This window comes from Castanea sativa, chromosome 6 (genome assembly GCF_040712315.1).
Source record: "Castanea sativa cultivar Marrone di Chiusa Pesio chromosome 6, ASM4071231v1".
NCBI lineage: Eukaryota > Viridiplantae > Streptophyta > Magnoliopsida > Fagales > Fagaceae > Castanea > Castanea sativa.
The window spans coordinates 40,160,459-40,232,547 of NC_134018.1; the positions used below are offsets into that span (position 1 = coordinate 40,160,459).

General features: G+C 35.1%; 1 protein-coding gene across 2 annotated transcripts; it reads left to right on the forward strand.

Annotated features, from left to right (window-relative positions):
• Nucleotides 1-9,043: 9,043 nt before the first annotated feature.
• Nucleotides 9,044-13,834, forward strand: LOC142638238 (uncharacterized). 2 transcript variants are annotated; one of them, XM_075812258.1, is made up of 4 exons: nt 9,044-9,353; nt 11,004-12,051; nt 12,166-13,356; nt 13,436-13,834. In XM_075812258.1, exons 2-4 carry the CDS (start codon nt 11,014-11,016, stop codon nt 13,460-13,462), a joined length of 2,256 nt encoding a protein of 751 aa, XP_075668373.1. In that variant the 5' UTR covers nt 9,044-9,353; nt 11,004-11,013; the 3' UTR covers nt 13,463-13,834. The 2 variants fall into 2 exon arrangements, with proteins under 2 accessions (XP_075668373.1, XP_075668374.1); XM_075812259.1 differs by having other exon boundaries at nt 9,072-9,353; nt 11,001-12,051.
• The last annotated feature ends 58,255 nt before the right edge of the window (nt 13,835-72,089 follow it).

Sequence of the window (72,089 nt, forward strand, 5' to 3'; positions counted from 1 at the left end):
TTTTTTTTTTTTTTGAGAAAACAGTTACCCGAAGTTAATGAAATGATCAATACTCAATATTACTCATTTTTAAAAACGACAAATAATATTCACTTAAAATTTTAGAGACCAAAAAAAAAAAAATGGTAGTTATGAAAATTTGTATTCTTTTCATCCTAAATTGTTGGTCTGGTATTTTATTTTGGGATATTCTAAAATTTTGTCTTATTTCTAAAATTAAAAGCTATCAATTTACTGAGTTTCTATTATGCTCCTACAAAACACAAGCACTTTATAGTTTAAATAAGTGATACTATAAATTTTTTAAGGACTTTGTTCAAGGGTAATTTAAGAAATTCTTATCTTTTCAATTATGAGACAAGACAATAAATGGTATTTTTTTTTAAGGTGGGGTTTTTTTTTTATTAGAAAAGTTGGTTTTCTAAACAAATAAAAGTTCTCTTAAAAATTTGAATTTTTAAAAATAGGATTAATCAAATGGGACAAAAAGAAAGACCATTATGAAAGGAGAGGTGCTATGTGACTACATCCACAATATTTTTACAACAAATCATAAGTGGTCAGTTGTTATTGGTTCAAATTTAAACCTAACACTAAGATTACTTTTTTGATCTAACAATAATAACCAATAACAACCTACCACTTAAGATTTGTTGTAAAAATGTTATGAAAATGTTGTGGACATATCATTTCTCATTATGAAAGTGATACTAGCAAAAATACATATTTTATTGAAAAATGTTATGTCTACAACATTTGTATAACAAATCCTAAGTAGCAGGTTGTTATAGTTGGGGAAAAAAAGTAGTCTTAGTGGTAAATTCAAATTGAATCAATAACACAAATCACCTATGATTTGTTGTGAAAATATTGTTGACGTAGCACTTCTTGATTTTATTACATATGCTTTACAAATTAATGTTTCACCAATCAAAAATAATAATTCAAACATTCATTTATTGGGTGGTTTAAGTGGCATTAATCATATTCTTATTACATCAGCTTATAAAAAATTTTGTAGTAAAATTTGTAATAATTTTAGGAGTAATATTAGAGATAAAAACTTTTTTATAAATTTTTTTAATATATATTTTTTGTACAAAATACTAATGTAGAAAGTGATTATTGGTAAATGAATAAATGATGTTAATAGTGGGTCTATATGAAAACCGGTAAGAAGTTGACTACATCAATAGTTTATAAAAATGCTGTAAAAGAGTTTGTACTTGTAACATTACTCTAATTTTAGCAGTTAGTATTTTTTTTTTCTACTTAAAAAAAAAAAAATTAACGGCAATACAATTCTTGATAATGTATTAATCTACCTTGGAAATATAAGTATGGATTGGTCTAAACTTTGAAGTTTGAATCCTACAACTAACTCCTTTGCAGGCTTCACCTACTAGAAAATGATGCATTTGTGGGGGGTAAAAGTGCTTGAATATACGTTTGTGCTTTGGGCCTAATTAGTTGGTACAAATCTGTTCAAATCAGGGTCTCTAGGCCTACATGTTAGTTCACACTATAGTGATCCGAGGAGGAGTATCTTCTCGGACAGGCTCAGCAAAGGCCCTAAGACTTGCTAAACAGTTTAAAAGCAGAATTCTGGAAGATTTATTAGGTAAATGTGTGATCCAAGTACCCTTTAGAAGCAAAAATATGTGAGAAATATTTGAGAAAAAAGCTGCTACCACTGCATTAAAGGCCCTACATCTACTTCCTTGGTCGCATTAATGGAGAAATGACCTCTGAACAGTAGAATCCAGCCTTCCAACTATTATTTGAAGACTTTAAGAAGGTGGTAGATGGGACAAGTATCTAGGAGGAAGATTTGTGTTACACGTGGATGAAACAGGGAAGAAGAAGAAGGATATAAGAAGACGAGAGGGGAAAGAAAAGAGGGATCTTCTTCTTGGTTGAAAACGAAAAATTGTAACCTTTTGCTTAGAAAAAGAAATACTATACAAATTGTCCTCGGTTTACGTCCGAGGAGGGTTTTCTTGTCACATTCATCTATCAATTGCATAGACTGCGGTATTCTAGCCTGTTGATTAACTTCCGACATCCCAAACCTAGATTCCAAACTCATACTCTACAAATTTCATTGTATAAGGTTCTTTGAGCTTGAACCCATCACTTGTTTTTGGGTCCGGATACAAATTGTGCACTTACAACTTTATTTTGATTTTCCTTTTTCTTTGGGCTACAAGAAGGGATTCATTTTAATTTTTGAAATCCCTCTTGCAAGTTGCAACATAGACTATAGAAATAGGTTTGAAATACATAATATTCACCAACAAATGTTGATAAAATTAACACAGCAAACAGTAGGCAAGTTAGCAACTGCAATAATGCTTTTTATTGCATTAAGCGAATAGCATGTGTCTAATTTCTGGTAGTTGGGATGTTGAAAGTTGGGCAGAGTTTAATTATTGACATTTTTTTTTTCATTATCCCTGCTTGAGTGGAAACATATAGCAAATAGAATCTTGATTGTACTAATTTCTCTCCTCTTAATCAGCATAGCGATATTTGAAATCAATTAAGGTCCAAGTTTAGTCAATAAAGAGAGAAATGTGGTTGGCTTCACTTTACATAGAATTGTGTGTGCCATCATGATCAACCGTTCATATGAATGCAACATGAAAACTCGTGTCGCTCTCACGTCAAAATGAAATGTCATGATAAATGGCCGTTGTGATTTTCCTCTCAAATATGTCCTACTTTAACAAACATCTATAATTACTCAATGTTTAAAAACAACAGTTTTTCGAATAAGATACGTTAACAAATTACCATCAATCAAGGGTTTCACCAATCTTAATATGCTGGACAGTATCAAAATAAAAGTGATTTGCTATAATGACTGCAATGTGATTACAATAACGATTTTACATTCTACTTTGAAATTTGAAGCATCTTTTGAATCCTAATATTTTAAGGGTTTTTAAGATATATATTAATAAAAAAATTTAGGAAATTTTTTATAAAAATGACAAAAAAGTTACTAACTTTTTTGATAGTTTTTTCAATTCTTCGTAAAATATTTTCAAAAATTGATTGAATTTATATTTCAATTATTTTGTTAAAAAATGGCATCTTTCGAATTGAATTCTTAGAGATGGCGATTAACCTTCTGTATCTGTGGGTTGTGGCATTCCACATGCATGCCAAGTGCTATAACTTAAATAACATGCATATAATGCAACATGACTGTAATTTATCTCATGTCACATTGACATTTATTTGTAATGAAATGTAGGTATCAAGAGTTTTTGTACTTCAATTTATACATATAGTATTTTTAATATTAACTTATACATTATAGTATTTTTAATAAAAATATGGATAAAATTTTAAGTATATTACTTAGGTGTTATTCCTTAAGTTTCCCTCTTATAATTCAACCATATGCTCTACATAAATTTTGTCCTAAAAATATTAAGGATTCAAATTCACTTATTATCAATTATCGAATAAAAAAAATTAATAATGAAATTTAGGCGGTAGGCGTTTAGAAGTTCCTCAATTTGCTTGTTGTAAGTAAAGCAACTGATGAAGTCGAAAAAAATTCACCAGTAAGCCGCAAGCACTCTCCAATTCGAGACAACACCTGCAAAGAGAAAACAAAAAGACCTAAAAGAGAGCACCGGTGTTGTGTCGACCAAAAACCCTCCGAAGATCAAGTTAGAATTTCTTTACAACCTTAGAGTGCCAGAGTTGAGTCAATTGTGCGTACCTTAATGTTTAGGGTTTCTGGGGTATTTATATTAGCGTAGAATTGCCTTTCCTTTTAGGATACAACTTCCTTCTTGAACTATTTTCCATATAGGAGTCTTCTTATTATGGACAAACGTGTAATGCAAGAATCTCAAGTGTACACGCTTGCATGGAGATAAAGCAAAAGTTAACTCAAACATATCGGGTGACATACAACTAATAATTTATAACCAATCCATATATGACGGATACTCAATAACCTACACCGTCCTATTCTCATTTCCTACGGTGTCAATCCGTCTTCTTCCTCTCCGTCCCTTCAAATCCGGAGGAAAGATCCGTCTCCTATTTTTATCCCCTTCAGCAACAATAATAAAACAGAACAATATATTTTTAATCATAGCTAATTTATAGATAAATGTAGGAAGTGAAGTAAACTGCTGCTAATTAAAAATGATTGAGGATTATTAGATTTATATTTAAGCTATATTTATATAATAATAGTAGCAGTTATCAACTAATCATTATTTTGAGAAATGTCATTCTCTGCATGGACAGTAGCCGATCCACATTAGGGCTGGCCCATCAAATTTTTTTTTTAATTTTTTAAAATCTTATGTATAAATTGAAAAAAAAAAATTATATCATAGAGTTAGACCATTTTAGATATACACCACTGTAAGTTTCTTTAAAATATTCTCCCTTCTCACCGTTTGTGTGTTAAAAATACTTAGTGTTCTTAAAAGAAAAAATAGTGGGCTACTTCCATATCGAAAAATGAGTGAGTTAAAAAGGTTTAAAACCTATGCTGTGTGTCCAGGAGTTAGACCTTTTTGAATATATACCACTGTAAGTAGCTGATCCACATTAGGGTTGAGCCATCAATTTTTTATTTTTGTTTTTTAAAATCTTATGTATAAATTGAAAAAAAAAATTGTATATAAGAGTTAGGCCCTTTTGGATATATACTACTATAACTTTCTTTAAGACCCTCATTCTTCCCGTATTTGTGTGTTAAAAATACTTAGTATTCTCAAAAGAGGTTTAGAGTCTGTGCTGTGTATCCAAGAGTTAGACCATTTTAGATATACATCACTATAAGTTTCTTTGTGATTTCCCCCATCTCTCCGTGTGTGTATTAAAAATATTTAGTATTCTATAAAAAAAATGTATTTTTTTAATTAATATGTATATTATTCATATTTCCTTAGTTAGTGTTTGTTTGTAAAAAAATATTTTTGCTAATTTATTTTACTATTCAGTTTATTTTTGCTATTATTAATGAGTTTAGTTGCATTTTTTGGTAATATTAATGGGTCTTACTGTATTATAGTAGTTAATTTTTACTTTTATCAATAATATTTTTAGTAAAAAATTTTCAATATCAGCAAAATAAACAAATTTCAAACCAACTCTTAGTATCCATTTGAATACATGTTGCGTTTTATAATCCGCGTTTTGTCCTCTTTTTTTTTTGCACGACAACTTTGACACTTATGGCTACTGTTTATGCACTGTTCATGAACAGTAGTTGCAGTTGTTGACTTTTCCCTTGTGAACAATGCACTTGTGCACTGTTTACAGAACCCACAACTTCACTTTTCAGCAATTTTTTCATAAAAAATAAGTCTCAAGGTACTATTTACACATTTAAAAATTATTTTATTATAATATTTTTAATTTTTAATAATAAATTCTATCTAAACGGACCTTTAATGTACTCCATTTTATTAACTTTTTCATTTTTAATTAATTTTCTAAAAAGACCAATTCCTAACTCATGATTCATGAACTGGCGGTGCCACTCGGGAGGTAAGTAGTGTGCCGCCAAATGAATGAGTTGCTGTCATTTTAATTGTATGCCAGCTATTATACAAAAAGAATTGAAATTTATGTGGATTTTAAATGGATTTGATGGTAGATTGCGAATTGCGATATCAAACAGTCCAGAAGTGAAGAGTACAATCAGAAAAGTGTTGTAGGATTTATTAAATAATCGATGCCAGTTATTCAGAAAAAAAAAAAAAAAAAAAAAAAATTGATGCCAGTTCTCTAATTAATAAAGGGAATCTATTCGTTCATTTCTTTTCCATCGGAGCACCCCGCATAATAGTCTGACAAGCTTAGGGTATTTATGCACTTTACTATGTATAATAATTTTATTAATACTAAAGTGATAAATTATTTTATAATTTTTTTTATAAATTATTGATATAATCAGTAATTAATAAGTAAAAAAGTGTTATTAATAGCTTAGAGGTGGGCTCCATGAGAATATATAACAATTGACCCCAATAATAATTTGTAAAAATATTATAAAATAGTCTGCATAACGCATTCACCTTTTTAATTTTTTTTTAATAAATAGTTTGAAAAATATTACTTCATCAACATGAGAGTAAAACCTCCCATGTAAATTGGAATAACACGTTCACATTTTTAAAATACAAATAATTTGCACTAGATGATTGAAAAAAGAAAAAGAAGATATGATATGGATGAGAGTTTAAGTGGTAGGTAAAATATGAAATTTAATATTTTGTTAGTCATTTAAAAAGATTTAGTGTAAATAGTTGGTGTAAGTGCACAATTTGTACCCGGATCCAAACGAGTGATGAGTTTAGGCCCAAAGAGCCTTATACAATGAAATTTATAGAGCATGAGCTTGAAATCTAGGCTTTACAAATTTTGGACAACAGATAGATGGACTATATCGCCACTACCTAAACAACCAATAGATAAAAATAACGGAAACTTTCCTCGGACGTAAGCTGATGATCATTTGGATTGCCTTTCTTTCCTTAAACAAAAGATTAAGACCAAAGATAATTTGTAAAATGCTCTCTGTATCTCTTCCTTTCTTTTTTCCCCGATCACCTTCTTGATGCCTCTTCTCTTTCTTATATCCCTCTTTTACTCCCTTTCATCTTCCATATATAGCACAGATCACCCAATTAGATACTTGTCCCGTCCACCACTTTCTTGAAGTCTTCAAATAATAGTTGGAAGGCTGAACATTTACTGTTCAAAGGTCATTTTCTCATTAATGCGGCCAGAGAGGTAAGTGCAGGGTCTTTAATGTGGTAGTAGCAGGCTTTTCCCTTGATATTTCTCATACGCTCCCCCTCTCTATAACTGTGTGGAATACATCTTTACCCAACAAGCTTTCTAGAATTCTCTCCCCAAACATCATGACATATCATACAATATTCATTTGACTTAGCCAAGAATATGCCTCTCCTCGGACAACCTCACCAATCTTTCTAGCAAGAGTTGGCTTATGGGCCTCAAAGGCTCAGCTCGGACAGGCTCACACCACCAAATCAGGCTCAAGGCCCACATGCGTGTTTTGACCATTTTACCCCCACAGTTGGTATTTTACCATTTTATGAGAGGTAAGGATCTTATTTCCAAAAAAGTGTGAGTAACGAACAAAATATTAAGGAGGAGACAAATGAAATGTATGTATGATCTTGTAATTTTCTATGATTTTGATTCTTCACTTGTTAAATTGTCATTTTCTGAAATACCTTTTTGTTGAATCATTTTTGACTCACCTTATTGTGTTGTCGTTTACATTTTCATTATTGGCATATCACACATATATGTGTGGTTTTTATTTTTTGGGTTGTGTTAACGGCCATCGTAAATTGCCTGCTAACAACATAATTATTGGCAGTTTTTTTTAGCTTTTGGGTAATTTTTGACAGTTTTTGACAATTTTTTTTAATCAATTTTAGTAATTTTTTTGACATTTTTTTAAGTGAGACAAAAAAAAAGTTCAGAAGTACCACACAGGGCTTGTTAACATTTCTTTTTTCTTATTTAATTTAATTTTGGTTTTTCACTTTTTTTAGTGTTGTTAAATAATAAAGGGCTTATTTGTATTCTAGAGAGCGTACATTTATTTTTAAAAGTTCAAAAAGTTCAAGATAAATATGTATTTTATCTAAATTTTGAATAAAAATAAGTTATTATTTTTATAGGAAAAAAATTAATTTATTCTAAATATATATATAATTTATAAAATTGGAATGACATGGTAACTAAAGACGCTCTTAAAAAAATCAATTTTTATATATATATATACATATATATATATATATAAATACACGTATGAATAAATTTTTAAAGAATTTTATTCATTTGTCGTATAACAAATATAATATATGTTTATTGTTAATGAGTGCTCTTACAGTAGTATATATTAATAGAGCATTTTAAAAAACTTTTAATATTACCTTTATGAAAAAATGTAAAAACTTGTTTAAAAATTAGTTTTTTTTTTTCCTCATAAAAAATTTGTAAAAGTATTTCATTGACTTATCCGTATATTTTTAAAGGTTAATGTTAGTCAATTGCACTCTTTGACCAACATGTGCAGTTCTTTCTCCAATCAACTGGAATTAAAACATTCATAGAATCATAGTGGTTTAGTTTCGACTTACCAGTTACCATTGTGATATATATTTCTTTTCATGGTCTAGACTTTTTTTTTTTTTGAGAATGTCATTGTCTAGAATTTGTGACAACGAATTCAGTTATTATTTTATTCTTCTTGTTTTAACAGGACGAAAATAAAGCCAAGAAGAAGACCCACAATAGTGCATTTTATTGTTTCTCACAAGTGATTTTAATGGTCCTCATACATTCGTACTTCCTTGATAACAAAAAATCGTAAGAACCAATAAATATTGTTTTCTTTCAGAATAGCAATGTTTTGTTGGAATTCAAGCTCACATTTATGAGGTGAAATAAATAGAATCACATTCTTACAAACTCACATAATTTTTTTTTTAAATTTTTTTTAGATAAGATAAAATTTTTACTCTAACCTAGTCTATATGTATATGTATGTAAAACTTCGTTTTAAAGATTTGAATCTCGACTTTTTTGCTTACATTTTATAAACACTTATAATTATGGAGTGACTAAACTGTTAAGAGTTTGCTATGGTCAATCTCACAAATGACATAAACAAAATTTACTCTAACAAAGAAATGGCAAAATGCAATTATGGGGGTGCCTTATTTATCACTCAGGATTAGCTCAACACAGCCTTTCAAATAATCTAATGCCAATAATTGAATGAACAAAGAGATGGGCCTCCCTTCAAAGTTCAAACTTTCCACACTCTATTCACATTCCAACGATGTGTCCGAGTCGCATAAATATGACTATGATGTCCTACCATAATCTTATTTAAAAAAATAAAACTTTCTCACATGATCCCAAGCAAGTTACGCATAAAAAAATCCTGAAAATAGAAGTCCCTACAATACAAAGCATTAAACAAAAGCAACGAATCGTTTCCCATACAAAAAAAGAAAGAAAAGAAAGAAAAGAAACCTCTTTTGAAAGTTAAAAAAAGAATTGCTTTTTGCATATTATAGGCGGGGTTACCTCAAGGCTCAAGCTAAGCTCAATCTCTGCAACCAAGTTATTAAACACATGCGTACAAACTAGTTTATCCTTCCTTCTCTCTCTGAGTTTTCTTTGACTTCCAGAGTGTAATATAGTATTAACTCCTGTCTCTCTCTCTCTCTTTCTCTCGCTCTTTGTGCTGAGTTTAGAGCTCTCATTTACTCACTCTTTCCAAGAAGCTTGGTTTTTGGATCGGTCATTTCCAACAGGTTAGCTCTTCTCTCTCTCTCTGAAGAATATCTTTCTCTGTACAACTTACTGTGTCTTTGGCTTAATTTGCTGGTTTTAGATTGCGTATTAAGAATAGCTTATAGAGTTTTTGATATAAAGGAATGCAAACAAAAAAAAGGTTGTTAATTTGCTATTTATTTCCTATTCTTGAACTTCTTGATTATATTGGCTTCAGAAAAGAATCTGATTTGTAGCAATTTCTTCTTCTGCTTCCTCTTCATTCTGTTATTTATTTATTTTTTTTGGGGGGGGGGGGGGTGTTATTTGGGTTTGATGAGAATATATTGTATGTAAGAAGTGTGGGATTGAATGGAGGATTTAATATTATTGATATAAAAGTTCATTTGGGATTGAAGAATTTCAGCATCTCTTGAGACTTGGAGTTGCTTTGTCTTTTCTATATCTGATTTTGTTTTGTTTTTATTTTTGTTTTTTTACTTTAATTTGTTAATTCTTATTGATTTCTCATTATTAGATAATTAAGAATGCTTACCCAGTTCAACAAATTTTTATATTTTTGCAAAATTGGTGGTAAATGGTTTCAATTTCCTTGTCATTTGGGATATTTGGCCAAAGAGAAGGATCCATTTCTTTAACATGTGTTGATTAGTTTCTGAGATCACATAAGAATGGTGAGAAAATGGAGCCTTGAACCTATAATTTATTTTGTTCAGGTTATGAAGGATGACAATCTCTCCAAGCGAAATAGTTGTATTTAATAAGTCTCTGTAGCAATAGCTTCCACTTTCATTTAAGCCCAAATAGTGGAAAATCTTACTTTATCTTCTGTTCATTTACTTCTTAATCTAGAAGTAAAAATGGCAGATAGGATATAGGGAACTTTTGGTTCAGATTTTGAGCTCAAAGAAATCACTAATAAAGCACAATATCCGTTAGCTCAATAGCCCATTAGCCCCACTAATTTTGTCTTTATTAGCTGTTTATTTTATTGCGGTCCATACAAAGCCAGTAGCCCGTGATGGAAATTTCACCGACTCGAGAGAAATTACTATGGTCATCTGTAAATACTAAAAGATACATTTTTTTCTTTCTTAATCAATACTATAAGATACATGAGTTCCTTAAAACTTTTGATGGTGAAGACATAAAAAAAAAAAAAAAAAAATTAGAGGACAGTCTTAGGATTAGGCAAATGTATTGATCTCGAATCCTATGCAAAACCCATTAATTCTGCTCATAAAACAAGGGCATCTGATTTTTTTCACTAATTGGAAGTTTGAAGTTACAGCTAGAAGCTTGAAAATGCTTCTAAACAATATCACTGAATTTTGTTGGTTGTTTATTCAACTGGGACTGAGATTCAGTCAAAATTCGCACACTATCCCATCAGTAAAAATGGGCTGTATGCCTGTATCTTGTGGCTTAATGTTACTACTAATATTAGTTTCTGTATATTATGACTCATATGAATAGTATAGATTGCCTTGACCCTTGAGGTTGGTTATTTTGTTTCTGCCTTAACACTTAAAAAAAAAAAAATTATTTACTTGACTGTGGACAGGCTGCTAGTTGTAATAGTTCCTGAATTATTTCTTTCAATGATGCCCTCTTGTTCCTGAATCTTGCTCAGTCCCACTAAAGTTTAATCTGATGGTGCCATTTAGCAGAAACTAATACATGAATCTAAAGAATCTGATGGAAGACAAGAAATTAGACTTTAATCGGCCTCTTTTATCAGTGAGGCGAGTTTCATCAACAGCAGTCTCTTCACAAGTTGACAACAAAAAGAAAACTGATAAGTCAGTACCCAGTATACCTCCACTTCCATTTTACAGATCAGAGCTGAAATCAGGTCCAGTGAGAAACCCTGGAACTGTTCCTTTCGTGTGGGAGCAAGCCCCAGGAAGACCTAAGGATGAAAGCAAAGCAAAAACTCGGGCTCTTCAACAGCCTCACACCCCAAAACTTCCACCTGGGAGGTTTCCAAATGTTAAACAAAAAACTTTCGATAAATTTTCTGAAAGTACGGCTGTTACTGAGTCCAAAACAGAAAATGTTGTTCCCAGGTCTCAAAATGTTTTGTCTTTGGATGAAACTGTGACTAAACATGAGAGCACAGAAGAGAAGATGGAGCTAGAGGAGTTTTCTAGTTCAGAGGAGGGTGATGAGGCATATTTAGATGCACTTGATACAATTTCCAGGACTGAATCATTTTGTATGAACTGCAGCATAAGTGGTTTGAGTGGCTTGGATGTTCCGGATGTTAAACCATCTGGATCCTTCTCAACGGATCCACAAGCTCGGGATTTCATGATGGGTCGTTTCTTGCCTGCAGCAAAGGCAATGGCTTCTGAAACACCTCCACATGCTAGTTGGAAGCAACCTGTTCAACGGCAGCAACTAAGACAAGGAGAGAAGGTAGTAAGTAGGGATAAGCGTAGTCCTTGTAATCATTATGGACAGAATTTCATTCCCCAATATGCTCATAATAATGATGGGGAAGAAAGTGAAAATGAAGCAGATGATTATGATGGATCTGAAATTTCATCAGCTAAAGTTTGTGGGTTACTTCCTAGATTTTGCTTAAGAAATTCTTTTTGCCTTTTGAATCCTGTACCTGGGATGAGGATGCAGTCAAGCAGAAACGTCTCTTCAGTCCGCAGAGTGAGGGCTAAATCTTCATATTCAGTTTCTTGCAGTGAACCTGAAAAAGAGGTACTTATTTATCTGTCTCGTCTGTTTTTGTTTTTGTTTTTTGCCTTTTCTGCTGTGTTTATATTTTCATGTCTAAAGTCATTGTTGAGCACTAGCATCTTTTTATTCCTATAGCAAGCTGGGGCTGCTGTACATGAGCAAAGATCATTGAATGGACACCAAAAAGCTGAGACGCATGAAGATAGGAATGAGCTAAAAAGTGAATCTAACCAAATCACATACAAAAGTGATTGTGAGAAACCAGATCAATCACCTTTGCACAGGCGTTTGCAGGGCAATGGCAAATCACCCTGCCAGAATAAAAATTCCCAATCTCTCCATGAAGAGAGAGGTTTTCTTGGTATGCCTGAAAAAGTTAAGAATTCCAAGGTGAATGGCTCCAATCCAAATAGGAAAGGCCCCTACCTATTCCGAGAATTATTGGCCAATGAGAGCAATGATTGGGAATCAGGCTCAGAGAGTCCTGTGGTTGAGAAAACTCTCTACATTGATTCAGTACATACAGTAGACTCTCGAAAATCAAATGCAAGTTCTTCAGATAGGAAAAGTTTAACTGATTACAGAGAGGATAATCACGGGATTCTTGCAAAAAGCAGTGAAATGGAAAAAACTCCTGCAGTAGATTCTTCACTTGAAGATTTCAAGCACTTGAGTGTTGCAGATGAGGCAAAAATGCAAACTAAAAGTTCATCCGTTGAAGCCTGTTTCCTCTCTTTTTTAGACAGATCCAAAGATGACATACAAGTGCAATTGATAAGTTTTTCCAAACAGGACCAGGACCTTATTCGTGATTCACTATCATTGACAAGCTCAAAAGCAGCCGATACTAAGAAAATTAATCAGGAGAGCCAACAGTCCTTGAAATCAGGTAGTAGAGAAGGAGGTATTACATTAACAAGCTTAAAAGTGGCTGATAATGATAACATTGGGTTAGAAAGCCAAGGGCCTAAGAAAAGGGGCACTCGACAAAGTTCTCACGGCCTCCAAATTCAGGATTCTGTCACATTGGCAAGCTCAAAGGTGAGTGACAATGAGAAGATTGATTTAGAAAGCCGGCTGGCTATAAAAGGTTATGGCAACTATCCTCAGCTTCATATTGGCCCACCCTTACCAAAATCTCCGTCTGAGTCTTGGCTAAAGCGTACTCTGCCGACCATTTCCTCCAAGAATTTACCTTCAAGGTCTTCTCTTGCTATGCGCATCCATACTAGCAACCAAGGTTCGAATACAACCTCTCTTGAATCGAAGTGGGAAACAATTGTTAAAACTTCCAACGTCCATCTTGGGCATTTGCGAATTTCTGAGGTAATCCCATAACTCTGCCTTCATTTTTTGTGTACACTGATGTGGGGATGTTATGCTTACATGACTATTTTTTAACCAGGAACTAACACCTATACCGGAAGCTTAAAAGTTTGGCAGCTTTATAAGTAGTCCACCCACCCGTGCACTAGGCTGGAATTTGCATTTCGTTGATGTCATTGAAGGTGATCAATGTTATTTCTTCCATGTTTAAATTTTTACTTTACACAAGGAGTTCCCTTTTTGGTTCCTATACTCAGAAGCCAGTATATAATGAAAGCTGTAAATTGCATCCCGATTTCATTCTGTAATAAGAAATTTTAACTAGTTATTTTTCTTGTAAATCTCATCCTCAATTTGTTGGTTCAAACAAAAGTTAGTTTGTTCCTGTATGATTTTTCTTTTCTTTTCTGTAAAGGGAATTAAAAAGCTACGTTTAATTTTTTTTGTAATAAAGAGAGATGGGCGCTTCTTTGAGACATGTACTTTTTATTTTAACATATACTATTGATTTGAACCTATAATGTCCAATTAGAATTTTCTGTGGAAGCTAGATTTAAACCTAGATCTCTTATTTGACAACAATGGACTTTATCAGTTGAGTTAATTAGAATCCACTTTATTCATCATTCATGCTTAATTTTCAATAATAATTGTTCTAATATGAGAGATGGTCCCTCCTATATGAGAGATGGTCCCTCTTTCAAAAATACCCTCCTTAATGAAGGATAACTTCATTTATTAATATGATCATAAATGTCAAATAACAAATTTTATTTTTAATTCAAAAAGATAATTTCTAAAATTTAAGATTTTTTTTTGTCTCATGTTCAAAAAAAAATTACAGTTACTACTTATTTCAAAAGTTTATTTTTTTTATTTGTTTAAAAAATAAAAATATATTTCTAAATTATGCTGTAACAGATGCAAATTATTAAATATATTGTGTATATACACACTAAATGAAAAATTTATTTAGAGTTTCATAATAATTTTTTTTTGTTATACTTTGCCCCCTTAATACTAAGTTTTGGCTCTGTTCCTCAATGAAACAAACATGAAAAAGTATACTACCTTGATGACGAGTTCTTAGTTTGAGCTTAATACTATATATATAAATGCAACATATTTTTTATTTATTTAATAAACACACACATATACAGGGAAAGACGGATGAGATAAGAAAATATACTCATACGTCAATACCAAAACTGCATGCGGTAGTTAGTGTTGCGGAACAAATAATATACCATTTCTGAATATATATGCAACATATTGATTAGTGTATCTATGCGACTTTGGCGGGAGTTGTTACTATAATTAGCGAGGTCAATGTCATCATGATAGAAACATAATAGCGATGACATTTGCTAAAAATGTTTTTATTTACGATACATATGCAACAACAATTGGCAACAAATGTTGTCGCTACTCGCTAGTAATATTAGTAATGACTTTTTGTCGATCCTAAAAATCAACTTTCTTGTTATGTTAATTAAGAACCTACCGGTGGTAACAGCCTTTGTAATAACAAAAGCTGCTTTATAACTTTTCTTTTAATGCAGGCATGCATTGGATATGGAAGCATGTCAAACATATGACATGACCACATTAATTATGTGAGTCTTTGGCTTAGAGGTCTCAATATCAAACAAAGGCACTATTTTGGCTTCTAGCAATTCAACTAATCAACGAACAATTCTCAACCTTAAATGATGGTTAGAAATGATAAAATCATACTTAATAATAAATACAAGAAAAGCTTAAGCATGGGGTTTTCTACCAATTATGTTAAATTAATCACTCACTTTTATCATTAATATTTAACGCGAGATTTCACTACTTAACTAACTATAACACGCACCACCGCACACCTTTGGTGCAGTGATCACTTCACAGGTATAAGTGCTTGTGGGGTGTGAGGGGCAAGGGTCGGGGTTTAAGTCTCCAGGAAGGAGCTTCACACACATATACACTTATTAGGTTAGAGTAGAAATTCTATCTTGTATATATAAAAAAAAAAAAACTAACCATAACACGCACACATTAATATATTCTCACATAATTTTTTACCACTATTACTTTTTTATTATTATATACAAACGATAAGATTTAAACCTATAATGTTTGTTTTATGATAAATGTTTTTTATCATCATGTCAAGACAACAATTAAATTTTGGTATAGCTAGATGAAATTCAAACCCAAATCACCAGAAATGTGAATACGTACTTCAATGTTACTTACACAAACTAATTAAGCAAACTTCAATACAATACTTAAAAAATATATACTATATAATAAATTTGATAAAGACCTATCAAATGTTAAACTAGTATATCACTAGCATTCTTGTGTGATACATGAATTACTAGAAAAATCATATATTATATAATAAAAGTTAAAATTGGACTTAGAAGCCGTAATTGCACCAACTGAATGCACCAAATTGTAGCAACTTTTTTTTATAGAAACGAAACTTAATTATTCTTATTAACTTTCTCTCTACTATTTTATCATTGTTCATCTCTCGAATTCTCTAATCTTGAAAATTAGGTCACAAGATTTTATGTATGTAAAAGAAGGAAAATATTTAATATTATCAAAGTTATCTTAATAACTAGTGAGTTAATTATTTGAAACTGTAATGGAGATTCACCTAGAGTAAACTATCTATTTATAATATATTATAAAAGTTGGATTTAAAAACTGGTGAATGTATATTACAGTGACACTTATTCCTTTTCAAAGCATATTACAATGATAAGTGACAATTTCTTATATTTAATTGGTATGATATGGACAGATAAAGCCACGTGTCAAAAAAATTATCTGTACATATTAGCATGTTTGCCATGATACTAGACATGTGGCATATAATTAAAAATTTTGAAAGAAATAAATGTTTTTTTTAGTATGCAATTTAAGTTCACATTTTATTTTTATTTATGACCACTAATTCTTAATTTTTCATTTGCCCATTTATTTTCCTAAACATTCCTCTTCCAAAAGATATTCAAGTATTTTGATCCAAATAAAAAGTAATTTGTTGAAAAATATTTTAATTGAGTAATATATGTGTAATCTAACTATCTATTATCTATTATCTATTGAGATTTAAAAAAAAATATTTGGAACCATAATTAAATACATTACAATTAGAAAAGAAGCCTAGAAGTCATTTTACTTTTTTCACTTTTTTGACGCATGAAATTAAAATTGTACACATATAACAATAAAAGGTATACAATTTTCTCCTAACTTTTTTGACACAATTTTCTTATTATCAAATAAATTTTACTAACATGTCTTTTCTTTCCTTCACATTAAAATTGATATAAATATTATAATATTAAAATTTTATATATCATAGTATAGTTTCAAATTTTATTTAATAATCTTTCTACGTGCAATATAAATAATATTAATATATTAAGAGATTTATGTAATAATATTAAATAAAACTTTATTCCTTTTTCACTGACAATGTTTATTGATTAGCAATGATTAGAAGCAAAAACAACAATTTTTTTCCAAGATTATAATTATGTTTATGTTAAACTATTAATTTTATCTAATATTTTAAATAGCAATACATGAATCACAATAATAATAATACTAATTTAAAAATAATTTAGTTTTTAAAAGTTGTGCAATGCACGAACCTATCACTAGTTTATATTAATAATAATAATTAATGAGCTATATGAAAAACATATATAGTGTATAAATCTTACTTTATAAAATGCAAAATTATGATTGTTAGGACATACGTGTTTCATATTAGGAACATATGTTATCATGTATTGGCTAATCCTTTGACAAAACGCACTTTACTTGTAATTGGGTAGATTTATGATGTGTTTAGTGCTTAAGTTCAAGTGTTAAAACCATGCAAGTCTGTCCAAGAATCAAGTGATGAAGTGCTAGATTTTAAAGCTCGACAGTTAGTATCTATTGAGATTTAATAAGCTGCTGAAGCCCAATGCTTGACAGCTGCTCGTCAAATAGGGTATCTATCGAGAATTATGAAAATTAGATTTTCAGTTTTGATTTCATTCCAATCCGTGAATAGATGTTTGGGCCTTTTTTTCTCACAACCCTAAACATATATAAGAATTGTTTTAAGGGCCGTTACAGCTGATGCACATCAATGCAAAAGTTCTTCACAAGTATATTGTGAACCAGAGACATATGCCCTAGTTCATCTCTTTCTTGAAGAAGCTGCTGTGTTTGTACACCGTAGGGCTTGGTGACCAAGCAACTTCGTGATCTTTATCATGTGATGAACTGAAGAATTTTGCAGCCAACATCCTTCTCAAGTTGGTGATCAAGTCGCGTACTGGGATCCGCGTATGTATTAGTTAGTCACGTACTGGGAGCCGTGCATTAAAAGGAGAGATTGTCGCTACAGAACAAGTCCAGTTGGGTATTGGGGTAAGGGTTCAACTGTAGGTTGGTATAAGGTACTGAGATTCCTTTACTTGTAACTGCTTGTTTTGATAATAGCGGATTCTTGAAAGTGGTGACCCTAAATTCACCTAGTGGGGCTTTACCTCGGTGGTTTTCCCCATTCGTAAACAAATCACCTGTGTCAAATTTAATTTTTGCTGCATTTAGTTATTTGGTGATTTGTTTGTGCTACCACATGTTTTGCATGTTAATTGGATTAATTAATTAACTTGGCTAATTAATCAATTGATTTATCACAAGGGGTCAATACATTCTTGGCCGATCAAGTGGTATCAGAACAGGTACACTCTGATTATGTTTTTAATCTTTGCTGTGTGATCCATTGACCCCTGTTTGTCATGGATAGAGGATAGTCATTTATTATACCTCCTATGTTTGATGGTACTAACTATGCATATTGGAAAGTACGCATGAGAGCTTTCTTGCAGTCTTTAGATGAGAAAGTGTGGCAAGCTGTGGAGATAGAGGCTGGACCAAGCTGAAGGAAGCGTTGGTCGATTGGGATGATGCTAAGATCAAGGTGGAAAGCTTTAGCATCAAGGCATTGAATGCCTTATTCAGTGCGGTTACAAATGAGGAGTTCAAGAAGATATCCTTAATTGAAACAGCGAAGGAAGCATGGACCATTCTCCAGACAACCTATGAAGGAACCAAGGCTGTCAAGGACTCGAAGCTTTAGAGGCTCACTACAAGTTTCAAAGAGATTAAGATGGAGGAGGATGAGTCATTTGATGAGTTCTATGCCAAGCTTAAGGACATAATGAACTTAGCTTTTAATCTTGGGGAAACCATTCCTGAACCCAAGATTGTGAGAAAGGTGCTCAGATCTCTACTCGAGAAGTTTCATGCCAAGATCACTGCTATTGAGGAATCAAAGGACATTGACAAAATTCCTTTGACAGAGCTGGTTGGTAATCTGCAGACCTATGAGTCGGGTTCGACAAGGATAGGGAATTCAAGTAAGGGTAAGAGCATGGCACTGAAGGCCAAGAATAGTGACACGGATGAGTCTTCAGATGATGAAGATTCTAAAATGAAGTCCTACATCACAAGGCAATTCAAGAAGTCCATGAAGAATGCCAATGCGAAGGGCTTCGACAAGGACCGTAGGTAATCTAGTTTTTCTCAATCTAAGAGCCTAGACAAAGGGAGGAAGGATGCTAGGGATGGCGGTCAGTACACTGTTCCCTCAGGACCCAAGTGTTTCAAGTGTTAAGGATTTGGTCACATGAAACAAGAGTGCCCTACTTATCTTAAGTCCATTGGGAAAAACAAGGCACTTGCTACTACATTGAGCGACACCGAACTTGAGGATGATTCCGAGAACGAAGATGACGGAATCCGTAATGCCTTCATCGCCACAGTCAATCCTACTGAAGGGATTGTAGAAGATGTGGATGAAGAAGAGGACTTGATGGAGTCAAAGTTTGAGAAGATGGATAAGCAAGATGACATCCATGCAGCCTATGCAAAGTTATTAAAGGTCTCGAAAATGTATGAGAAGTTGTATAGGTTGACTACCAAGAAGCTTAGTGATGTGGAGCTTGAACTAGAAGAACTCTCCATAAAGTTTAATGAAGCCAATTAGACTATTGGAGCATTGAGTTTTGGGAACAATTTCTTGGCTTAGAGGACCAAGAAGCTTGAAGTGGAGTTGTTCCAAGTCAGAGCTCAACTGGAAAGGACTTTAAGTGCAAAGCTCGATGAGATGCTTAGCCTCTAGAAATCTACTTTTGATCAAATCGGTTTAGGTTACGATTTCTCTTGTCCTAATATTGTTTCGTCTTGTACTACTGATTTTGTTTCTCTTGCTAATAATATTTAATCTGAGAATAATGATAACAAAACTGTGTTAGCTAGTGAGAACGTAGATAAGGGTAAATCTATCTTAGGAGCATCCCCTAAGCTTACTAAGAAGGAAAATAAAAACCCTAGGGCTAAGAAGAGTAACGCCCAAAAGTCTAAAGAGAAGAAGCAACATCTTTTTCATCATTGTGGAGCTATTGGACATATTCGCCCTAATTGCTATAAGTGGCAAGCTACTTAACAGAGCAATAGTATGATCTCTTCAGGAAACTAGAATCAATTTCCATCCTCTCTTGCTTCTCTTGTAGATTTACTTAAAACCCTCATGTTCCTTTCAAACTTGAATGGTTGCAATTCTTCCCCCTTACCGCTGGTTCAAGGGTTTGCTAAAAGGAAATGTTCCTCCAAGGTGTGGAAGGAAAAATGCTCCAAGTGATTTAGTCACTTTTCTCTCTCTCCCTCTATTTTTGTGTGTTTGCATTACTTGTGTGTTTTACTTTATTGTTTGAGTCAGTCTAGTTTTTATGCATTACTTTGCTTTACATGTTTTTGTTTGTGTATTTTCAGTTTTGCTTTATTTTGTTTTTCATAAAAATAAAAAATTGAAAAAATCAGAAAAATACAAAAACAGTGTGTGTTTGTGTACATTGGTACTTGTGTACCTTGAATGACCATTGAAACAAAATTTTCTAAATTTTGTATCTCTTGTAGCTTAGATGAGCATTATGCACAACTAAGCAAGTGATCTTTGTGGCTCGTGTCTGTGATGAGTAAGATCAAGTAATCTCTTATACTTAACACTTGTATCACTCTTTTTGATGGAAATGACTAAAAAATCCTAAGAGAAAGGCATAAATAATCATCTCACCACTGTTTTTCGCCAATCATGAATTGACACCTGTATGCTTCGGCATGGCAAAAGTGCAATGTCAAAAACTTAACATAATTGGGTATTTCTTTTCTCTCTATATGCCCATGCATGATATGCTTAAAAGAAAATATGCAAAGAAAAATTAAATAAAAAAAAATCAAAATGTTTTAAAATATGATTGCAAGCGTGTATTCTAGGAGATGTGGGAGTTATAGGATGTACCTCGAAGGTTGTTAGGACATATGTGATTCATTTTAGGAACATATGTCAACATTTTATGTAATTGGCTAATCCTTTGACAAAACGCACTTTACTTGTAATTGGGTAGATTTAGGATGTGTTTAATGCTTCAAGAAATAAGGTTTCAAGTTCAAGTGTTAAAGCCATGCAAGTTTGTCCAACAGCTGCTCGATAGATAGGGTATTTGTCAAGGTTTATGAAAAATAGGTTTTCAGTTTTGATTTTCATCCAATCCATGAATGTATGTTTGAGATTTCTTTTCTCACAACCCTAGACATATATAAGGATTAATTTAAGGGCCGTTACAGGTTGCACAAGAGCACAATTGCATAAGTGTGAAGTAAAGTGTGACCGAAAACCTAGTTTGCCCTAGTTCATCTTAAAGAAGCTGCTGTGTTTGTACACTGTAGGGTTTTGTGACCAAGCAACTTTGTGATCCTCATCTGTTATGAACTGAAGAACTTTGCAGCCAACATCTTTCTCAAGGTGGTGATCAAGTCGCGTACTAGGATCCGCGCATCTATTGGTAGTCACGTACTAGGAGCCGTGCAATACAAGGAGAGATTGTCACTACAGAACAAGTCCAATTGGGTATTGGGGTAAGGGTTCAACTGTAGGTTGGTATAAGGTAACGGGATTCCTTTACTTGTAACCCCATCAAACAGTTATGATTGTGTGTGAGTTAAATTGATTTGCTTATATCTCAAATTGTCATAACATGTAGACACTTATGCAATCTTGCAATATTTTTCACACACAACACACAATATTCTTTGCTACTTTTGATGCATGTGTAGGTACAATGTGATTTGGCCATCACAAGGTTTACATGTGTTAATGTATACCCACTAAACTATCTTGACTTTTTTTGAAATATAAAATTGGTTAGACTTGTTAGTGTGTGTGTGTGTTTTTGGATCTATGTGCTTAACATTTTTGTTAATAGATGTTTTTGAGAGCTTAAAATGTTGTTTGGACCCTTAATTGTGTAGCATGCTTGATTGCATTCATGTCTCTGTTTTTCTCTTCTTAAAAAACTATTTTTAAGAATTCTTGATAGCTATTGGACACCTCTCGACAACTAGGCTATCTATCGAGCTCTTCAGCTTCCTCTTATTACAATCTTGATAGCTTCTTGATAGCTCTTCGATCCATCGAGAAAGTTTTTGCCTCCTCGATAGATGCTCGATAGTTTCTCGATCCATCGAGCCCTTTTTGCTGTGGACACCGTTGGATAGCTTCTCGATAGCAGTATCTATCGAAGTTTAAACCTCGACACCTCTTGATCTGTCGAGAATTTGAGCTTCTATATATAGGATCCGCGCGAATTTTTTCTCACTTCTCTCGACTCTTGTTGTCTTCTCACCTTCCTAAACTCCTCTCAATCACTCCAAACCTCTTCCCCACTCAATCTTCGGTCTCAAAATCCTTTTCTTCATCTGGTATGATGCTTTCTCACTCATTAATCATGCATTTCATATATTTTGACCTAACTTTTGGGGTTTTGAAAATTTTGGAGATATTTCAAAATTATTAAGGTTTTTGCTAAAGTTTTGAGATGGGTATTGTTTAAATGATCCTATTTGTTCATGCATTGCATCATATTTGCATTATAACAATGTTTTATGTATTATAGATGTGTACTATATATGTTGAATTGTTGTGTGCTGGTAGGATTGGATTGGGCTGAGCCCATGATATTTTTACTTTTGCATGTCATATGTTCATGCATTTTTCGTGCATGCGTACTTTCATTTATCTTTATTCTTGTATTGATTTGTGTTGGCGCTTTTTCGTGTCTCTCTCTCTTTCTCTCTCTCTCCTTCTTTCGGTTAGTTGCTCTATGACACTTAAACAGAAATCTACTCCGTCCCGGAACCCTCTTCGTTTTGGGGCATCTTCTTCTGATTCCACCCCTACCCACATTAGGTTTCATGATGATAAAACCCGTAAGGACTTTTCGGAGAACTTTTTTAGATGAGTCATTCATTCGGAATGCCAAGTCATTTTATCGGACTTCTCCGATACTGACCTACCCACTGTCATTCACATTAGAGGTTGGGAGTCATTGTGTGGCATCTCAGTCACGTGCCCTTTCATGATTATACAGGAGTTTTACTCCAATATGCACGAATTTGACTATTTTGTACCTCATTTTGTCACTCGTGTTCGAGGTACGTGCGTCGTAGTCACTCCGAATCTTATATCTGAGGTGCTATAAGTACCGAGGGTAGAGTTTGCTGACTATCCCGGTGTGATTGTCTTAAGAATGTGTCTAAAGATGAACTCAAGTCTCTATTTTGTGAGACAACTTCTTCTTGGGGTAACAGTCAAAACACCCCTTACTCGGCCTTTGCTAAAGGTCCGAGGTTCATTAACATGGTGATGACATGAGTTCTCCATCACAGAGCCTCGTGCTCGATTTTTGTTATCCCTCTTGGAGCACATTTCTATTGACTTCCTTTCTCAATTTATTCTTTTCCTCATAGATGTTTATAGGGATATGGCGACCTATGATAAGCTCATTTTTCTTTCGGCTATCACACAGATCATTCGCCATTTTTTTGTCACCTATCTTGAGTCGGACGACTTCTTTGTTATGTGTGGCATAGACGCTGCTACCATTAAACGGAGAGAGACACAACTTCGATCGTGGCGGACACAGACCGGGACAGTGACTCCTCTGGCTTCTTCAGCTCCATCCACATCTGCTCCCTCTTCTTTAATAGGTGTTGTGACTCTTGAGGATATCATGGCATAGCTTGTGCGCATGGATGCTCGCCTTAACACTCTCAATGATGAGTTGTGTCAGGTAAACACCCGTGTTGGTCGTATTGCACGATGATAAGCTGCCATGGGTGGTTTCACTGCTTACTCTTCTCCATCTTTACCGGCTTCAGAGGATGAGAGTGATGATGGCTCTGGTAGTGATGATGTTGATGAGGACGATGGTGCTAGCTCTTCTAGTGATACTGAGATGGCTACTTGAGTTACTTACCCTTTATCACTCGTGACAAAAAGGGGGATTAGTTTTGGATATGGGAGTAGTCATATATATAGAGGGAGAGTTAGTATAGGTGATTTTTTGTTAAGAGGAGTGTCTATTTTTTTTGAGGGATGTAATGAAGACTTATGTATCTTTTTTTTTCTTTATCTTTTAGATACTTAGTTCATGTACCTTTGGCCTTGTGACCACTTTGTGATAACCTTGTACTCTTTATTGATATATATATATATATGATGAGGTTGTTATTACAGTGCTTTTACCTATCTTTACATGTGTTGTTTCTTTTCTCTCTTTATGCACATGCTTCTTATAATTGTATGCAATCTTTTTATTTTTGTTTGACACTAAGATGCCTTGATGAGTTTTGTTTAAAGTGTTTCAGAAATACAGGTTGACAAAGTCTTCCTTGCCATGAACTCTCTTCTTGCAAAGTTTTTCAAGAGTTTGTGTTAGGATAAATTTTATTGTATTCAACAAGTGAGTATGAGTTGAGTGATTTATGACTTCTCTCATATGTTCATTTGTTTATTGTGGTTTTGTCATGGATTTCCAAAGGGGGAGATTGTTAGGACATATGTGTTTCATGTTAGGAACATATGTCATCATGTATTGGCTAATTTTTTGACAAAACACACTTTACTTGTAATTGGGTAGATCTAGGAATGTGTTTAATACTTCAAGGAACAAGGTTTCAAGTTTAAGTGTTAAAGCCATGCAAGTCTGTCCAAGAATCAAGTGATGAAGTACTGGTTTTTAAAGCTAGACAGCTAGCTCAACAGCTAGTACCTATCAAGGTTTAATAAGCTGTTGAAGCTCAATGCTTGACAACTGCTCGACAGATAGGGTATCTATCGAAAATTATGAAAATCTGATTTTCAATTCTGATTTTCAATTCTGATTTCATTCCAATTCTGATTTCAATTCTGATTTCATAACCCTAAACATATATAAGGATTGTTTTAAGGACTGTCATAGTTGATGCACATCAATGCAAAAGTTCTTCACAAGCATATTGTGAACCAGAGACATATGCTCTAGTTCATCTCTTTCTCGAAGAAGCTACTGTGTTTGTACACCGTATGATTTTTTGACCAAGCAACTTCGTGATCTTCATCGTGTGATGAATTGAAAAACTTTGCAGCCAACATCCTTCTCAAGTTGGTGATCAAGTCGCGTACTAGGATCCGCGAATCTGTTGGTTAGTCACGCATTGGGAGCCGTGCATAAAAAAGAGAGATTGTCACTACAGAACAAATCCAATTGGGTATTGGGGTAAGGGTTCAATTGTAGGTTGGTATAAGGTACTGAGATTCCTTTACTTGTAATCGCTTGTTTTGATAATAGTGAATTCTCTGGAGTGGTGATCTTAAATTTTCCCAGTGGGGTTATGCCTCGGTGGTTTTTCCCATGCGTAAACAAATCACCCGTATCAAATTTAATTTTCGCTGCATTTAATTATTTGGTGATTTGTTTGTACTACCACGCGTTTTGCATCTTAATTGGATTAATTAATTAACTTGGATAATTAATCAATTGATTTATCACAAGGGGTCAATATATTCTTAGCCTATCAATGATAGATTATAAAAATAATTTAAATAAATATTAAACTTAATTTTAACTCTTTTTGAAATTGTTTGCAATATAATTTTGGTTGGAGCTTAAAATTTTGGGTATTAGAATTTTAGTTGGAATAGGATTTTAAATTTCTTAAAATTTAAGCAATAAAGTTTTAATTAAAATAAACTATCTTTAACAATTAATTACCACTTGATATATCCTTTTAGTAATAGAGTTTGGTTTAAAATAAACTTAAACAATTGAAATCCCAAGAATGGCGAGAGATTTTGGTGTTCTAGCTGGTGCACATCTGGGTATTCTGTTGTTGTTGGGCATGATTATCATGACCCCCTCAATTATATCAATGGTCATATTTGCTTGCTCCAGAAAAATCTAGCAAGAAGAGAGATCGCAAGGATGGAGGAGCAAGGCAAGTGATGACGGAGAAGGTGGTGGTGAGGGTGGAAACAAAGACGAAGGAGGCAAAGATGAGCTAGAAGAACCATGTTCCTAAAAGCAACGTACCACCTCCCGTACTCCCCATCTATGTACTGACACCAGTCCCCGACCACAGTCGCAAACATCATCACCATCACCGTGACAACAGTCACCATCATCCTCACCACCACCACTGAAGGGACTAACGAGACCACTTTCCTTGGATGACCCATGAAACACCTTCGTCCACTAGCAACACAGCATGGATGAGGGCAGACAAGTCATTAATAAGAGGATTCAATGCCTCGGACAGTTACTAGCTAGCTGTCAGACCATTGGAGCCTCATTAAGACCTGCATTAATAAGCCCTAAGGCGTTACAAGAAGAGCATTAAAACCACAATCAAGGCCCCAATGGCTAGAAACCACAAAGCTATATATACACACACTCATTAGAAGCACAAAAGGTATAGAATTCTCGCCCAAAAAAAATACTTTTACACAGATAACTTTGGTATTTAGAACTTTCTTATTTCTCTCATGATTTCTATGTATTGACTTTAGCATTGGAGACGTTGTGGCAGGCACCACACCCGTGACCACCTTAGGAGAACCTTCGTTCCACGTTTGTAGGAGTAGTGGCGAGGGCTCAGCACCATCTGGACGAACCAACTTGACTGACGATTTATACATCATCAGTCTGGCGCCATCTGTGGGGACGACATTTTCACACTAAGGTTCGAAAGCGTAGTTCCAATCATCTTCTAAGTCCAGATGGAGTCCAACCAAGATCCTGCAGCACTGGCTCTACAGATCCAAGCACTTACAGCTAGTGTGGAAGAACTCACCAGACAAAACCAGGAGATGAGGCAGCGACTCCAGCAAGAAGCCAACTGGTCCAGAGACAATCAGGAAGACGAGGGGGATAGCCAGGGATGAAGCTATCGTCGAAGGCCAGCCACTCCAGATGAACTGAGCTCAGAGCTTCTTTGGGAAATAAAGAAGGAAATTGACGAAATTAGGAATGCCATTAAAGAACAAATGGATCGAAGCTAGGACAGGATGGTCAGGATGACAGATTCCCCCTTCACGGTAGCAATTCTTGAATGCCCAGTATCGTCAAAATTTTTCCTGCCTTAGCTTAAGCAGTTTGACAAGCTTAAGGATCCCTTGGACCATCTCAATACTTTCTAGACGACACTAGGTCTCCAATAGCCCCCTGACGAAATACTGTGTCGCTTTTTCCCTACCACTCTTAAAGGAGTTGTGAGGGAATGGTTCACTAAGCTACCTACTTCGTCCATTGACAACTTTGAACAGTTGAGCAGTTCCTTCCTACGCCACTTCGTCGGGGGACAACATCTGAGGAGGCTAGCAGAACACTTACTCACCATTAAACAGAGAGAGAATGAGACTCGGAGGTCGTACGTAAAGCGCTTCACCCACGAAACTTTGGAGGTAGATGAAGCTGGTGACAAGGTGCAGCTGACAACCTTTAAAGCTAGATTGAAATCTAGGGAGTTCGTGGTCTCACTTGTAAAGAATCCTCTAAAAACAATGGCCGAGATGCTCTTGAAGGCACAGAAGTACATGAGTGTCGAAGATGCTTTAGCCACGATAAAAGATGAAGGGAAAACTAGTGAAAAAGGAAGGAAAGAGGATGATCAGAGAGGACAGAAAAAGGGAACGCCAAGATCATCAGACTAACAACGGGGGTAAAAGGAAAGACGAGAAAACTCCTCGGACGGAAAAATTTACTCCTTTGGTTATGCCTATTAAAAAAATTCTGGCGCAGATTAAAGATGAGCATTACCTTAAATGGCCTAGGCCATTACATTCGTCACCTAACGTACGTGATAGGAAGAAGTACTGCCGTTTCCAAAAGAATCATGGCCATTACATAGATGATTGCAGAGACCTGAAGGAGCGGATAGAGGAGCTCACACGAAAAGGAAAATTGTAGAGGTTTGTAAAAAAGGGAGCGCCCAGTAGGACTAGGGACGATGACAAGGACAATCGCGAAGCCTCACCAAAGGACGAGGATCGCGCTCTTCAGCGTCCACCAAGTGTGATTGGGGAGATAAAGACGATTACAGGTGGGCCATCCACATGAGGGTCATTTAAATCCCTCAAGAAGTCATATCAAAGATAGGTGAGCAATGTACACAAGATACCCCCTTGAAACAAAGACGAATAGACAGGGATATGATCTTCTTTGAAGAAGATGCCAAAGGAGTAAAGCAACCTCATGACGACCCCTTGGTCATAATGCTCTAAATAGAAGGGTTCAACACCAGGAGAATCCTCATGGACAATGGCAGCTCCACGGACATCATCTATCTCTCCGCTTTTGAATAGTTGAGGCTAGATCCAAAAAGACTGCGCCCTTTTGAGTCCCCCCTCGTTAGCTTTAGTGGAGACAGAGTGTATCCCAAAGGCATAATGATGCTAATAGTCACAGTAGGGTCTTATCCACGATAGTTAACCCAACAACTGGATTTCCTAGTAGTAGTCTGACCCTTTTCATACAATGTGATAATTGGGAGGCCCACACTCAACCACTAGAAGGCAGCCACTTCCACGTATTGCCTGAAGGTGAAGTTCCCGATGAAAAATGGTGTAGGCGAAGTAAAGGGAGATCAAGTACTGGCCAGGGAATGCTACCAGGTCGTGTTAGCTGCAAAATAAAAACATAGATGATTGAGGAGAGGGAAGAAGATAAGGTGGAAGCCCTGGAGATAGTGGAGTTGGTCGAAGGAGAAACAGCAAAGACGACCAGAATAAGGACGACTTTGAGTCCCGAGATGAAGACGAGACTTGTCCGGTTCCTTAAAGAAAACTTGGACGTCTTCGCATGGAGTCATGAGGACATGCCAGGCATATCCCCAAAGGTCATCTAGCATAGGCTAAATGTGGACCTCGAGAAGAAGCCCGTCCAACAAAGATGACAGGTCTTTGCTCCAGAATGGAACCAAGCAATTACAGATGAAGTTAACAAGTTTTTGCCAGCAGGCTTTATTCAAGAGGTCTACTACCCAGATTGGCTTGCTAACGTCGTCCTAGTGAAGAAGGCGAATGGAAAATGGAGAATGTGCGTGGATTTCACAGACCTTAACAAAGCCTGCCTAAAAGACAGTTTTCCTCTACCCAAGATAGACTAGCTAGTGGATTCTATAGCAGGGCATAAATTACTGATGTTTATGGATGCATTCTCAGGATACAATCAAATAAAGATGGCTGAAGAAGACCAGGAGAAAACTGCTTTCATCACGAGCCAATGGCATTATTATTATAAGGTAATGCCCTTTGGACTAAAAAATGCAGGAGCAACCTACTAGAGGTTAGTGGATTAAATGTTAAGCAAGCAGATTGTGAGAAACGTGGAAGTATATGTGGATGACATGCTCATCAAGAGCAAAGAGGAACTTGCTCATCTGGATGATCTCAGAGAAACGTTCGACATACTCAAGCAGTACTAGATGAAGTTGAACCCCAGCAAGTGTGCCTTTGGAGTAGCCTCGAGGAAGTTCTTGAGATTCATAGTGTCCCAAAGGGGGATAGAAGCAAACCCAGAGAAGGTACGAGTCATACTTGACATGAAGTCGCCAAAGATCGTCAAAGAAGTCCAGAAGCTTACTGGGAGGATAGTAGCACTCAACAGGTTCATCTTTAAAGCATCGGACAAGTGCTTACCCTTCTTCAAGACATTAAAGCAAGCTTTTGCTTGGACCGACGAATGCGAGGTAGCTTTCCAAGAACTTAAGTGCTACTTAAGCAACCCACCTTTCTTGAGTCCGCTCAAGGAGGGGGAAGACCCGTATTTGTACCTAGCGATATTAGCCACAGCCGTCAGCGTAGCTTTGATTCGAGAAGAGGGTAGGAAACAGCTCCCAGTCTACTACGTTAGCCAAGCTTTCCAAGGGGCAGACTCCAGGTATCCAAGGATTGAGAAGATTGCGTTTGCGTTAATCGTAGCTTCGCGAAAATTGTTACCTTGTTTTCAGGCGAAGCCCATCTTAGTAATGATGAACCAACCCATTGAGAAGTCCATGAACAAGCCCGAGGTAGCATGTAGAATGATCCAATGGGCAATCGAGCTTAGCCAGTTCGACATTGAGTACCACCCTAGGACAGCTATTAAGGCGCAGGCACTAGTAGATTTCATTGCTGAATTTACAGTCCCCGATGAGGAGGAGAGTATGGACGAAGTGGTAAGGTGGACGATTCAGACTGACGATTTGTTAGTCCAAAAAAGAGGCGGAGTAGGGGTTATCATCATTACTCTCGAAGGAGGGACGCTCAAGTATGGAGTTCAGTTAGCGTTCCCGGCCACTAATAACGAAGCAGAATACGAGGGAGTACTGATGGGTTTAAAGGTCGCAAAGGCTCTATTAATAAAAAAATATACTCTTCCAGAGTGATTCCAAGCTCGTCATAGATCAAATAAATGGGGAGTGCGAAGCGAAAGAGGAGAGGATGCAAAAGTACCTGAAGTTGACAAAGCTTCTAGCACAGGAGTTCGACCAAGTGGAATTCACACAGATCCCCAGAAGCCAGAAAATGGGGGCAGATGAGCTAGCGAGGTAGTCATCTTTAGAAGTAGGGCCAACAGATATAGATTTGAAGATTGAAGTACAGAAGCACCCTAGCATTAACGAAGTCCCAACTTTCGCAGTCCAGAGCACAAGCAACTGGATGACCCTGATCATATCCTTCCTTCAAGATGGACACCTTCCGCAAGACGTCGAGGAGGCCAAAAAGGTCAGGAAGAGAGTAGCCAGATTCACGATCCTAGACGGCACCTTGTACAAGAGAGGCTTTTCCATGCCGTACTTGAAGTGCGTCAACAATGAAAAGGCCAAATACATCCTGGAGGAGATCCATGAAGGGATTTACAGAGACCATGCAGGCCCTAGATCCTTGGTAAGCAAAGTTATTAGAATAGGTTAGTTTTGGTCTACTTTGCAGGTGGACTCGAGGGAGCTCGTCAAGAGATGCGACAAATGCCAGAGGTTTGAGAATGTCCAACACCTTCCAGAGAGAAGTTGACGACGATAGCCTCCCTATTGCCATTTGCACAATGGGGAGTTCACATCGTCGGCCTATTGCCTCGAGGTAAGAGGCAGGTAAAGTTTCAACTAGTCGCTATTGACTACTTCACAAAATGAGTTGAAGTAGAGGCATTATCAACCATCATTGAAGCAAAAATCCAGAGCTTTGTATGGAAGAACATAATTTGCAGATTCGGTATTCTACGGATGATCGTATCAGACAGCGGGCGGCAATTTGATAGTCAAGGCTTCAGGGATTTTTGCTCAAGCCTAGGGATCAAGAACTAGTACTTATCCCCAGGACACCCATAAGCGAATGGAAAGGCGGAGGTGACTAATTGAACACTACTCAAGATCATCAAAACTAGGCTGGATGACACTAAGGGAGTCTGGCCGGAGGAATTACCCATTGTGTTGTAGGCTTATAGGATTACGGCCAGAACCTCGACATGAGAAACCCCCTTCAGACTCACTTATGGCACTGAGGTAGTAATTCTGGTCGAGGTGGGAATAACCAGCATCAGACGAGGGATGTTCCACAAAGAAGGCAACTACGATAAACTAAAGGTCAACCGGGATTGCTTGGATGAGATCAGAGACAAAGCCTCCAACAGAAGGACGAAGTATCAGCAGAAGATGACTGAGTATTACAACAAGAGAGTGAAGCTTAGACAACTTGACATAGGAGACCTTGTCCTGCGCAAAGTCACTCTAGCAACCAAGGACCCAGCCCAAGGGAAACTCGACCCAACCTGGGAAGGACCCTACCGGGTTGTCCATTACTTCAGACAAGACAGTTATCACCTGGAAACCTTAGATGGGTAGAGACTACCACGACCATGGAACATTGAACACTTGAAGAAGTACCATTAATAAATGTAACAAATAATTGTATTCATTTTTGGAAGTAATAAAAGGACTATTCAGCCAATGACCTATTGCGAACAAACCTAGCAGTTCAAAAGCCAAAAATTGGCTAAGTAACAAGATTCCGCTCTGATGGATGTAAATTACTGACGAAGTCAAAGAATGGAAAGATCCCTTAAATAGGTGTAAGTCACAAAAATCGGCTAAGTAACAAGATTCCACTCTAACGGATGCAAGTTACTGACGAAGCCAAAGAATGGCAAAATCCCTTAAATGGGTGTAAGTCACGAAAATCGGCCGAGTAACAAGATTCCACACAGACGGATGTAAGTTACTGACGAAGCCAAAGAATGGCAAAATCCCTTAAATGGGCGTAAGTCACAAAAATCAGCTTAGTAATAAGATTCCGCATAGATGGATGTAAGTTATTGACGGAATGAGTCAACAAAAATTTTAAATAACAGCAATGTAGGTTACTGATGCTTATGGATGAGGCTGACAGAAACCACACACATTCACTAAGAACTATGCAAGGAAGGAGCAAAAACAAGTAAGTACTAAAATATGATTGAAGGCCCAAAAACAACGGGCAACCAACACTGTTTCAATATCATAATTAAAAGCCCATAAACACTGGGCAAAAACATCGTTCTTAAATTAGAATGAAAATATTGTTCTGAAAGTAGACTTAAAAAGCCTAAAAATACATTGGGCACTGAAAAAAAAAAAAGCAGGTTTAGGCATCAGCAGCAGAGGGAGGAGGCAGAGCACTCTCAGGAGCATCATCCTCAGGAGTCGTGGATTAGGAGGCTTCGTTAGCTGCCATTTCCTTGTCAACCTCTTCCAGATCCAGATTCTCTAGATCTACTTCGGTAGGGTGGTTGACGAGGTATTGCCTCAGGAGTTCGAACCCTTTATAATACCAACTGAAGAGCACTGTGTTGTACTCCTCAGTCTTCTGAAAAGCCTCAACGGCCTTAGCAGCAATGGTCTTGAGCTTCTCCTTTGCGGCTAGAATTTGCTCGTCTTTTTCTAGAGTCAGATGTCGCTCGGCTCTAAGGTCATCCCCCAAGGTTTTAGCCTTTTCCTTAAGAGTGTTGGCCTTGTCCATTGCAATGATCAGGTCTTTCTTCAGTTTGGAGTTCTCCACATCCAAAGCCTCCATCCTGGACACAGCAGGCGCGACCTTAGCCTTCTGAGTAAGATACTCTGAGGTGATATGAAGACTCTCCCCCAACACCTAAAAAGAAGATTAAAGTCCTCAGGATGATGCAAAAAAAAAAAAGGAAGAATGAAAAGGATGAAATTGCACGAGCACATTACCTAGATGAGTTTGTGGATATGACGACCCACAATCTTGTTGGAAGGCATACCAGAGAAGACTTTCAACTCCTTAGAAGTGACGACCTCATGTGCTTTTTCCACCGCAAGCCTAGCATCATCCCAAACGCTAGACGAGCAAGAATCAGCCTTCTCCTTCCTTTTGTCAGCCAAGCGTGGCTTCTTTGGGATAGGAATGACCTTTTCGACGGAGGTGACTGGAGAGGCTGTCCTCAGCGTCTCAATGCCGGGGGCAGCTGGAATGACGGACAATGGCTCGTTCTTCTTCGACCTTATCTTCGCATACATATCCTTGTTAAATTTGGTCGTCATTCCTGCAAAGAGGAAACACTTGTTAAAATAAAAAAAAGGGGCAAGAGACAAAATTAATGACGAGCTAAATAATATGCTTACTTTTCTTCTCTTCTATCTCAATAGTGCGCAGGACAAAAGCGGAAGGCCCCAGACCAAGGCAGTACAAAGCCAAAGTGCGAGGGTCGACCAAGTCGTTGAAATCGTTAATTGAATTTGCATACTCAATGGTAGCCTCAACACGTTGCTTATACCTGCTCTTAAGTTTGGGCCGTCTCTTAACTGCACAAGACAATGAACAGAAGAATTAGTGACAACAAAATGTACAAAAAAAGAAGAAAGAATGAAGGACAAAATACTGGTAGAAATAATGACGCACCTAGACTCGGGGTTCTCCACCGACGGAGCAACCTAGGGAGTCTCCCATTCATCCCCAGACACAAAAAAGAAGCGGGACTTCCAGTATCTAAATGACGAGGGCAGGTCCTTGACGATCCTAGTCCTTCTCTCCCAAGGCACCAGTTCATAGTACCCGTGCTCCTTGGACTCCTTTAGACAATACAAATACACAAGCTCGTCTACCTTAATCATATCCCCTTCAGTAACGGTCAACCATATCTCCATACAACTGATCACTATCCTCCACGAATTGGGCATAAGTTGCCCAGGAGCAATGTTGAAACAGCCCAGAAGCTCCATGATGAAAGGTTGGACGGGGAATTTGAGCCCACTCAAGAAAGCAACCTCGTAGAAGCATACTTCCTTGGGCGAGAAGTGGCAAGCTCGTTCCTCCTTGTGAGGACGACGAACCTTAACCCTTTCAGGGAATTGAAATCTCTCTCTAAACCTAGACAATGTCTCATCGTCAAAACTGCACACCTCCCCAAGTGTTGGAAAAATCTGGTTTTGTATCTCATATAAAACACATAGCGGAAGCAAAAAAATAAGGATCTATTTCATTCATGATTGATAACTTGCATTATACAAATTTCAGAATTTAAGAACAAAATAGCGTACCTTGGTATGAAAAAATTCAAAACAAAGATTAGAAGCACTTGGGAACACTTTTAATCTTCACTCCAATTCCACTTTACGCCCAAGATTTGTTGTCTCTCAATCAGTTTTCAAAGGGAGAATGAAAGTGTGTCTCACTCTCACATACACACCGTTTCTTATATCACAAAATAAAAATTCTGTATGTTTCTCCCTTTATAACTAACTGATTATCTAATTGGGCTAGCCTATTGGGCCTTTCCAATTGGGTTTTAGTGTGTGGCTTGGAGTGGGACCAAAAGGGACCAATAAGACACTAGCTCCAATGAGCCTTGGGCTTTTTCGTCAACTCTTGACAAGTCCAAAGTTACCATAAATTATATTTAATATCACTATATAAATATAATTGCACTCTAGGCCTTATTAATAAATTATATCGCAAGACTTTATTATACATGCAACCTCTTCATAAAATATTTGTAGTAATACAAAGTCGTAAATATAGAATGCCACTTCGAAAATTGCTACATCTTAATTCTTGAGTACCCGGTTTAATCTTTTAAGTTATTCATCATATATTTATGAAATCCAATTTCATAAATATATATTTTAGTAACTCTTTACTAAAGTTGTTAGGCCTAACACTTTGAATAACTAAACTCATTAAACTTATCTCAAGGGAATATTTTATATCTCCATCAAGAGACTATGAATTCCATCTTGAGAATATATGTTCCATTAACACTAAATGTGCTTGCCCTACATACTGAGATTTTGACCGTTACTTTAGATCTCACTCCTGATATATCAAAGCAACCTACACGTCATGATTAGGTCCATTATTCTCTCAGGATTAAGAGTTCATGCAAATAAAAGTTGTGAGATTTATTATTCATTTGACAGTCGTTAGGAGAATAATAAATCTCACAACGACCCAGTTCAATATGTCTTAACTCTTAAAACATATCAACATATCAACTAGAAGTCTCTACTTCCATGATCAAGACAAATCATCTTAGTTGATACCTTATAGTCTTCGCAGATGAAATGCCCAATTTCATCATTGGCTATGAACTATAAATTCTGAGTTTACAAAGAACTTGTGACTTATATCTTCGGTGACTAAATCACATAAATCACATACTATGCATCTCATGGACTATATGATAATGTCCCAATATTCATGTTACCATTATTTTAGATAATAATAAAACAACTTTATTAAAAACAACATTAAGTCATACATAGCATCATACAATAGGATTTAAGGACACACATCCTAACAATCTCCCACTTGCCCTAAAGACTGTTGTGCACTAATCTAACTCTCATTCCCTCCAAATGTGACTCGAAAGTCCTTTGAGACAAGGCTTTGGTAAAAGGATTTGCTAGATTATTTACACTTTCAATCTTTGCTACCACAACATCTCCACGAGCAACAATGTCTCGAATGACGTGGTACTTCCACTCAATGTGCTTTCCTTTCTTGTGATTCCTTGGATCTTTGGATTGTGTAACCGCTCCACTATTGTCACAAAAAAATGTGATGGGAACTTACTCCATTCTCATAACACCAAGATCAGAAAGGAATTTCTTGAGCCAAACAGCTTCCTTTGCTACTTCACAAGCAGCAATGTACTCAGCTTCCATGGTGGAGTCCGCAATACAAGATTTCTTAACACTCCTCCAACTTATGGCTCCACCTCCCAAGGTGAAAACACATCTTGAAGTTGATTTTCTGAAATCTAGATCCGATTGAAAATCTGAATCTGTATAGCCAATGGGAATTAAATCCTCACACCGATAAACAAGTATATAATCTCTCGTTCTCCTGAGATACTTGAAAATATGCTTTATAGCTTGCCAATGTTTTGGTCCTGGATTTGATTGATATCGGCTGACCATGCCAACTGAATAACAGATATTTGGTCTAGTACAAAGCATAGCATACATGAGACTTCCCACTACAGAAGCATAAGGAACTTGTCTCATCATATTTTCTTCCTCTTAAGTCTTAGGCCTTTGGTCATAGAACTCTATGTCTAAAAGGAAGCAATCCTTTCTTGGAGTTTTGCATGCTAAACCGTTTTAGAACCTTATCTATATATCTAGCTTGTGATAAGCTTAACATCTTATTCTTGCGATCTTGCCAAAGCTTGATCCCTAGAATAAAGTTAGCCTCACCTAAGTCCTTCATATCAAATTGGCTTGACAACCAAACTTTAACCGATGACATTACCCCTACATCATTTCCAATGAGTAAAATATCATCAACATAAAGCACTAAGAACATTACTACTTTGTCTCGATGTCTTTTGTACACACATGGTTCATCAAGATTTTGTTCAAAACCAAATGACTTGATTGCTTGATCAAATCTGATGTTCCATGACCTAGATGCTTGTTTAAGTCCATAAATGGACCTTTTCAACTTGCATACCATATGCTCTTGGTTCTTTGCTATGAAACCTTCCGGTTGCAACATGTATATTTCTTCTTCAAGATTGCTATTGAGAAATGCAGTCTTGACATCTATTTACCAAACCTCATAATCATAATGAGCAGCAATGGATAAGAGAATTTTGATAGACTTAAGCATGGCTACTGGCGAAAAAGTTTCATCATAACTAATACCTTCTTTTTGTGTATACCCTTTCCCCACTAGTCTTGTTTTAAAGGTTTCAGCCTTTCCATCTATCCCTCTCTTCCTCTTGTAAACCCATTTGCAACCAACAGGTTTAATGCCGTTGGGTGCCTTTACAAGATCCCATACATGATTGGAATATATAGAATCCAATTCAGATTTCATAGCTTGGACCCAATGATGTGCATCTATATCATTTATTGCTTCATCATAAGTGTAAGGATCTAATTCAGCCTCTTCTGGGATAGCTTCATAAGTTTCTCCCAAACCTATAAATCTTATAGGAGGCCGAACCATTCTCCCACTACGACGAGACACCTGTGTACTAGACATCTCATGAGTAGTACCTTGTGGTGTATCTAATATAACCACATCATCCCTAGTTTCATCCATTGGTTGTTCAACTACAGGTTCATCTATTTTAGCCAATACAATTTTACTTCTAGGATTAAAATTATTCACTTAATCATGTTCCAAAAATTTGGCATGGATGCTAACAAACACTTTGTTATCCTTATGATTATAGAATAAATAACCCTTGATTTCTTTTGAATACCCTAAAAACATGCATACTTCCATTTTAGCTTCCAACTTATCAGACTTCCCTTTCAACACATGTGCTGGACATCCCCAAATGTGGAGATATTTCATACTAGACTTGCGCCCACTCCACAATTCCTTGGATGTGTTAGGAACAGATTTTGATGGAACTAAATTCCAAATATGCATAGCAATTTTTAGTGCATATCCCAAAAAAGAAACTGGTAAAGTTGAGTAACTCATCATGGACCTAACCATTTCCAAAAGAGTCCTATTCCTTCTTTCTGCTACACCATTTTGTTAGGGAGTTCTAGGTGCAGTCAATTAGGAGACAATCCCATTTTGAATTAGGTAATCCTTGAAATTCCCAAGAAGGTATTCGCCACCTCGATCAGATCGAATGACCTTTATGCGTTTACCCAATTGATTTTCAACTTCAACCCTAAACTCTTTGAACTTTTCAAAGGTTTCGGACTTCCGCCTTATTAGGTACACAGAACCATATCTTGAGTAATCATCCGTAAAAGTGATGAAATACTCATAACCTCCTTTTGCTTGGGTTGACATAGGGCCACATACATCTGTATGAATTAATTCAAGCAACTCTTGGGCTCTTCTACCTTTTGCATTAAAATGTCGTTTGGTCATTTTACCTTCTAAACAAGATTCGCAAACTAAAAATCCATCAAAGTCCATGGGCTGTAAAAGTCCATCTTTGATTAGTCTTTGAATCTTATTTGAATTAATATGACCTAAACGCAAGTGCCATAGATATGCATCACTAGTAGAAGGAAACTTTCTCTTTAATGATTTTATATGAGAGCTACTATCTAATTTAGAATTGTATAATTCATGCTTATCAGGAGTTAAAATATAAAGACCATCCACAATATTGCCAGAACAGATAAACACTTTATCCTTCTTTATTACAACATTGTCTTTCAAGATAACACAATATCCATGTTTACCTAAGTAAGTTGCAAAAATTAAATTCCTACGAACATTAGGTACATACAAACAATCTTCTAATATTAAAACTCTAGACTCAAAGCATAAATTAAACACTCCAACAGCTACAACCGAAATCCTGCTCCCATCAGCCAAAGTAAGAAATAGTTCTCCCTCATTCAACTTTTTGGTCTCCTAGAACTCCTGCAAAGAATTGCAGATATGATTAGTACAACCTGAATCCACACACTAGGAATCCGTTGGATTCTTTACCAAACATATTTCAAGAAGAAATGAACTTTTCATACCCTTATTCTTGGCAGCCTTGAATGTTGGACACTTCCTCTTCCAATGTCCTTTCTCACCATAATGGAAACACTTTCCTTTGGTTTTCTTTCCTTTGTTGGCAACTCCTAAGGCAATTTGTTTACCATCTTTCTTAGTGAAATCCTTCTTCTTCTTCTTCTTACCCTTGCCTTTCGACTTAGGTTGAGAAGTAGAAGCTTCACCCACATTGGCTTCAACATTTGAAGTATTAAGGATGCCTTCCGCCGCCACTAACTCATTCATTAATTCAGACAAAGAATAAATCTTTTTGTTCATATTATAATTGAGTCTGAATTCCTTGAATGATTCCGGTAGTGACTGGAGTATCATATCCACTTGGGATTCTCCATCAATGTTGGCACCTAAAACTTCTAATGTGTTCAGATTAGCAATCATCATAAGACAATGCTCCCTCACTGAACTTCCTTCAGCCATTTTGGTATTATAAATTTGCCTCATAGTTTCTTGCCTTGCAGAACGACCTTGCTCACCAAACATCTCCTTCAGACTATGCATTATGTCTGAAGCAAGTTCTACATCCTGCATTTAATGCTGTAGAACATTTGAAATAGATGCTAGGATATAGCACTTAGTCATTTCATTAGATTTCTGCCAACGATCATATCGCTGTTTTTCCTCAAGAGGAGCATCTAATGAAGGAAAACTGGGACATGGTTGAGTAAGCACATATTTGTGCTCTTCAGCAGTAAGAACAATGTCCAAATTTCTTTTCCAATCAACATAGTCGGATCCAGTTAGTTTGTTTTGATTAAGAATAGCAACAAGTGGGCTAAATGATGCCATGATTAAATTTGAAAACAATAAACATAAATATAATAAATAAACTGGACATTATCAATTTAGCATATAAGCATCTAATATGGAACCTTAATAAAACCATAAAATAATATATGCAACGACAACCCAATCCATGTCTATAATTCCTTGGTAGCAAGTTTATTATAAACACATTAATTAGTTGAGAATTATTCTCATTATTAGTGCTATCATGATAACTCTTATCAAATACTAACAATATGCCGTATTACCTTTAGCCTCTAAGTAATAATGACATAACTCCTTTGGGAGGTTAACATTACACTTAGTAGAGTGTACACCATTATCTGGAGTCATGTGTAGCCACATTTCGTCTCCCTTTTATAGTGTTTAAACTTGTAGTACCATGGAACAAAACACCCTCCTTTGGGATCGCGAGGCATATACGCCAAGACGAAGTGTTTGTTCACACTACTTTAAAAGTTCAATCTTGTAGTACTATGAAGTAGACACCCTCCTTTGGGATCGCAAGGCATATACGCCAAGACGAGGTGTTTACCCACACTACTATGAACCGATAATGGAGACCGTGAGATGCAACCCTTATATCTCTCTCCCACTAGATATTTTAAATTAAAGGTTTTTAAGATTAATAACCATAATAATGCTAGACACGTGAAAAACATAATCCTAATCTTATTAGGAATAAATTTCATTAAACTAGCATTAACATATATAAATATATATATATATATATATATATATATAATGTAATAAAAACCCTTATTACATATAAAAATCCATATTATATTATATATAATATAATATACAAATTAATATATGTAATATATATATATATATATATATATATATATATATATATATATATATATATATATATATATATATATATATATATATATATATATATAACCATGCATACAAGAAAGTGATATCTTAAAACAATTAGACCATTCGGTCTAATGTATATGACAAGGATTCAAGAGAATCCTTATATTACTTCCTTAAAGATCATTATTGTAATCGTGGGCCATGAAACAAAAAACTTTCAATCCTGAAACAGTGCCATTACAAACAATTACATTCAATAACCACCCCATTTCAATAACTACCCCATTTGAATGGAAGATATATTGAATGTAATATGTAGTAATCGTATTGAATGTTGCCGTACAAAATTGTAATGGCTCTCTATATATAAATCATTTTGAAGTTTATGAAACTTCAATCCATATATCACATAAAACAATCATGACATATGAATTCCAACGCTAATAACGTAAATTCATAAAACAATGATTATCAAACCATGTCTACACAAAGATGACGGTTTTCTTAAATTTTAAAATTCAATCATATGTTATACAATCGTGAGATGAAAACCTGGCTCTGATACCAATTGTTGAAAAAATCTGGTTTTGTATCTCAAACAAAACACATAGCAGAAACAACAAATAAAGATCTATTTCATTCATGATTGATAACTTGCACTATATAAATTTCAAAATTCAAGAACAAAATAGCGTACCTTGATGTGTAGAAATTCAAAACAAAGATTAGAAGAACTTGGGAACACTTTTAATCTTCACTCCAATTCCACTTTGCACCCAAGATGTGTGGTCTCTCAATCAGTTTTCAAAGGGAGAATGAAAGTGTGTCTCACTCTCACATACACACCGTTTCTTATATCACAAAATAAAAATTCTGTATGTTTCTCCATTTATAACTAACTGATTATCTAATTGGGCTGGCCTATTGGGCCTTTCCAATTGGGCTTTAGTGTGTGGCTTGGAGTGAGACCAAAAGGGACCAATAAGACACTAGCTCCAATGGGCCATGGGCTTTTCCGTCAACTCTTGACAAGTCCAAAGTTACCATTAATTATATTTAATACCACTATATAAATATAATTGCACTCTAGGCCTAATTAATAAATTATATCCCAAGACTTTATTATACATGCAACCCTTTCATAAAATATTCGTAGTAATACAAAGTCATAAATATAGACTACCACTTTGAAAATTACTATATCTTAATCCTTGAGTACCCGGTTTAATCCTTTAAATTATTCATCATATATTTATGAAATCAAATTTCATAAATATATACTTTAGTAACTCTTTACTAAAGTGGTTAGGTCTAACACTTTGAATAATCAAACTCATTAAACTTATCTCAAGGGAATATTTTATATCTCCATCAAGAGACTATGAATTCCATCTTGAGAATATATGTTCCATCAACACCAAATGTGGTTGCCCAACATATTGGAGGTTTTGACCGTTACTTTAGATCTCACTCCTGATATATCAAAGCAACCTACAAGTTATGATTAGGTCCATTATTCTCTCAGGATTAAGAGTTCATGCAAGTAAAAGTCGTGGGATTTATTGTTCATTTGACAGTCGTTAGGAGAATAATAAATCTCACAGCGGCCCAGTTCAATATATCTTAACTCTTAAAACATATCAATATATCAACTAGAAGTCTCCACTTCCTTGATCAAGACAAATCATCTTAGTTGATACCTTATAAACTTCTCAGATGAAATGTCCAATTTCATCACTGACTACGAACTATAAATTCTGAATTTACAAAGAACTTGTGACTTATATCTTCTGTGACTAAATCACATAAATCACATACTATGCATCTTATGGACTATATGATAATGTCCCAATATTTATGTTACCATTACTTTAGATAATAATAAAAAAACTTTATTGAAAACAACATTAAGTCATACATAATGTCATACATAGCATCATACAATAGGATTTAAGGGCACACATCCTAACACCAAGGGCGTGGAAAGCCCTAACTTTTCGAGGGACGGAGACCGCTGTATCTTCCTCCACCACCATAGGATCATCGCTAGATGACAACTTGATCTCAAGCTCGCTCGATCTTACCTTAGACATCGCCCCTTGCTCACTTACTAAACCCCCAAACCATTCAATTAGCTGACAAAGCAAGGGGACCAAGTCAGCCAAAGCAACGCTTAAACCACTACCCTCAAAGACAAAATTTTCAACTAAAGGGAGAAAAGTGAGTGAAATGCCTAAGGCTGCCCCTAATCACGCAAAAAGGAATGAAATTGAAGGGCAAGCTATCCTAACTTCCGTGCTACTAACCATGAAAAACCAGAAAACGGAGGGGGAGAGAAGATAATCCTAAAATCCCCGAAACCAAGAAGGTATATCAAATCAGAAACCTAGCACAAGCTTTCTATGCCAAAGAAAAATGAAGAAAGAGAGAAAAGATAGGCATACCTTGAAGGGAGCAACCACAGAATGCCAAAACTCAAATCACAAAATGCGAAAAGCTTGAGGAAGATCACAAGAATAGGTTGGAGAAGAAGATACATAGAGCAATGATTGAGAGTTGGAAAAAGTGAAGGGGAAAGAGGAAAGAGAGAATATTTAAAAAATAGGCACAAAAAACTGAAATTCAGTGGGAAATCCAAGTGTCACACAATTGGGGCATTAACTGCACTGATTAGAACACGCCACGTGGCCACGATGTGTGTGGCACTACCACTACGCATTAAATGTGGAACAAAACCCCAAGAGCCACATCTGGTCAGAAAACCTTTCATCTTTCGATGGTCGTCTTGACACACCACGACGACCACGGAACTTGGGCGGCCGTTGATGGAGACCACTTTCCTTGGACGACCTCATGAAACACCTTCATCCACCAGCAACACGGCATGGACGAGGGCATGCAAGTCATTAATAAGAGGATTCAATGCCTCAGACAATTACTAGTTAGCTGTCAGATTGTTGGAGCCTCATCAAGACCTGCATTAATAAGCCCTAAGGTGTTACAAGAAGAGCATTAAAACCACAATCAAGGCCCTAACGGCTAGGAACAAGATTGTTATATATACAAACTCATTAGAAGGACAGAAGGTAGATAATTCTCACAAAAAAAACTTTTACACAGATAACTTTGGCATTTAGAACTTTCTTATTTCTCTCAAGATTTCTATATACTGACTTTGGCATCAGAGACGTTGTGGCAAGCACCACACCGGTGACCACCTTAGGAGAACCTTTGTTCCACATTTGCAGGAGTAGTAACGAGGGCTCAGCACCATCTGGACGAACCAACTTGGCTGACGATTTATACATCATCAACCACTACCACCATGCTAGTAGTACTCACAATCATCATCACCACATTCCCAGCATTCACCACCACGTCCCCATGCACATCCAGCCCTCGACGGTTGTCCACCATAGGTCCATATGTGAATTTGAATGTACGTATGATTATATGACAATTAATTTACGGTGTTTTAACTTTTTTAGGCAAACATACTATATAGTTTTTACATATATTAAAGTCTTAGATCGGCTTCTTCCTTCTCAGTTAGTTTGGGCCTTTAAGTTAGATTCTTTTCACATTTGTGTGTCTATGTAAATTGTACTAGATATTTGAGGCCAAAATGGGCAAATGCCCATTTTGCGCAAAATATACAGCGTTTTGCCCCTTTTCCCAAACTAATAGGGAAATGCCTCTCTTTTGAAACTCGATTTTTAGACAATCGAGTTATAACAAATTGAAAATTAAAAAAAAAAAATTGCTGGAACTCGAGCTCCATGAATTCAAGTTCCATGGACTCGAGTTCCATGCAATTTTTAAAGCCCTATAGTGGCGTTTTATAGCCCTATAGTGGCATTTTAAAACATGCAAGTTTTTTCTTAAGTCTGATCACTCTATAGGGAGCCCTATAGTGGCGTTTTAAAACATGCAAGTTTTTTCTTAGTTCGATCGCTCCATAGGGAGCGCTATAGTGGCGTTTTAAATCCCTATAGTGGTGTTTTAAAGCCCTATAGTGGCGTTTTAACATGCAAGTTTTTTTTTTTTAAGTCTGATCGCTCCATAAGGAGCCCTATAGTGGCGTTTTAAACACCTATAGTGGCGTTTCTTCATCGCTTTTTTTTTTACAACTATTAATATGATCTATTATGACTACTATTTTATATATTATATTATAATACCAAAATTAAATTATTATATCTATTTTTCTTTCTACCACAAGTGGCTATATTTGTTAGAATAATGTCGCCGAACATGATATTTTATGATGTCTCTATTATCAATAATTAATTATTCAAAATTTCTCGTGAAATTTTGCAATATTTTTATGATGCAAAATATTGGAATATTGAAATATGTCTACTTGATATTGTAGACTAAGATTATGAATTATTTCATCATAGTCTACTTGACCATATCCATCATGATGTAGCCTATTCTGATAGGTACATTGTTGGATCATGATGGAAAGGAGGTGCAAGTTAAATTGCTTAGAATATGGAAGACAATAAGGGTTAGTCTTTTGATGGTTGGTGCATAATAATCTTGGAAGTTTTTCCATAATGAGATTCATGCACGTTGAGTGTTGGCCTTAATAAATCTATCGTATCATTGCCAGTAACTTGGCCTCCTATAAGAGGTGCTGTCATTATAGTGATTCTGGATATGAACAATAGATGAATCCATGTATTAGTATGGAGTTACAAAAGTAATGACACGTTAATGAAATTATTCATTAATGAATCTAATTAATGAAGTTGTTTATTAATGAATGTAACAAATCTGTTACACGAATTGTTATTACAATAGAAATGATTTTGTGGCTGGTCATGTCTTTTCTAAATATTATAAATATTTTCCAGGCCACACTTGCAAGGGGTGTGAGAAGAGGAAAGAAAGCTCTTATTAATCCTGATCAGCTGGGGAGAGTATCCTAATTGCTTGTGAGGTCATTGAATAATATAATATAGTATTAAAATTTCTCACATTTTATTGTTGATTTTTATTACATATGCACATGATATAATTGTTATTTGATAGATGTATTATATTTGTTTCTCTTGAATTATTACTTTTTAAGTATAATTCCTACAGTCATAAGCATGTAGGCTCTGCTTATATTTATGATGTCTTGTCTTTATCTTTATATATATGGTTAAATATTTCCCCGTTATCATATGTGATATTGTTGTGTTATATGTTAAGAATATAATAGCAAGTTATTGATAAATGGTTGCAACAAATGCAACATAGCATTGCTAATAGTATTAGATAAGTATCATTTATCTTTTTGATTTACTTTTAAATTTTGGGTGTTAGAATTCTCTATATCTAAAATTATAAGTTAATATAGCTTTCATTAATCCGAAGCTCAAACATGATGATACCCCTTCGGTTAATCACATGGATGATTTAGGATTTGGAAAGCAAGTTAATAATAATTATAATAATAATAAAAAGGATTATGTTCCAAAGCTCAAACATGATGACACCCCATTAGTTAATCACATGGTTGAGTTAGGAATATGATTTTTTTAAAAAGTAAAATAAATTAAAATAATGTTCTAGAGCTCAAACATGCTGACACCCTTTCGGTTAATCACATGGATGAGATGGGACTTTGAAAGCAAGTGTTTTTTTACATGTCCACATCCCACAGATTGACACCATTTTTAATAAAGAAATCAAAGTGATAAATACTAATCAAATAAATTCTTCCTTACACCCCAGCAGGTACGGGATGAATTTATTTGATTGAAAGATTTGTCATAAAAAATTATGTTTATAAATTCTTGAATGTTATTAAAAGAATTAATGGCCAAAAGAATCGGGTTTCAATGCGCATATTATTTGTGTTGCGTTTTACAAAGAGATGGTAAAGTCCACTGGTTGTTTGAATATGGATAATATCATGAAAAGCTGTATACTTTTGAGACTCAGTTATGTAGAGTGGAAATATGGGGTTGATTTGTATATGCAATTTTATGATTATAGTTCTTCTTTTAAATTAGAGTGCCCACCTAAGCCCAATGAGGAATCTATTGAGTCTGATAAAATCACCTATAGTAAATGGATTAAGGCAGATAACAAAATGAAAATTTTGATGCTGGGATATATGGTTGATTCATTGATGGTTAGCTACATGAATTACCCTAGTGCTAAATCCATAGATGATAGCCTGGAAGTGAAGTTTGGAAAGGATGAAACAAGATTGAAGGTATTGAAGTTTTTTTTTTTAAAAAATAAATCTAAATAGTGAATCTAATTTTAAGTTAGTTGATTAGAGTTTTAGGATAAATTTATTATAGGTTTATATACCAGAAAAACTTGGTTATGATTTTTATTTAGGAAGTGAATGGTTCTTATGAAGAAAAATGATGTAGTAGTAACATATGAATTTCAAAATAATTTCAAGTGCATTTATATGGCAGTAGAGTGTAATGTTTACGTTTTTGTGAAAGATAATACAACTTTTTTTTGGCAATTATGTTAGGTTCTAAGACTTTTAGGTTTAAATGTATTAGAACTCCAATTTGTAATGTGGACAAACCATGATCAAAACGTTTTAGTCTTGTTTAGACTGCTCAAAGTGTGTGTCTTTAATGTAAAGTTGGAATCGAGTTGTTGCAGAATTTACTGTGCAATTTTTCCCGGCTCGATTGATCGAGAATTAGACTTGACCGATTGAAAGTCGTGCAGATTGTTTTTCTGCAGAAAATTCCAACTCAGCCCAAGCCCATTTTTTGTGTAGGGTTTTATGTTTTGCCCTAGGTATAAAATGGAAAACCCTAACCACGTTTTTTAGAAGTTGTTGATGCTGTGTGTGAATCTTCTGTGAGATCTAGAGGTGTTTGCCTTCACACATACTTAGGGTTATCAAGGATTAAGACTATGTCAAGAACTTGGTGATCATTCAGTTGCTGCATTAAGAGCTTAACGATATACAAGTGGGAGTGCTTGTGCTTGCTGGGAATCCAAGAAGGAAGTAGTCCGTGGACTTGGAGCTGTCATATAGTCGTGATAGTACGTTTCTTACTCAAGGTAGTAATAGGATGTTAGTGGTCTAAGTCGCTATTATGTAAATTTCAAGTTCTTCATAGTGGATTCAGTTTTACCTTGAGGACAACTAGGTTAAATCCTCCCCAGGTTTTTTACCGGTTTGGTTTTCCTAGGTCATCATATCATTGTGTTCTTTATTTTTCCGCTGCTTTGCATGATATGATTGATTTGTGTTAACCTAGATCTACATAATTTACCTAAGTTAATAACTTGGCTAAATAACTAGGTGAATCTGGTTATTTTAAGGGGTCTAAAAACGTACAAGTGGTATCAAAGTGGGTAGCTCTTTTATTGAAGATCTTTTGATCTTTGAGCTGATCCTTGACCCCAGTTGTCATGGAACACGGACACTCTCTCGTTATTACTCCTCACTTTGATGGGAATAATTATGCTTACTGGAAAGTCAGGATGAAAGCATTCCTGAAATCCATTGATGAGAGAGTCTGGAACTTTGTTGAATACGGATGGGAGAAGCCCACTACTCCTGTGAGTGAGTGGCAAACTTCTTAGAAAGAAACAGCCGCTTTTAATAGTAAAGCTATGAATGCTATCTTTAATGCTACTTCTATGGAGGAATTTAAGAGAATCTCTAATGTTGAGGTTGCTCATATTACTTGGAATATCCTCCAAACTGTGCATGAAGGCACAAAGGCAGTTAAAATTAATAAGTTGTAGCAATTAACTACTAGATTTGAAAGCATTAGAATGTCTGATGATGAATCTTTTGATGAATTCTATGCTAAACTTAATGACATTGTTAATTCTGCATATAATTTGAGTGAAATCTATGATCAACCTAAAATTGTTAGGAAGATTCTTAGATCCTTGACTGAGGACTTTAGACCCAAAGTGACTGCCATCACTGAAAGCAAGGATGTGGACTCCATCTCTGTTGATGAACTTGTAGGATCTCTTTAGAGTTGGACCTACCTAAGACTAGCAAATCCAAATCAATAGCTCTTAAGTCTATTGATGATGTTGATGTGAGTGGATTTGATGATGAGCTCTCTGCTATAGAGATTGCATATCTTGCCAAGAACTTTAGAAACTTTCTTAGGAACAACAACAGAAGGGCAAGAGGTAAGTACATTGCTGAACTTAGAAATTATAGGAGGAATGATCCTACTAAGGTTATGAACACTGATAAACCTAAAGAAAAAGTAGGTCAACCTTCTAATAATTCTATGGGACAACAATGTTTTGGGTGTCAAGGGTATGGTCATGTTAAATCTGAAGTTTCTGATGATGAAGGGTTGGGTGGAATCCTTAGTGATGATGAAGTTTCTGATGATGAGTCTGGGTGTGACGAGGGTGGAAACTTCTTTGCTTTCACTGCTACTGCTGTAGTTGATGAAAGTGTTGCTGTTGAGGAGAACCCTTCTGATGGGGAACTCTCCGAGGATGCAAATCTTCAAGAAGCCTACAATAAATTTTGCAAAATTGCTGCAAAGGATGCTATGAATGTTGATCTAGGCTTAAAGAAAATTGCACCTCTTGAGCTTGAAAAGAAAAATTTGCTTGTGAAATTGTTTGATGCTAATGAGCTGTTGAATAATGTGAAGACTGAGAACATGCTTTTGCTTGATAAAGTTAAGAATTTGGAACATGATTTATCTGTTGCTAGAGAACAAACTAATAGGTCTGCTAGTTCCAAACTTGATCAAATGCTAAGTGTTCAAAAGTCTCCTTTAGACAACCGGGTTAGGTTTTGTTGAAAGCAGCTCTGTTTCTGAAACACATTCCACAAACTTTGTTCCTTCTTCTGAGCCCCCGTGTGTGAGGTTGTTAAACCTATAGAAGTCAGACCTCCGAGAAAGATTAGGGTTGATCTTCAAGAGTCTAAACCTAAGACTCCTAATCCTTCTAAGGGCAAATTGCATGATAGACCTGCATGGGTTTGTCATTTTTGTGGAAAGTTTGAACACATTCGTCCAAAATTTTTCAAGCTGCATGTTGCTAAGCGAGCAAATAAACCAAAAGTACTTGTGCCTCAAGCACAAGATCTTATGGTACTTATTGGTGAGTTGGTAAAGGCTTTAAACCTTTATTCCAATTCTGGAGTTGCCAATGATTCTAATATGAATAAGAACTCCAATGTTCAAGGTGCATCTAAAAAGCTTTGGATACAAAAAGCTCAATCTTAGTGAGTTTTTCTGACATGGTCCTTGCGCTTCTTTGCCTTACTCTGTGTGACCATTTTTTTTTTTGATATTTCTTGTTTTGTTGTCTTTGTTTTTCTAGGATTTGCATTGCATAACATTCATGCATTTCATTCTAGGATGTTTTGGTTATTTTCATCCAAAAAAAAAAAAAGGGGAAAGGGAAGCAAAATGTGTTTTGCATTATTTTTCTTGGATTTGATATCAAGGTTGACCGTATTATCTTTACACAACATGTTTATGTACCTTGTTTAGATTGGATGAGTTTATTTTATTGCACTTTACTAGTTTGATCTTTGTAGTGCATGTTGTGTGGGAAAATGTTTATAGTTTTTGATCAGATGATCTTGATCTTGAAATCATATGCTGTTGATTGTCGGACTTGAACTTTTTGAGAAAAGCATAAATAACCATCTCACCACTGTTTATTAGCCAATCATGAACACCTTAGTGCAAAATGTAAGATTTTGTGCTCGTGAAAGTGTAGCACATGCACAAAAAGAACATAAGGTGTAGCCTCGGTTTAAATTCTAAAATTGGTGTGTACATTATTGGACTATAATTCTCTCTATCAATTAAAATTGGTGTGTACATTATCCTAGCTAATTCTTAATAAGTTTCTAAATTGATAAAATTGGTGTGTACATTATGAGGCAAATCAAGAAACTTACATGATTGCAAGCTTTTATTCTAGGAGATGTGAGAGTTATATGATGTAACTCTTTGAGGGATAGTCTCTTTTAATTGTATGTGATGGATTTTGTAGAAATTGTGCTTAATCACTATTCACATATCACCTCATATGTCTCTCAAGTTTTTGCTAGTTGCACACACTACACAAGTTACTCTTTGCTGAACTTTGTACATGATATTGTGTGTGATTTTGGTTTGGCCATCCAAGATTGAAACTTCCTTGAGTTTAAATGCAAAATGTGTTTTGATGTTTGAGATTTTGTGGTGAACTGAGTGAAAACCTGAATTTTTGGGAAATCTGGGCTTACATCGTGTGTTTTTGAAAAGGATTTCATCTCATACTCATGCATTCTATTCATAAAATTCTTTGCTTTGAGGAGTTTTTGCATAAAAATGCTTTGTTTTTCAAAAATTTATTTATTTATTTTTTCAGAATTTCGATATATTGAAACTGTTTTTCGACCGGTCAAAATTGCGATTAAATTCTTGGTCAGGTTCTGTCTGTTTCGATCGGTACTCAATCGCTGTTGGATCAATTGAAGACACTTTCGATCGATCGAACCTAATTTTCGACCGATCGAAAATCACACATGAAGTTTTTTAAAAGAGGTTTGAGGTTCACGTGTTCTTCAATTTTCAAATTTTTTTCTCTCTCTTTTCAACCGGTCCAAGAGTCAAAGTTTATTTTTTTCATTTTCCTCTAAATCTTTTGCAAGGGTTTTGTCTTCTAAGGCCGGTATGTCCATTCTACCATTCCTTTTTCATTTAATTTCATTTTTCATGCATTAAATCATGCATTTAGAGGGATAATTTCGAACCTATGAAATTTTGGGGTTTTTGATGATTCGAGTGCTTTCTTTGTGAATTGATCAATGGGTTTTTGTTGTGTGATGATATACAACTGGTACTTGTGAGTTAATTTGATCAATTTGGTGTTTTGTAAAAAATTGGAAATTCTAGGGCTTGAAACTACCCGAATTGGGGATTTTGTTCAATTGAGTTTAATTTGATGAGATTGGCTTGTTGGATTGATTATTTTGATCATTTTAATATATTATCTATCTTGTGTAATGATCAATTGGTCAATTTCTTGAAAATTGTACAAGTGGTTTTTCAAAATTTTGGGGTTTTTGATATAAACTCTATGCTCAAGCCAATTTTGTGATTTTACAGTTAAATTAAACCTATTCTCACTACATTAGAGCATGCATCATGTATTGATTTTGTTCATGCATCATACAGAATTGTTATTTCTATTATTTTGTGCTAACTTGCAGTTTGCCCTTAGTTTTTCTTGTTTTCTTATTTTGGTTCTTTTCTACTTATCTGTTCCTTCCTTAGCATTATGCCTAGGAAAACTAGAGCCAATAGGACATCCTCTTCTTCCTCTGCTCCATCCTTTGAGAGTGAGACATTCTTAAGTGCGAAACACTAAGCAACCTTTGAGACACTTAATCTTAAGAGAAACATTTGGGCTGAGAGACGGGTTCTCTTAGATTAGCTAGATCTCGAGATTAGGAGAAACTTTGAGCATAGGGTTTGGTTACCTTTGTTAGATTTTTCTCACCCCCTTCCAGCTATCTTGTTTAGAGAGTTTTATTCTAACCTCCTATTCATGTGATTCCAACATTGTCCTTAGGAGTTGGATTTGTGGTGATGAGTACACCATTACCCCTTCAGTAGTGACTGTTGCTCTTGGGGTGCCTTTTGTTCAGCATCTTGTCTATCCTTATGATGAGTCTCCTCCCTTAGACGACATCATGTCTTACATCACTGGGTCTTCTATTCAGTGGAGTTTTGATCCTCAGATCACTACTGCTAAGCTCACTGAGGTTCACTATCTTTTCTTTCGGATTGCTTGTCATTCCTTGTGGCCTATTTCTCATCTGCACACCATCCCTATTGAGCAATGTGTATTTTTGTATGCTCTTGTTACTGATGCTCCTATCAGTTTTCCTCATCTGTTTATTCATTCTTTGAACGAGGTTTATCGGAGTAATTCTGCTGCTCACGCTCTTTTCTTCCCTGTTTTTATCCATAGGATTCTTCTTTATCATGGTTTAGAAGAGTTTCCCGCGTCTGAGCCTGTTCATATCATTGCTCCTATAAGTGCCACCTTTCTTAGGCTGACGGCTACTTAGTTGAAAGCAAGCTCTAAACGTCTTAAGGTTGAGTATTCGGGTGTTGTACCTCCTCCTCCTCCCTCCTCTATAGGTGATACTTCTGCTGAGGCATCTGATGATCCTCCTGCTGCTGCTGTTGCTGTTCCTCCGCCTTCTACTTCGGATGATTCAGACATTCGACGTATGTTGGAGATTGTCATGATCGTTCAGGCGGCTTATGGTCAACTTTTGGTGGACATGTTTGATGAGCTTCGTGCTTTGTGAGCAGATTTGGAGAGTATTAGACCACCACCTCTTTTTGATGATGAGTGAGTGCCCTTTGGCAATTTGTCACAAATAGGGGGAGTGCATATATGGTGTAGAGAGGAGTTTTTGTAGTTAGGGGGAGTTTTTTTTTTTTTAGTTGTTTAGAGTTGTGGTGTTTTTAGATTGTATCTAGGTGCTTCACTTTGTATGTATCTTTTTGGCTCATGATGTTTATGTTGGATTGGATTGTCCATGATAGGGGGAGATATTTTTTTGTTTTGTTTATCTGGTTCTTGTTTCACATTGTGCTACATTGTTTTTGATCTATATTGATGAGTTTATTCATGATATATGTCTTGTAGTTTATGTTATGTGAAATCAAGAAGTTATTTTGTTTTTACTTGTATTTTCCACACATGCGTTTATGTGTTTGTTAAGTGTTACATGAATATATAGGTTGATTCAGTTGTGCTGCTGTCTACACTTGCAGTTGATGGATAGTAGTTAGGTTGAATTTGTTATGTTGGGCTATGTTTTTGTAATGGGCTGTTTCTATGCAAACTTTGAGCATTTTATTATGTGTATGTTTTGTCACAGATTGCCAAAGGGGGAGTTTGTTAGGTTCTAAGACCTTTAGGTTTAAATGTATTAGAATTCTAATTTGTAATGTTGGCAAACCATGATCAAAACGTTTTAGTCTTGTTTAGACTGCTTAAAGTGTGTGTCTTTAATGTAAAGTTGGAATCGAGTTGCTGCAGAATTTACTGTGCAATTTTGCCAAGCTCGATCGATTGAGAATTAGACTTGACTGATCAAAAGTTGTGCAGATTTGTTTTTCTGCAAAAAATTCCAACTCAGCCCAAGCTCGTTTTTTGTGTAGGGTTTTATGTTTTGCCCTAGGTATAAAAGGGAAAACCCTAGCCACGTGTTTTTAGAAGTTGCTGATGTTGTGTGTGTGAATCTTCTGTGAGATCTAGAGGTGTTTGCCTTCACACATACTTAGGGTTATCAATGATCACGACTATGTCAAGAACTTGGTGATCATTCAATTGTTGCATTAAAAGCTTAATGATATACAAGTGGGAGTGCTTGTGCTTGCTGGGAATCCAAGAAGGAAGTAGTCCGTGGACTTGGAGTTGTCACGTGGCCGTGATAGTAAGTTTCCTACTTGAGGTAGCAATAGGATTTTAGTGGTCTAAGTCGCTATTGTGTAAACTTCAATTTCTTCATAGTGGATTCAGTTTTACTTTGAGGATAGCTAGGTTAAATCCTCCCCAGGTTTTTTACCGGTTTGGTTTTCCTAAATCATTATATCATTGTGTTATTTATTTTTCCGCTGCTTTACATGATATGATTGATTTGTGTTAACCTAGATCTATATAATTTACCTAAGTTAATAACTTGGCTAAATAACTAGGTTAATCTGGTTGTTTTAAGGGGTCTAAAAACGTACAAATTATAAGTTAGTAAACAAAAGTTGAAAAATGATTAAGTTGGATTTTGTTAAGTGATTTCATATTAGAATGTTATCCAACATGTGAAAGTTGCATTGAAGGAAAAATGACTAAAAGAGATCACTATCCTCAAGTTTTGGAGCAAGTTGATACTAATATTTATGTAGCTATGAATATAATTGTTGGAGGAGGATATTAATATTAATTTTATCGAACATTTCTCTATATATGAAAATTATTTGATGTTGAAAAAAGTACATACAATTTGACAAATTTATTAATTAAAATAGAGGTGGTAAGTATGTCTCAAGTGATTTTGAGGTTATTGTGCTAATAAAATTTGTCTCAAATACTCCCTGAAAAAGGTTAGATCTATAATGGAAAGAGCAAATTCTCCAACTTCATTTTGGGGTGAATTTATTCTAGTTGCTATGCATATCCTAAATAGAAGTCTCACTAAAACCTCAGGAAAAACACCCCATGAGTTGTTTATTGGTAAAAACTAGCGTATTTCATATAAGGATGTATTGCTTATGTTTCAATTTTTATTCTAAACAGGATGAACTGTTAAATAAAAAGGAGTGTTATGGAAAATTACTCACAAAGGTCTAGAGGATTTAGTTGATATGATCTCAAAAGTTGAGTTATTTTGGAAATGTAAAATTCTTGGAGGATCATTATGAAATTGAGGGTATCAATGATTTTCAAAAGAAATTTTTGAAAGAACGAAGAGAAATAGAGTTGATAATGGTAAAAGCTATAGATCCAATGCCTTTGAAAGGAAGTACTCGAATTTTTGTGGGATTTGATATGTCTAATATTATCATCTTTATAATAGTGAAAACTATTAGAAGACACTAATCTTTAAAAAGAAAAAAAATGGTGTCCTAGACACTAATAAAAAGACACAAAGGGATGATCGCTGTTGGATGCAAATCAATTTTAAAAGAAAGAGAGATGTTTCAAGAAAAGTGGAAAGGTTCAAAGCAAGATTAGTGGCCAATGGTTATACTCAAGAATATAGAGTAAGATTCATGCTACTTTTTTGGTTGTATTCTTTGATTTTGAACTTTATCGGATTGATATAAAGACTTCATCTTTAAACGGTGATCTTAAAGAAGATATTTATGTAGAAAAACCTAAGGGTTTTATTCCAAAATGAGATAAGAATTGAGTATGCACCTCAGAAAATTATATGGGTTGAAAGAATTTTGCGCACATGTGAAGAAAGTTTCCACTATTCTTGATATTCCTACACCATATGTGGATATATTCTTTCAGTGGCAATTGATATTGAGATGCTTGTTGTAGTTAAATAATGGCTATTCAAATTTCGAAACAAAGGACCTCAATGAAACATCATATATTTTGGGCATTAAAATTAAGCAAGACTAGATGAATAAAATGTTTAGTTTCTCCCAAGAAAAATATATCAACAAAAAAAAAAATTATTATATGGTTGATTGTTTAACTGGGAGGTTTCCCTATCATAATTTTCAATCATTTTTTTTTTTTGGGTGTTAAATTGAAAGCACATGAATTTAGAATGAGGCCATGTTAGGCTAAGTGGAGACTGTTAGAATAATGTGGCCCAACATGATATTTTATGATGTCTCTATTATCAATAATTAATTATTCAAAATTTCTTGTGAAATTTTGCAATATTTTTATGATGTAAAATATTGGAATATTGAAATATGTCTACTTGATTTTTTAGACTAAGATTTTGAATTATTTCATTATAGTCCTTGACTTGACCATATCCATCATGATGTAGCCTATCTGATAGGTACATTGTTTGATCATGATGGAAAGGAGATGTAAGTTAAAATTGCTCAGACTATGAAAGACAATAAGGGCTAGTCTTTCAATGGTTAGTGTATAATAATCTCGGAAGTCCTTCCATAATGAGATTCATGCACGTTGAGTGTTGGCCTCAATAAATCTATTGTGTCATTCCCAGTAACTTGGCCTCCTATAAGAGGTACTGTCATTATAGTGATTTTGGATATAAACGATAGATGAATCCATGTATTAGTATGGAGTTACAAAAGTAATGACACGTTAATGAACTTATTCATTAATGAATCTAATTAATGAAGTTGTTTATTAATGAATGTAATATATCTGTTACACGAATTGTTATTACACTAGGAAGGATTTTATGGCTGGTCATGTCCTTTCTGAATATTATAAATATTGTCAAGGCTACACTTGCAAGGGGTGTGAGAAGAGGAAAGAAAGCTCTTATTAATCCTAACCAATTGGGGAGAGCATCCTAATTGCTTGTGAGGTCATTGAATGATATAATTTAGTATAAAAATTTCTCACATTTTATTGTTGATTTTTATTACATATGCACATGATATAATTGTTAATTGATAGATGTATTATATTTGTTTCTCTTGAATTATTACTTTTTAAGTATAATTCCTATAGTCACAAGCATGTAGGCCTTGCTTATATTTATGATGATTTGTCTTTATCTTTATATATATATATATAGTTAAATATTTCCCCGTTATCATATGTGATATTGTTGTGTTATATGTTAAGAATATAATAGATAGTTATTGATAAATGGTTGCAACAAATGCAACATAGCATTGCTAATAGTATTAGATAAGTATCATTTATCTTTTTGATTTACTTTTAAGTTTTGGGTGTTAGAATTCTCTATATCTAAAATTATAAGTTAATATAGCTTTCATTAATCCGAAGCTCAAACATGATGACACCCCTTCGGTTAATCACATGGATGAGTTACGATTTGAAAAGCAAGTTAATAATAATTATAATAATAATAAAAAGGATTATGTTCCAAAGCTCAAATATGATGACACCCCATTGGTTAATCACATGGTTGAGTTAGGAATATGATTTTTTATTAAATTAAAATAAAATAAATTAATGTTCTAGAGCTCGAACATGCTGACACCCTTTCGGTTAATCACATGGATGAGATGGGACTTTGAAAGCAAGTGTTTCTTTACGTGTCCACATCCCACAGATAGAAACCATTTTTAATAAAGAAATCAAAGTGATAAATACTAATCGAATAAATTCTTCCTTATGCCCCAACAGGTACGAGATGAATTTATTTGATTGAAAGATTTGTCATAAAAAATTATGTTTATAAATTCTTGAATGTTATTAAAAGAATTAATGGCCAAAAGAATCAGGTTTTAATGCGCATATTATATGTGTTGCGTTTTACAAAGAGATGATAAACTCCACTGGTTCTTTGAATATGGATAATATCATGAAAAGCTGTATACTTTTGAGACTCAGTTATGTAGAGTGGAAATATGGGGTTGATTTGTACATGCGATTTCATGATTATGAACTTCATGTGATAGGCCAATGCAAGTAGGACTCTTATGGATTCAATGCGAGCAATAGGAGCAAAAGTTTCGTCAAAGTCCACTTCATCTACTTGAGTGTATCCTTGGGCCACAAGTCTAGCTTACATTTCCTTCCTCATCAGTCTTTTTGTGGAATATCTATTTTGTGCCAATGATGTTCACTCCTTCCGGCTTAGGTACTAGTGTCTAGACATCTTTCCTTTGGAATTAATGAAGTTCATCATGCATGGCTTGACCCAACTTTCATCTTGTAGAGCATCTTCAACATTGGCAGGTTTTACATGAGACAAATAACATGAATAAGAAACAAAGTTAGTCACATATTTATCAACTGTATGCTTTCTCAAGGTTAGTTTATGTTTCCCATAATCATATTAGAGGATGATTCAGTTTGATTATAGATGAAGGTTCTCTTTCCAAGTGATCTTCAGGTTGAGGAGATATAAGAGAGTCTTCTAGGACTTGTATAGCACTAGGTGAGGTAGAAGGAGAAGGATCTTGATCACCTAATTCTTGGTCAATCTCTAAAGGTAAAGGAAGAACTGACTTTGGCATTTGCTCAGCAGCTTTTGAAGACTTTGAAGTTGATGCTTCATCAATCACAATATTGACAGTTTCCATGACCTTTCTATTCCTTTTGTTCTACACCCTGTAAGCTTTGTTGGTGGAGGAAACAAGTGCTACCAAATATTCTGAAGTATTTCATATTTGGTTTTCTTCCTTTTCATAGTTCATAGGGAGTCTTCTTTATACCTAGTCTGAAGTACACTCGGTTCACAATGTGACATGCAGTGTTGACCGCCTCTCCCCATAAATCTTTTGCCACATCCTTGTTGTGTAACATAGCTCTGGCCATTTCTTGAATGACTCTATTCTTTCTCTCTACAACACCATTTTTTGAGGAGTGATAGGAGCTGAGAATTCTTCAGCTATGCCAGAACTTGTGCAGAAAGACTCCAATTGAGAATTTTTGAATTCCTTGCCATGATCACTTTGGATTCGATCAACTTTCAATACTTTTTCATTCTCCACCCTTTTACATAGTAACTCAATGTGATGAGGAGCTTTAGACTTAGATCGTAGCAAGATGACCCAAGTGAATCTAGTAAAGTCGTCGACCATTACCATGATGTATTTCTGTCCTCCAAGAGATTCTGTTCTTGTTGGACCCATCAGATTGACATGATGATGCTCGAGAGGTCTAGCCGTGGCTATGGCCAAGGTGGCATGGTGTTGAGCTTTTGTTTGCTTTCCAAGTTGACATGGTCCATACATAGCATTTGTCACCTTATTGAGCTTAGGCATTCCACTAACGACATTGTTCTTGGACACAATTGATAGTTGCTTGTAGCTAGCATGCCCTATCCTTTGGTGTCATAAATCTTCATTTGGCATTCGAATGTTGTTACATACAATCTCGGCATCAGGAACTAGACCATAGTAGTTGTCTAGTGTGTGAATTCCACTTATGAGTTGCTCACCTAACTCATTTAAAACTAGACACTTCCTTTTTGAGAATAACACCATGAAGTCTTGATCACAAATCTGATTAGTGCTCAATAAGTTCACCCTCATCCCTTCCACGTGCAACACATTTGCAATATCTGGTAGTCCTGATAAAGAGATGATTCCTTTACCCTTTATCTGGGATTTGCATCCATCACCAAGGGTGACATTTCCACCTTTCTTGGATTCAAATTCTTTGAAGAGAGTGCAGTCTTCAGTCATGTGTCTTGAGCAACCACTATTAAGATACCATAGATAGGTGTTCATAACTTTGAAGGCTGAGTGCATCATGAAGCATACTTTGTGCTTATTTGTTAAGTCATCAGGTATGGTATTTTCTTTGATTTTACCCTTGCCTTTATATTTCTAAGGCGTATGCCCTTGTAAAGGAACAATTTGAGATAGTTTAGTCTTCTTCTACTCATAAATAGGCATTCTTCAATAATCATCAATAGAGCTTTCAAATAATTTTTAGACTTGCATGTTCTGAAAAACTTAAGCATATAAAGGTTAGAAATGTAAGAGATATTAGAAGAAAAAGATCTTTTCATGAAATTTGATTCCATGACAACAGGGGTCAATGGATCACACAGAAAAAATTAAAATCTAATCAGAGTGTGACTACTCTAATACAACTTGTTGGGTTAAGATAGCTTGACTTCGGTTAATTAATTCAATTACCCAAGTTGATTAATTAGGTTCAATTGCATGCAAATCGTGAAGGCAACAACAGATCACCAAATAAACTAAATGCAGTGGAAAATAAATTGACACGGTAATTTATTGATAAATGGAGAAAACCTCGTAGGGCAAAAACCCCACAGGATGATTTTAAGGTCACTACTCCCAAGAATCCACTAATTAACAATCAAGCGATTACAAGTATAAGAAATCTTACCAACTACCCTAGCCTATCCCAAAATATCAAACTACAATTGAACATTTGCTTCAATACCCAATTGGACTTGATCTTGTAATAGCCTTCTTTCTCTTGATGCACAAATCTCCAATTTATGACTAGTCCTTTCGCATGGATCCTAGTACTTGACTAAATCCAGCAAGTTGAACAGATGTTATTGGCTGCAAAGTTCTTCACTTCACCAATAATGAAGATCTGGAAGCACTTAGTTATAAAACTCTATAGCGTACAAACATAGTAGCTTCTCACAGAAAAAATAAGTTTCTTGGTTTTTGTATCCGTGTGTGACGGCTCTTAAAATAAGCTTTATATATATGTTTAGGGTTGTGAGAAAAGATACCCAAAAAAATTACACAAGCCTGGGCCGAATTTCAGATCTAAAAATTTTGAAATTGCAATTCTTGATAGATCAAGCTGCTGTTGAGCTATCTATCAAGTTTCATACTAAATCTCGATAGTAGGCATATGTCGAGCTATCTGTTGAGACTTAATAAACAATTTTTCTTCACTTGTTTCTTGGACTAATCTTCATGTCTCTAATACTTGACTTGAACAATATGTTTCTTGAAGTACTAAACCCATCTTAGATCTACCTAATTATAAGTAAAGTGTATTTTGTCAAAGAATTATCCAATTACATTAAAATATGACCCAAACAAAAATTAATCAAAAGAGCAAACAGTCCTTGAAATCAGGTGATAGAGAAGGAGGTATTACATTGACAAGCTCAAAAGTGGCTGATAATGATAATATTGGTTTAGAAAGCCAAGGGCCTAAGTTCTCATGGCCTCCAAATTAAGGATTCTGTCACGTTGGCATGCTCAAAGGTGAGTGACAATGAGAAGATTGATTAATTTAGAAAGGTTATGGCAACCATCCTCAGCTTCCTATTGGCCTACCCTTGCCAAAATCTCCATCTGAGTCTTGGCTAAAGCGTACTCTGCCTACCATTGTTGATAAAAATTGATAAGAACATTTAACTTTAAAAAAAATTATATAAACATTTCAAAAAATTAGAAAGAAGAAGAAGAAGTCAATTAGGACAAATAAATTAATAGATAAGAACAATTAAGTAAAGAAATTAAATTCTGTAAGAGTGTTGTGTAAAATCCATGTTTTATCCCTTAAATCTCAACATATCATATCATCTTATCACATATTTAAGAATAAGCATTACCACATCCAATCAATACTAATACCTATATATAAATCCAACCAAATTGAGAGTTATTAAGATGTTATTAGGTGTGGTAGGATGTATTGAATTTTAAATAAAATGCTGATATGACAATCACTTATTGGATGGTGTAAAACATAAGTTTTATAACCCATCCTAACCAAATTCAGATTCGTAAAGTAAAATAGCTGTTGGTTTTATGATTTTATGTAAAAAATTGTCATAATTTGGTGGCTTTTAAATTTAAATTTTACAATTATATATTATTATATATGATATCCCATCTGTCAAGTAAAAAAAACAAATTCTCATGGAAAAACAAAAGATGAGGAAATTTTTTTAGAACGTTATTCAAAGTAAATCTTGAAATCTAAGATTCTAAATAGCAAAAATATATATATATATATATATATATATATATATATATATATATATATATATATATATATATACACACATGTGCGCGAATTTTATACCCCATCCTAACCAAATTCAGATTCATAAGGTAAAATACCTGTTGGTTTTATGACTTTATCTAAAAAATTGTTATAATTTGGTGGCTTTTAAACTTAACTTTTACAATTATATATTATTATATATGATATCCCATCTGTCAAGTAAAGAAAACAAATTCTCATGGAAAAACAAAAGATGAGGAAATTTTTTTAGAACGTTATTCAAAATAAATCTTGAAATCTAAGATGCTAAATAGCAAAAGAAAAATATATATATATATATATATTGGAGAAAATGTTACTTAATTTCATAGATATCTGATGGAAAATTACATATATATATATATATATATATATATATATATATATATATATATATATATATATATATATATATTGGAGAAAATGTTACTTAATTTCATAGATATCTGATGGAAAATTACATTGACACTCCCTTACATCAGTTCTTCGTATATAATGGAATCAAAACAATGAGGGATTAATCCTCCATCCAAACTTGTTCTGGTTCAAAAGAAAGAGCATGTCTTATCAAAAAAGAAAAAGAAAAAAGAAAGATCATGTCTGTCCATCGTGTGGGCTGCTCGGTTGGCATCTCGTCTGCAATGAACAAATAGCAATATAGTATAACGTCGGATAACTCAGACAAGTTTTCTTGTTTGACTTGCTAAGCTTTATAATGGTATATCTGTTGTTTCTGTTCGGAAAAACACTAGAAAATACCCAATCAACTCTCAAGTTGTGTCAGTGACGGAATCAAGACAAGTGTTTTTGGTTTTATTTTTTATTTTATTTTAAGACTGACTCGAGGTGTTTGATTTTCTTCATAGGTCATTATCATTGAAGTATTGATTTTTCACTAAGTAATGAAATGTTAATGGTCTAATGTCACTAACATTAACCAGTGATGTCTAACTCTAATGGCACACACCTCCCTTAGGTTCATGACCGGGAGGGCAAAAAAAGAAAGAGAAAAGAAATGTTATTAGTATAAACTATAAATATACATGGTATGGTAACACTTCCAAAGCGAAGTAAGAGAGAACAAATACCCAAAATGGCTAGAGATTTTGTTGCTCTAGTTGGTGCTTAGATGATGCCAGTGTGGTGTTAGAGAGCTCGGGTGGCATACTTTTGTTGGGCATGATTATCATATCCCTCTCTATTATATCAATGGTCCTATTTGCTTGTATAAGTAATGATATAGTAGTTATACTATAAGAAAAATGCCTTTTAGCGATAGAAGAATTTTTGACGGACTCAAAAAACCCTCTCAAAAAATCATATTTCTGATAGCAAAATAAAATCCTTGTAAATACTTGGTAAAATGGAAACATTTGTGACCAATAAGAAAAGTTGCTGCAATTATGTGTTGTAGCTGTCACAAATACTAATATTTTGAGGAGAAATTTTCCCTCTATATTATTTGTGAGGGATAATTAAAAATCTCTTGCAAAAAGTATATTATTTGTGACGGTTAAAAATATGCTGTCACTAATATTAAATAATTTGTGAGGGCCAGGATCAATCTTCACAAATAATTATTAAAATGTCAAAATTTTTGGAGGGAAATGTTCCCACGAAATTATTTCCAAGGGAAAAATTCCTTGAAGAAAATTTATTTTTTGTTTGGGTTAAAAGTATGCCCTCAATAATACTAAATTATTTACGAGAACTAAGATTGGCTTCACAAATAATCATTAAAATATAAATATTTTTTGAAGATAAAAGTTTTCGTTAAATTATTTGTGAGGGGCTATGAAAATCCCTCGTGAAAAGGATATTATTTGTGAGGGTTGATAAAATGCTCTCACTAATAACAAATTATTTGTTAGGACTAAAATTGGCTTTCGCAAATAATCATTAAAATATTAAAACTTTTGGAGGGAAATTTTTCCCTCCATACTTTTTGCGAGGGACAATAGAATTTCCTCACAAAAAGTGTATTATTTGTGATGGTTGAAAATATACACCCACTAATAATAAATCATTATAAGGACCAAGATTAGCCTTTCAAATTAATCATTAGAATATCAAATTATAAATTAATGCTTCTCATAACACATTTACCCGATCATTTATTCATTGTAGTTTTTATTTTATCTTGTTTTTAATAAGTAAAATTATTAGATGTGAAGCTATAACTTAAATAAAAATAATATTTCGAACGCATACCTACCGAATTGATTAAAAATGGCTAAAAACAACCAAAACCGATTGGAATTTGAGTCAGCGTGGAACAGGGGGGGTTAACTGTATTGGTTTAGTGACTAGAATGAAATATTTTGTTAAATTAAACCATATTTATTCAATAATAAATATGCTTCTTACCAAGAGGCATGAGAAAAGTCTATAAATATCAGGACTCTTAATTTATTTCATGATAATTTCTCCCTCTGTAAATATGTTGGTGATCGCCGTTGTAATGGGACTGCCATCCATGTTTGAAACCAACAAGTAAACCTTGTATAAGTTTTTGTTAGAAGCTAGCAAGTAAAAAATGCACAAGAAAACTAAAATTCTGGTAGTGATATCTAATGGATTTCATTAAAATGATAAGTGGCTAAAAAACTAAAGGGATTTTTGCATATGATTTGCATTCTTGTTATATGTTTTATCTAAAAATCGTTGAGGGTTTTTGTTTATTATAATTTACTTATTTTTAAAATCTTTGCCTAAAAATCATTTTATATTAAGTTAGTGTCATATATATTAGCTAGCTAATAATTTGTGCAATGCACGAAAAAAAGTATAATATAATATGATTTTTTTGTGTCTAAATATGAAAATTTTTATTGTGTTTATATAGATATACTATTTAAAGAAAATATGAAGTATAATGACTTTATTGGAGGGTTTTAATATAAAACAACAATTAATTAAATTCAATTAAAATTTTTTTTATAATAATTATGAGTAAAATTGTTAGGCATTAGAAACTTATATGATATAATATTATGAGGTTCTAACCATAAAAAAAACGAGGTTAACCAAAATTCAAATTACTTATATTTGATATTTAATAAAGATTATAGATTAGTGGTGAAGAAACTTATAATAAATGTTTATTTAACAAGTTTTTTTTTTAAATAAATTATTTTAATCAAGATTCTAGATCAAATGAGTTAGGTACTGTTTGGGGTCTTGTGGAATCACCTTGTTTTAGGATTTGATTGGACATCTTGACTAACCCAGGTTTAATTCAAAGAACCAAATCCTTTACTCACATCCACATGAATGATGAGGAAGGCTAATGGGTGTTTTGAGGTTTTATGTACTAGCACTCAACAAACCTACAAAAGAGAGGAAAAAGCTTGCAACCAACTCTCACAAGTTGGGAAAATTAGGTGTTAACTTCAAAATAAAAGAAAAATTAAAGAGACACTCCTACTTTCTTTCCATGAATTTTAATTAGAATTTTTAAGCCCCAAAACAAGAAGCCTATTATCAATAGAAAATAGAGAGTTTTCAAAAAATCTTTCAAGCATTCTACCACGATCCTTACCTCCAACAGAACTTGTCTGAGTACGTTATGTAGTTGCCGTGTTCAATTTTTGGTGTTGGGTCTCATTACACTTCTGTTTACTTTGATAATGAAAAATGCATAAGCCCCAACATCATGAACTACATAAATCTAGAATTTCTAGCACCAAAAAAAAAAAAAAAAGCCATTTTTCATTGGAAAAAAGAAGAAGAAAAAAAGTCTAGAACGTTACTCACAAATAATCTTGTGATCTAAGACTAAATTGTAATATAGTATAATATCGTATTAACTCAGACAAGTTTTCTTGTTTGACTTGCTAAGCTCTATGATAGTATATCTGTTGTTTCTGTTAGGATAAAATACTTGAAAATACACAATCAACTCTCTGATTTTTCCTCATATCTCACGAACTACCAAGTAAAAGATGGTCATTTCTAATCTGTTTGACTGTTTCAATTAATTAAATTTCATTGATGGTTACAAATAGAAAGGACTGCTCACTGGAATAGAAATTTTCAACCAATCACCTAAGTCCTAACTGACCTAAGTAATAGGGGTGTGCATGAGTCGAGTTGGGTCGGATTAAGAAGATTTTTTGACCCAACTCACCATGGTGGGTAAAAAATAATTCAATCCAACCCATTACATAAGTTCAACCCAACCCAACCCCACTCATATGAGTTGGGTTGAACCCATGGGTTAAATTGAGTAGAAATAAAAATAAAAATATAAATATATTTAAATAACCCAAAGATTAGTATCAATGTAACTCTTTAAAGACAAACAACATTAATGACTAAACAATAATAGTAATTTACTAGAATTTGTGTGAATTAATTGGTTTTTATATAAGATAGGAAGAGCTAATTATTTTAAAATTTATATTACTTATATAATATATTTTAAATATATATTAAATATATAGGTGGGTATGGTCGGGTTTGGCGGGTTTGGAATTTTATGATCCAAACCTAACTCGACTTGCTATCAATTTTTTTTTTTAACCCAACCCAACCCACCAAACCCTAAAAACCGACCCAACCTGATAGGTTGGATTGAGTCGGATCGATTTTGGTGGGTTGACTGATTGGTTGCACACCCCTATTTTATATTGAAGTTTAAAAGCAGAAAAATGAATACACAATAATTATGTTGAAGTTTGAAAAAAATAGTAGTATTTGTTAAAGTTATGAAAAGCCACAAGAGACGATGTCGTCTTGTGATGTGAAGTTGAAGACGAAAGTAAATGCCAAACACGACGTAAAAAGAAAAAGAAAAACTAAAAACGCTGCCGCCCCACTTAAATGAAGAAAATACGGATTTAGCACGTGATTATTTATTAGACTGTATATAGGTCCACGTGTAACTCTCTGATTGGTAATTAGAAAATTCTGGCAGTTAATTTTCTCTCTCTTTTTCCCGCTCTACTAGTTCAGCTATATATAACAGAACACATAAATTTATATACATGTTTTTCATTTGCTTGATTCATCAGTAAGATTTACAATTCAATCAAGGAAAGCTCTTTCATTTTTATCAGTATTGCATTGAAGTTCGGAAGAAGACAAACATTACTCTATTGAAGTTTCAAGCGAATTGTGTTTACATAATCAAACATTATTCTATTAAAGTTTCAAGCGTGTTAACCCAAGGTGTTTGAGTTACATGGTCATTATCATGTAATTTAAGCATTGATTTTTTTGCTAAGCGTTGACATTTTAGTGATCTGATGGCACTAACATTAGCCAATGACGTCTAATGGCATCTCCCTCTTGAACCTCCCTCAGGTTCAAGACCCGGGAGGCCAAAAAAAGAAAGAGTGTTAGCAGTATATATATATACATGGTACGGTAACACTTCCAAAGCCAAGTAAGAGAGAACGAACTCCCAAAATGGCGAGAGATTTTGTTGCTCTAGTTGGTGCTCATGCAGATGATGCCAGTATGGTGTTAGAGAGCTCAGGTGGCCTACTTGTGTTGGGCATGATCATCATGTCACTCTCTATTATATCAATGGTCATATATGCTTGTATAAGTGATGGTATCGATCCTGTACATCCTCCTCCTCCCGTTAAGCCACGTAGAAGCAATCTTAACGGGACATACACAGATACTGGAGGAGGTGGGTGTTATTGTGGAGGTGGAGGTGGAGGTGGAGGTCAGGGCAGTGGAGGTGGATGTGGTGGTGGGGGTTGTGGAGGTGGATGTGGTGGTTGAGGTAGTTGACATGAAAAATAGAAGTAAAGTTCAAATTACTGTGTAAAGTTCGATTACAGTTTATTATTAATAATTGTATCAATTTACTCTCTCATTTTTACAATAAAGTTTTATTTATTTATTTTTTAATTTTATATTTTTATCTATGTGTAATGTGTTGGGTCGAAAGTGAATGTCCATAGCCAATCAAGAGAGAAGGAAACCCCAATAATGGCAAGAGATTTTGTTGCTCTAGATTAGGGCTGTCCACGGGTCGGGCTGGGTTGGTTTTCGACCCAGCCCGAACCCGACCCGCCGGTGTCGGTTGGAAGGTGGAGGGACCCAAAACCGACCGTCGGCGTCAATCGGTCGAGTAGGTTTCAGGTTCGGGTAGTGTTCGGTCGGTTCAGAGGGTCGCCGGATTCTGCAAACGTCGCCGGAATCTTCAAAACACTCGCCGGAATCTGCAAAAACTCAATTCATTTGCATTGAAAATCGCTGAAATAAGCTTGGATCGCCTCGAATCTCGCTGGATCTCACCAAATATGGTCGAGATCTCACCGAAATCAGCTTGGATCTCCTCGAATCTCGCCAGAAATCAACTTGGATCTCCTCGAATCTCGTCGAATTTCATGAAATTTGGTCGAGATCTCGTCGAAATAAGCTTGGATCTCCTCGAATCTTGCTGAATCTCACCAAATATAGTCGGATTTGATTGTTTTGGTTGACAAAATCTGCGAAATCAGGCTGAAATCTCGTTGGAAAGTTGGAGAATTCGCAGAACGTTCATGCTCTTTAGGCAGGTTGGGTTTCTTGGGTTTTGAAGGAGAGGACTCGAAATCGATCCGCCGGCGTCGGATTTTGGAGAACGAGACTCGCATCCGACCACTAGAGCAGTCGGATCGGGTGGAAGCGGGTCGGGTACGGGCGGTTTAGGCGGGTGGGTTGGACAGCCCTACTCTAGATGATGCGAGTGTTGTGATAGAAGGAATTACTTAGACATGCTTATGCATAAGATTGAGGATTCTCTCTCTCTCTCTCTCTCTCTCTCTCTCTCTCTCTCTATATATATATATATATATATATATATATATATATATATATATATATATATATATATATATATATATATATATATATATGATTAGGTTTAAATTACACCTAGTGTAACTTTAACTTTAAGTAATGTTATACCACTTAATATTTTTTTTAATTAGATGCAAATTTCGACAAATCCACCCTTAGATTACATTATATTCGTATATTTTTCATGCTTGTAAAATTTAAAGATGATCAAAGATCAATGGCAATGTCATCAATCAATTATTTAAATTAAGTTTTTGTAGTCTAAAATAATGTATAAAAGATGAATTTATGGATCGAATGATAAATTACATCCGATTGGCATGAAAATTAGCATGCATATTAAGAACATATAGAACATATAATTTAACGGTGAGATTCTCAAAATATGAATTTTATAACAAATTGATAGGCCAAAAACGTATTGACCCCTTATGATTGATTAATTAGCCAAGTTATCAATTAATCAAATTAATATGCAAATTGCGTGGTAGCACAAACAAATCACCAATTAAACTAAGTATGCAGCGGAAATTAAATGACACGGTGATTTATTTACGAATAGGGAAAGCCTACACGGCAAAAACCCTACCGGGTGATTTTAAGGTTACCACTCCCGAAATTCCACTATTATTACAACAAACGGTTACAAGTAAAGAAATCCCAAGTACCTTACCAATCTACAGTTGAATCCTTACCCCAATACCCAATTTGACTTGTTTTGTAGTGACAATTTCTCATTTCAATGCACGGCTCCCAAGTACGTGACTAATCAATTGCGCGGATCCCAGTATGTGACTTCAATTACCAACTAGAGAAGATTGTTGGCTGTAAATTTCTTCGATTCATCCACACGATAAAGATCAAGAAGATGCTTGGTTACAAAACCCTACGGTACACATTACACAACAACTTCTTCACAAGAGAGATGAACTAGGGCAAGAACTTTGTCTCTAGTCACAATTTGCTTGAACAAAGATTTCTCAATGCTTGTGCAACTTGTGTACCTTTTGATGGCCCTTAAAATAATCATTTTATATGTCTAGGGTTAGGAGAAAAGAAAGCCCAAAGACACATGCACGGATTGGAATCAAAATAGAACTCAAAATCTGTTTTTCTTAAACCTCGATAGATAGAGGTGTCGAGATGCTATTGAGCAGCTGTTGAGCCGTGAGGCTGGAACAGCTCTTTAAACCTTGACACATGCTAGCTGTCAAGCTAGCTGTAGAGTTTTAATGAACTTGCACTTTTCAGTTTGTTTCTTAGACAGACTTGATGGCTTCTACTCTTGATCTTGAAACATAGTTTCTTGAAGCATAAAACTCATCTTAAATCTACCCAATTACAAGTAAAGTGCGTTTTGTCAAAAGATTAGCCAATTACATAAAAGAATGATATATGTTATAAAAAAAGTGAAACACATATGTCCTAAGAATCTCCCCTTTTGGCAATCCGTGACAAAATCACAACTAACAAATGAATATATGAGAGAAGTCATAAATCACTCAACTCATATTCACTTGTTGAATACAATAAAATCTATCTTAACACAAACTCTTGAAAAACTTTGCAAAAAGAGAGTTTATGGCAAGTAGACTTTGACAACCTGTATTTCTGAAACACTTTAAACAAAACTCATCAAGGCATCTTAGTATGAAACAGAAATAATAGATTGCATACAAGTAAAGAAACATGTGTATAAAGAGAGAAAAGAAACAACACATGTAGAGATAAGTGAAGAAAACATACATCATCACATATATATCAAAGATAAGCACAATGTATGTAAAAATGGTCACAAGACCTAGCTACAAGAAGAAAATGTATCTAAAGTAGAGAAAAGAAAAACATACAAGTAATCTTCACTACATCTCTCAGAACAAAAACACTCCCCCTATCAAAAATGTCCTATACAAGCTCTTCTCCTAAGTATGACTACTCTTATAGCTCAAAACTACTCATCTTTTTTGTCATGAGTGACAAAGGGTAGAGTGTCAAGTAGACATCTCATCGGTAGAGCTAGCATCTCCATTATCATCATCCGAAGCATCATCGTCATCACTATCATCATCCTCAGACTCGGAAGCCACAGGAGGTGGTAGAGGAGAGACCTCAGGAGCAAAACCACCCATGGTCGCCTGTCGCCGAGCAATACGACCAACACGAACATTCACCCGATACAACTCCGTAGAGAACATATCTAGGCGAGCATCCATGCGCTGAAGCTGCGCCATGATGTCTCCTAGTGACACATCGCTCGTAGAAGAGGAGGGAGCGGATGAGGCTCGAGCAGATCTAAATGGAGCAGAACGGGAGGAAGGAGCAGAACGGGAGGAAGGAGCTGCTGAAACCGTTTGTCGCGACCTAAACTGCGCGTCACTACGTTTTACGGTAGTGGCGTCTATGGCACACATGACATGAAAGGGGTTGGACATGGGAAAATGACGTAAAATCCTCGTGATAGCGGAAAGAAAGATGAGCTTATCACGGGTAGCTGTATCCCTATACATATCTATGATAGAAAAGATAAAATGTAAGGGAAAATCTATGGAAAGATCCTCAAGAAAAGACAATAGAAAACGAGCACGAGGCTCTGTGATAGAGTTGTAGTGAGAGAGATGATATAACACAAAAGTCATCACCATGTTCAAGAAATGAGGACCTTTAGCAAAAGGCCAACATGGTGTAAATTAACGCTCACCCCAAGCAGTTGGGTGCTCATAAAAGGCAGAGATCATCTCGTCCTTGGATACAGTCCGTAAACGCTCGCAACCGGGGTAGTCAGGATGCGTAACCCTCGGAATATGAAGCACATCGGATACTAACTTTGGTGTGACTACTATGCGCGTACCTCGAACGCGAGTGTGAAAGAGAGGTACTGAAGTATCAGTTCCATGCATGTTGGAGTAGAACTCCTAGATTAGCACGGAAGGACATGTGACCGGGACGTCACACAGTGACTCCCATTCTTGTTTGTGAATGACATCGGGAAGGTCAGTGTTGGCGAAGTCCGCCAAAACAACTTGGCATTCTGAATGAACACCTTGTTTAGAAAAGTTCTTCGAGAAGTCCTTTTAGGCATCCTCATCACGGAACCGAACAGAGTAGGGAGTAGGATTAGAAGACAAAGAGGCCCTAGAATGGAGAGGGTTTTGGGACGGAACAGACTTACGTTTTGGTGCCATAGACACTACTAACGTAAACAGAAAGAGAGGGGGATAGAAAGAAACACTCAGAGAAGTCCCAAAACAATTCAAATATAACAAGTATATTGAAAAGAGAGAACGTATGCATGGGAAATGCATGAACATATGACATGCAATATGAAAAGCATTATGGGCTCAGCCCAATCCAAACCTAGCAGCACACAAACAATTTGCACATATCTAAATGCATGAGAACACTGTTAAAATGCAAATGTGATGCAATGCATGGAGTTTTTAAGATCAAATCTTCAAAACCCATCCCAAAAATTGCAACAATAACTCATCAATTTTGAAAAACCCCAAAAATTTTCAATAACCCCAAAAACTAGGTTTCAAAACATGAAATGCATGTAAATGAAGAAGATTAGAAGCTTACTAAGAGAAGGAAAGCTTGAAAGAAATTGAAGAAACCTTGGGTAGAGGTTTGGAGTGAAAGAGAGAGGTTTGGATGGTGAAGACATAGAACTATCGAGAGAGAGAGATCGAGAGAAGTGATAAGCCAGATCGCACAGAACCTTTAAATAGAGGTTCAGTAAATCTCGACAAATACAGGTGTCGAGAGGTGTCGA

Coding starts and splice junctions, on each gene's coding strand:
- LOC142638238 (XM_075812258.1), top strand. CDS start 11,014: ATGAATCTAAAGAATCTGATGGAAGACAAGAAATTAGACTTTAATCGG. Junction 12,052..12,165: donor GCAGTGAACCTGAAAAAGAG/GTACTTATTTAT, acceptor TTATTCCTATAG/CAAGCTGGGGCTGCTGTACA. Junction 13,357..13,435: donor GGCATTTGCGAATTTCTGAG/GTAATCCCATAA, acceptor TTTTTTAACCAG/GAACTAACACCTATACCGGA.